Source organism: Pinus tabuliformis, chromosome X (genome assembly GCF_031772625.1).
Source record: "Pinus tabuliformis cultivar Carrire ecotype Pingquan chromosome X, CPIR1, whole genome shotgun sequence".
Classification (NCBI taxonomy): domain Eukaryota; kingdom Viridiplantae; phylum Streptophyta; class Pinopsida; order Pinales; family Pinaceae; genus Pinus; species Pinus tabuliformis.
In genome coordinates this window covers 149,815,075-149,887,163 of record NC_142308.1, presented here as the reverse complement: position 1 = coordinate 149,887,163, position 72,089 = coordinate 149,815,075, and the positions used below count along the sequence as shown (strand labels likewise).

Sequence of the window (72,089 nt, the reverse complement as noted above, 5' to 3'; positions counted from 1 at the left end):
GGGGATACAGAGAGTCCTGAGTCATAACATCTGAATCAGTTGTTACAGGTGTATCAACTTTACTCGAGTTGGTTATTACAAGAGCAACAATTATTCTCAGGTTGACTATTATAGGTGTAACAATCCATCCTACATCGGTTGTTATAGGTGTAACATCTACCTCAAGATCTACCGTATCTTCTCTGGAAGACTCACATTCTTGCTTGATGATGATAGGGAAGTGGCTTGGTTTAATCACCTTACCCAACCGTAGTTGAATTTCATTAAGTCCAATGGGAGTGATAAGATAAGTCTGGATGGTAGTTGGACCCTTTATGCTCTGGGTTTCCTTATTATTTGGGTTAGGGTTAGGTTTCACAGGTAATTGGGGTTGCACAGGAGGTGTAGGAATGGGAGTTTGGAAAGGAGGCAATTGTAACTATTGCTGCATTGGAAATGTAGAGGAGGCTAGGCTTTGGGCATTCCCCCTCCAGTTTTGACTCCAAGGATATGGTTGAGATGGAGGATACTGAATAGATGGAGAGGGGGACCAATAGTTCCAGGGCAAAGGAAACTGTGCTGGAGAAAGAGTAGAGTACTACCATGGATATTGTTGAGTGTTATATGCATTATTCCACAAATTAAAAGAAGAGAAATATTGAGACATACTTGGGACTTGTCGCTAAAGGACAGAAATATTGAGACATAACACAGCTAAAGCTATGTTAGCTTACCCTTGTGTCTTCTTGATTTGTGTCATCTTTATCTGAGCAGATAAAGTATTGAGGAGGTCGTTTTTAAAATTTTCAAATAAATTCCCTATCTCTGCTCTGGTTACTCCTCCACTTGCAGATTTTTGTATTCGGACCAAAGGATCCTGTACTGAGCTTCTTCCTTTAGTCGATCCTCTTAAACTCCTCAGATAGAGTCTTATTATTTCATCAAACATTTCTTTTGATATGTCCCATTTTCCTAGTAAATCCAGGTGTTCCAGGAAGTCATCTCTCATTCCCCTTATGAACATGGTCTTCAAAACTTCTAGAGCTAGATTATTAAATTTAGACCTTTGTAGATTATAATGGAAACATTCCACGTGATCTTCTAGGATTTTTTCCTCCTTTTGTGTTATCCTGAATATTTCTTCCCTCAAATCCCTGGTTCAGCAATAGTTTTGTTATTTAGAAAGAAATGTCTCTTTCATCTCGTTCCATATCCGGATACTACCAACACCCAGTCCCATAAACCATCTCAATGTTGCTTCTTTTAGAGTAGTAGGAAATAGTTTCAGCTTTTGAGCATCTGAGGTGTAATCATAACTTCTACATAGAACATCAAATTCGAACAGAAAAGTATCAAGATATTCTACAACCATCCCTTGAAAAGATGGAAGAAACGACAAAGGAATATTTTTCATAGGAGCTTCACCTCTTGTCTCTTATATTGGGAACTCAAAAGTAGTAACAGTGCCATATGTCTGAGTATTTTCATCCCCCATGGTTGATCCTCCTGACTCCTTGTGTGATTAATCTCCTTCAGACTGCTTAGGGGATTGTCTTATAGGTGAGGGTTTAGGAACTAATGGATCAAGCTGCCCCGGGGTGACTGTTTCACCGCGCTACCTAAATCTAGATAATGGTAGCTGAATAGATGCCTTCCAGTTCAGGCCCTTGATGTCCCCCTTCGGTCTCCCCTTGGCCTTCTTGCCTCGAGCCTTGTTCACTCTCTCCCCACTATTGTTATTGTCTAGATTCCCAATCTCAGGACTAGATATACTGATTACAGGATGATGAGGTCCAGAGACCAAGGGACTAGACACTCCAGGCCTTGATATGGTAGTAGCTTTCTATGGCCCTATTTTCCTTGTATCCCTATGTGAAATGGATTTTTCTTTTTCTTCTTTTAAAATCAGTTCCCAAAAAAAAAATCCTCCCCAAATATACACACTTATTTTCCTTTTCACAACCTATTTTTCCTGTGACTAATTAGAGTGGGGGTGCTTTCAATGTCTCTATTATTCCTACAACTGCATACATGGACCCTATTTGTATTGATTCACACCCTAAGTGTCTCATTTTCAACATCGATGAGCCTGCCCAGATATGTTAGAGCAATGTGCAAGTTTTTACTTCTCGTCTTACCATCCAGCAACTGAAGAGTTGAAGACACGTTTTAAGAAAATACCAAAATGCCACACCCTAAGTGCCCTAGTGATCACAATGGTCAGCCCGTCCAAGTATTTTAGAGCGATGCGTACGTTCTTACCTCTCATCTTACCGCCCAACAACTTTGGACTAGCAATACTCTATCATCAAACAAACAACTTGGCTGACTGTATCATCAACTGCTTTCCCTGGCAACGACACCAAAATGTTGTGTTGTATCAATCACCTTTAATTTACTAAGACTGAAACCATTTAATTGTCAACCTAGGGTAGGTCTGTTTATTTCAAAGGAGTATGCACTATCTGTGTCAATACACCACAACCAAGGATGAAAAAGGAAAATAGTAAAGAATGTCGTTTAATCAATTGCAGAAATTAACTTTCATGCAGAAATCAAAAACACTCTACAAGAATGAATCACACTTTGCATCTACCAGAAAAAAGGCACGCCACACACTGTACTAATAACTACACCATCTGATCAACTACCATACTTCTAACCAAATCTGTGTAACAATGCATCATAAATATGGAATTGAAGCAGATCTATTCTACAAATTATACAATGACAACAAAAATAGTGCATCTACTAAAAGAAAGAAATAATAATATACAACTACTCTACCACTGCAGTCCCTGCTAAAGAGGAGGGCCCTTCCTCCCTAGTAGGGCATAGGAATGAACAAGAACTTAGTTAAGAATTCAACTCAGAATAGTAACAGTATCACCAGTGTCTTAATATTAAAAATAATTAAGAATTACAAGACCAGAGTAGAAGTGCCCTTCGTGCCATTCCCCATGCCCGAGGGATTTAGTTTCTCTTATAGAAATTACATACCAAAAAATCTGGAACAAATCAGCCATGAGAATCTCACAATTCTCATGCTGATCAATAAAATAGAAATTGTTATAACAAGTTCCTAAATACAATTTACGTTCAAATACATCAGTTGGAATCATAACTGCTTAAATTTTTCACTTTTTAAATAGATAATGTGTAACTCTCCAATAGTTGTCGCATGGAATAGTACCCATGGCTTGGTAGCTATGCTGTAATAGCATCCTATGGTAAAACAATAGTTTTGGATGTAACAACAACATTTGGTAACATAAATGACTTGTAACGGCACCCGGAATATAACGGCAGCAATCTGTAACAGCAACGTGATGTAACAACAAAATCCGTGACAGCAACGCGGTGTAACAGCAAAGTCTGTGATAAAACATGGATTGTAACAACAATTTGTTTCATCATGTTCATAGATCAATCGGCGCGGTTGTTCATTTCATAACCTTGTTCTCATGAGTAGAACCTAAAAAAGAGGAAAGGAAGCAAAAGACTTCTCCGACATTTGCCCCAGTTAGCCATAAAAAGGAATATTGCATCATTATATCTAGAAAAAATGGCAAAATAACATGATGGCAAAAATATGTTGTTCATAATAAAGAAAGAGGCAATTAATATGCAAATTTTTGTAGGTTTGGAGGGAAAATAGTCAAAAACGGGGAAAGAAAGCATAGAAGATAGGTATAGAAACTACACCCAACAAACACAATAACAAATAATTCATAACTAAGCTTCATCTCTGAGTTAGACTGTTGTCCCACTACACAACTGACCTTCAACTGACTTTATCAATAGTTAGAGGTCAGTTAACTGAATACAATTGAAAATAACTAAACTAGATTGCTAAAATTTAGCAATCACACATGCATGATTGAACTCCAAGCCCACTAACTTGAATTTACTCATCTAACTGAGTGGCATGATCCATGTCACACTAGTTAACTGCCTCCAAGTTCTCTTGTTGATGTGGAAATTTGATTTACTCGATTTGACTAAGGCTAAAGTCAAATTGAGTCTTTCTTGCTACATTTTCTAACACTCCCTCTTAGCAAGAAAGGGATTTTCCACCACCCCTATCCTACACCTATGGAATTCAAATTTACCTCATGACAGTTCCTTTTCAATATGTCAGCATCTTGCTCCCCTGTTGGAATGTACTATAGCAACATAATTCTCATCTGCACACAGTCCCACAAATGATGATACTATATATCAATGTGATTGGATCTGTCATGAAATATAAGATCCTCGGAGAGCTTAATGCAACTCTAACTATCACAACATATCACTATCGGATCCATCTACAAGATGAAAACATGTTGCTTGACTTGCAGCCATGTATTCAGTCTTTGCTAAGTTGAGTGCCACAGACCTCTACTTCCTGTTGTAATAGGAAATAGTTGTGGACCCAACACTCAAGGTAGCACCTGAAGTAATTTTGTTGTCTGATGGACTCCTTGCCCAATATGCATCGGTGAAGCCTTAGATATTCACTCCTTTGTCCTCCCCTACCATAATCCAAACTCGGTAGTGCCTCTAAGGTACCGTAAAACATGTTTATCTACCTTCCAATACAGCTTGGTAAGCCTCACCATAGTTTGACTAAGTTGTTTTACTACATAGCACATGTTGGGTCTTGTGTTCACAAGATACACCAAAGATCCCACAAGCTATTGGTAAATGGTAGCACCAACCTCTTCACACAAAGTGGCATTCTCCTTCCTCCAGTCTGTAGCTATAGGTTTGTCCATAGGCTTACAATTCTCCATGTGAAATCTCTGAAGCATTTCAGAGGCATACTTCCCATGAGACACAAGCAGTTCACCATCACCTTGCATACTTCCACCCTGAGGAAGTAGTGCATTAATCCCATGTTTTTCATCTCAAATTCCCTTTCAAGGTCCTCTTTGAAAGATTTGATTAGTTTCTCATCAGCTGTCAATATTAAATCATCAACATACAAAACAAGAATAAGAAAATTACCATCTACCACAATGTGATAGAGGTTCGCATCTGCTTCACTTTTTGTGAAGCCCAATCCACTGAGATAATTGTCAATCCAAGTGTGCCATGCTTGAGGTGTCCATTTGAGACCATACAATGCTCTATTGAGTCTGCACACATGTGACTTTAGATCATATGTCTCAAATCATTTTGGTTTCTCCTATATAAATTTCCTCCTCAATGACACCATCAAGAAAGGTGGTCTTCACATCCATCTAGTGGATCTTCCACCCCATCTACATAGCTAATGCAAGAATTGATCTAATGGAGGAATACCTTTCCATAGGGGATAATGTTTCCTCATAGTCAACTCCCTCTACCTAATAAAATCCTTTGGCCACAAATATGGCCTTATTCTTCTCGATGCTCCCATTAGCTTCCATCTTGACATTGTAGATCCATTTAGAACCAACCACTAATTTTCCTTTTGGTCTTGGCACCACCTCCCATACATTTTTATTCACGATGGATTCATATTCTTACACCATGGAATCAACCCAAACATGTTGAGAAACTGCTTCCTCAAATTAAGAAGGCTCTAGATCAATGAGCTTTGTCATGAGAGTCATGTAACCAGTGTACCTCTCAGATGACCTCCTTTGCCTACGTTGTGATGTAGGAGCTCCCATATGCTCTTGTGAATCCTATATCTATCTATCAGCATCTTTGGCTCTCTTTCTCCCTTATTTAGATGTTTTTGGTTGAGTGGGTGTCTCCACCAGGCCTCCTCTTTGCTCTTCCATTTGTGGCTACTCCACAACTTCTTGAAGCTCATCCTAAGGTTCCTCCTATGGAGCTAGAAGCTCCTGCTCTAGTGGAACACTCAAATATCATTCCAGAGAGCATCTTATAGCCTTATCCTCCTTAAACTTGACATCTCTCCTCACAAATGTCATCCTCAGTGAAGGAAAATACACTTGGTAATTGTCTACAGTTTTGGTGTATCCTGCAAAAGCTCCTAACTTTGTTTTAGGCTCAAGTTTCCTCCTTGAATCCTTAGAGACATGACAATAACGTGAAGCTCCAAAAATTATGAAATGAGACACATCAATATCTCTCCCAAACAAAGCTTCCTTTGGTGTGATCATACCAAGTATTCTATGAGGACTCTGGTTCTGCAAGTAAACAATTGTGTTACATTCTTCTACCCAAAGATGAAATGGCAACCCCTGATCACTTAGCATAGCCCTTGAAACTCCAACTATGCTATTTTTCTTCCTCTCAACTACCCCTTGTTTTGTGGATTATTGGGTGTTATTAGTTGTCTTTGAATACCTTCTTTGGCACATAAATCCTTAAAGGCATTCGAAACAAATTCACCTTTGTTCTCACTCCTAAGCGCCTTCACTTTCTTCCCGATCTCCTTCTCAACCAATGCTTTGAATTCAAAAAAATTGGAGAAAACTTCATCCTTCTTCTATATGAATAAGATCCAACATAGTCTAGAGAAATCATGAATAAAAATAGCATTGTTGGCAAAAATTTTAGAGCAATGGGGACCTAGTGTTTGGCGTGAATTTTCCAATAAAGAGGGTCATCGTAGTCTAGATTTTTTCTGATATTTTCAATCCCCTTGTGCAACGGAGTGTCTCACCCAAGGTAAGACAGAACCATTAAAATAGATAAGGGATCTAAATTATTATTGGAAAATTATGATTATCATAATATATTTTACACCATTAACCATTTGATTATTCTACGCAACTACATAACAACTTAGACATGAATTCATAAAAGATACATAGAGACATCATAAAAGAGACAAGAAAATTTAAAAGGGCCCATACAATGATTAAGTTAAGTAACACAGAAATTCCCAGAACTCCTTTCTTTATTAATATACCCAACCATTGCATCGGGTATCAGACAAATCTGCGCGACCCTCTCAGATCAAATACTACTTTGGAACTCACAATACATGAATCAAAACTTCTACACAAATGCGGAATCCTATAGGAATTTATTAGCAATAAATGGAAAACATATGAATCAGAGGTTCTATCTCTAGAAGGCACCCTATCTCTAGAAGACGAAATGGGTATGTATTTATTCTTAATTTCATCACCTTTTTCCTCTTTTCTTATCTTTTTCATATCTTAATATGCTGATATATTGATGGATTATGATAAGAAACAGATGAACTACTCGTAGATAAGATTTAGCCATTGTAACTAACTTTTACTCCTCTTTATGCAGAAAAATGATGAAAGGAACAGTGGTTGTTCCCAAACAATGGAACAGCATAAACCAACAAATGAAGGATGGAATGCATCAGTTATGGACAGGGCAGAGGACGAATCAGGAGGATCAGCATGAAATAGGAAAGGTGTCTAAAGATAGCAATTAGTTGAGAATCCCTCAAGATCGGGAGATCATGAGGGATCACATTCATCTTTTACCTCTTTCTGACTATAAAAGAAAATGGTTGTAGGAAGAAAGGGGATGGATCTCTATTATTTCAAAATTATAATTTTAATTTACAGACTCGTGTTGTTGGAGAACATGACCATATTGTAATGCTACTTAAGTTCAATGATTAATATATAATTGAAGTTGTTGTTCATTCGTATTCTCTGAAGTAGCTCAGCAGTGTTCGTTGGCGGCTATGTTCCCGGCCTCTAGTGGATTAAACTGCTTCCTTTTGTTATATATTTCTGATTCTCGCAAGTTTGATTGGTTTGTTAATTTTCCCATTTTCTATGAGTTTATCTTGTTCGCTATTTACCGCTTTCTTGTATTGAAGTAGTACATTTGATTTACATATTTTATATCACTGTCATTTGATTCAATTTGCACTTATTCCAGATTCAATTATTTAGATAGTGAATCATATTGATTTAATCAACTGTAAGTGTTTGGTTATTGCTATCGAACTCTCAGATTGATATCATTTCCATTTGGATTGCTTCGTAGAGATTGAGTATGATTTAGATTGAATAGGCTAAGAAGAGATGAGTTATTGCTACTGTGCTCTCCTCTGATGCTATTGTTAATTGAATTACTTGTGTGAGATTTGATTACGATTTTTGTAGAGGATTGAGTCTTGAAGCTTAGATGTCATATTTCCTTTAATGGTTGCAATTTGAGTTTATTAGATGCATCCATTTACTCTTGTATCAAAGGTATATACTTCATTTTAAGAAACATTACTCTCTGGGTTTATAGCATGCACATACTGTGTACACTCTTGGAGTAAAAGGACTTGCCCAGGTTGATGATTAATGTGGGGTAATTAGGGGTTTTTAAAATACACCTTTTATCAGCCAACATTATGGCGTCGTTGTCAGGGAGAGTGTCACCATTTTACAAAGAGTGATGTATATATGATAATTGTTGTTAGGAAAGAATTGGGTACTGAAAAAAGAAGGTAAGAACCTATGTAACGAGCAAGTAAAGTGCTTGCTCCTCTGCCCGCTTTTCAACACAATTACAGAAAAGTGAAGCAAGTGTTTGATGTTTGTCTGTTGAGAGAGAACTAGCTATTAAAAACGGAAGGTAATAAATTGTGTACGGAGCAAGTAAAATGCTTGCTCCCTCGCCTGATTTCCAGCAGAAATGCTAGGAACTTAAGGTAGAAATAAAAATTTGAATTTTTGCATGAATGACTATGAAGAAAAGAACAGAAAACAATACAATTCCACATCCCAACCCTGAAAAATATAAGGGACCTGTGACCCTTGGATGATCAACTTTTATCAACAACTTCTTAAGAAAAGATGAATATCAGCTATTAGTAGGCCCCTGAACCATTGCTTCCAGATAGCCTACTATCTCCCTTCGGGCCACAAGCTTACCATCTGTAGCCTACGCTGAGGTCCACAGTAAAACTGAAGGGACTGAGTATAGTTTTCAAGATATTGAAAATTAGCAATCAATTCCCTCACAAGAAGGGGATTCTTGCAACATTCGTGAAGGAGGAGGAGAAACAGGGGAAACAAAGGAACCGAGATCCCCTCAGGTAGTAATTGAGCAGAGGACACCCAGTGTCCCAGATCAAGGGAGTGTTGTTAATATCATTCCTACCTCTTCTAGACATCCAAAGGATAACTCTCTAGCTCAAGAAATCCCGGAAGGGTACTAGCATATCTTTGATCAAATGGCCAATAATCCACAAGCACCCCAAACCTCTACATTACAGTATCCTATTGTTGACACAACTGTCAACACTCCCATGAAATTTATCCCTTTACAAAATATTCCAACCTTTCATTGACTCACTTCAGAAGTTCCGGATGCATTTCTATTTGAATTTGATGTCCTATGTCGAGGTTATGATTACACCACCGATCCCCAGAAACTTAAGTTGTTTCCCTCCACTTTAAAGGGAGTAGCCCTACGTTGGTTTATGGGACTAGGTGGGGGCACCATATATGATTGGGACCAAATGAAAACTACTTTACTTAAAAATATCAGGATTATTGCAGATCTAGAGAACTAAAAGATGATATATTCCAAATGATAGCAAGACCTAGTGAAACTTTGGAAGAGTATGTGGAGTTTTTCTAATATAACCTCCAAAGGTCTCCCTATGCAAATCTGCCTCTACCTGATAATGTGCTAAAAACCACGATGATTAAGGGGATGAAGGATCAATGGATAAAGACATTAAATGTTATGGGTAAAGGTGATATCTATCAAGAATAATATGTTAACATTGTTGATTTGTGTATCAGGTGCTCAAGGGATAGTACAAGACTAAAACCAGCTGAATGCAATATGATCACCAGGGACAAAAAAATCTTTGGCGGAATCATTACTCGTACTGAAATCAACAACCTGCTGGAAGATTTCAAAACAAATGTCCTGGGAACCTTAACAACACAATTAGACATCATGCAAGCCAAGCAGAATCAGGCCAAAGCAGAACAAAACCTGGTGATTTTTTGCCCTCAATGTAGGAAGAAACATAGACATAAAGAATTTCCACTGGATATGGTACAGACTTGTGCCATATGCACTAAAGAACATGCCACAGAAAATTGCCTATCGCTCCCAGGATTAAAATCGGTCTTCAAAGAGGCAGAGGAAGAAACGGAACCAATATACTTGTTAAATCAGCGTTGCCAATGGCAAGCATGACAAATAGGTATGCCTACTAACCCATCTTCATTCTTTCAACCCTCATAATATAATTCTCAGCAATACACAGGAGCTACATGGCAGAACCAGCCACCTTTTCCTAATTAGTCACCACAAGCATTTTGTATGCCACCTTGGTCCAATCAATCAAATCCAAACAATAGTTGGCCAAATTCCTCTTACTTTCCACCAGTCTGGTAGAACAATCCATATCCATAATGGATTGCAGATTTTTGTGGTTCGGTTTTTTAGAATCTGAACTCGGATAATCCACCGTTTTCATTTTTCTTGTCGACGTTTCGAGTCTAGACCAAGACTCATCATCAGGACTTGATTACCAAGGAGAGAGAGAAAATGTGTTCATAAATAGGGTTTGAGGATGAACTGTCAAGATTGAGAACCGACCAGTTTCATGCTGGATTATTTATAACCTTTCTAATATATATTCTATTAAGGTTCTTTTTTAATTTTATTTATTATTTATTATTTATGGACCCAGTCTGGTAGAACAATCCATATCCATCTCAATGGACCCCCTCCATTTCAGAAAACCAAAACTGGCAGTCAAGCTGGAAAAGACCTACAAACCAGCCAGCAGGAACAATCCCCCTGCCTCAACCTATGCTACCAGCACCTTACACGTTGCAACAAAATCCTCAACCCAATTTATGACCACAACTGCCAGCCCAGCCCAACCTGAATCCCAACAATAGACCTATCCATTCGGTACAAATTATTGAAGGGCTGGATCGAGAAACTAAGTTGAGAGAGTGTAATGAACTAAAATTGAGGTTTGGATGGATAATTGAGTCAAAGGGTGATAAAAATATACAATTAGAAGAACCACTACCTATAGAACAAACACCTCAAATGGAGAATACAGTTAAACAGAAAAGCCACAATCAAACTATTACCTCTTCTCCACCATTCCTAGAAAGATTTATTATACCTCGCCCAATCGAATATCCCGATTTCGATCTCTTGGGAGAATTAAAAAATCTTTGTGTAAAAATACCCCTCCTCCAAGCTATTTAGGACATTCCAATCTATGCAAAAACCATTAATGAATTGTGTACCAAAAAGCCTACAAGGAAACTAAAAGCAACACCAATTGTCCACGTAGTCAGAACTTTGTCTTATTTATTATCAGGCAAAGAAACACTGGTGAAATATGAGGACCCAGGAAACCCTATAGTCACATTACAAATAAATGGATGTTCCTTTCCCAATGCATTAGTTGATCTAAGGGTAGCCATTACTATTCTCACAACAACAACCTGTCAAAGACTTGGCATCACAGCCTTAGATCCAACTACGACCTTGCTGGAACTTGCTAACCGATCAGTTGTCAAACCAAAAGGGACATTACAGGATGTAATAGTGTCTGTAGATTCTTAGGAATACCCAGCAGATTTCTTGATTATTAATCCTAGAAACTGGCTAGATGGACATCATCTAATATTAGGAAGACCTTGGCTAGTGACTACAGATGCTTATATAAGCTGTTGAACAGGCAGTATGACTATAGCAAGACGAAGTAATGTGAAGAACCTAGCTTTATATCCTCCAGCTCCATGAAGCCTAACTATAATAAAGACTAGGAAACAACATGTAACATATTAAATCGAAAATATTCGATCACCATTAACTGTAGCAGATGCTCTTGAATTTAAGAATCAAACAGAAGATGACATTATTAACACTTACATTAACCACCCAGCTATTGTATCTAATTTAAAATGTCACATGATTAACGTAGCCCTGGATAACAAAATTAAAGAATATCCCTTAAAAGATATCAATGACCAAACAATACCAACAACAATTGTTTATGACAACAAACCCATTGAAATTGAGCCAGGGAAAGTCCTAAACATTAACAAAAACCTGACTAATGACTAGCAACAGAGGCTTATCCAACTCCTTAGAAAATATAAAGAGGCTTTCGCTTGGGATTACCCGGATATGAAAGGGATTGACCCCCAATTATGTATGCACCACATATACACCAAGAAAGATGCGAGACCCATTCGACAACCTCAACGAAGATTAAACCCTCACCTAAAGGATGTTGTTAAAGATGAACTACAGAAACTGTTAGAAGTAAATTTCATCTATCCTATATCTTATAGCAAATGGGTTTCTCCATTAGTTGTGGTTACTAAAAAGAATGGGAAGTGGTGTATATGTGTCGATTATAGAGATCTTAATAAAGCAACGCAAAAAGATCATTTTCCCCTCTCGTTCATCGACTAGGTTCTAGACACATTGGCAGGTAAAAAATTCTTCTCTTTCCTAGACAGCTTTAGCGGCTACAACCAAATCCAAATTGCCCCTGAATACCAAGATAAGACTACCTTCACCTACGCCTAGGGACATTTGCTTACAGGGTATTACCTTTCGGACTGTGCAATGCACCTGTGACATTCCAAAGAGCCATACTCAACATTTTTGCAAACTTGATAAACGAGGGACTTGAGGTGTGCATGGACGATTTTACACCCACTGGAGATGAGTTCGAGCCGGCGTTACAAATGCTGGAGAAAGTCCTGCAAAGATGCATTGCTACTAGGCTCTACTTAAGCCACAAGAAATGCCACATGATGATGACCGAAGGCCTCATCCTAGGTCATTACATCTCAGCAGCTGGAATTCAATTAGATCCAACAAAAATTCAGATAATCCTCTTAATACCTAACCCCTGCACTCAAACTGAAGTACATAGTTTTCTGGAATTTTTTGGATATTATTGAAGATTTATAAAGAACTTCTTCCAAATTTCTGCACCATTATATGCTTTGATAGGAAATATCGATTTTATATGGACTGACAAATGTGACATTGCCTTTGAAGAATTAAAACGGCTAGTATCAACAGCCCCAGTATTACAGGGCTCGAAATGGGATTTACCATTCCAGATTTCATCTGATGCATTAGATATGACCATCAGAGCGGTTCTCGGCCAAGAGGAAGATAAGAAACCTTATGCGATATACTACATCAACAAAAATTTAACTCCTGCTGAGTTGAATTACACCGTGATCGAGAAAGAGTTTCTAGCTGTAATCTATGCTATTAACAAATTTAGACACTATATAACAGGATACCTTGTGGTTTTGTATACTGATCACTCTGCTATCAAATATTTAGCTAATAAACCTATTACAAATGGAAGAGTGACACGATGGTTAATCCTTTTGTAGGAATTTGACATAACAATCAAGGATCGACCAGGAAAGGAAAATCTGGTGGCAGACTTCCTCTCGCATGTGCCAAAAACAGACAACGCTTTGGCAGTAGAAGACCAGTTCCACGATGAGCACCTATTTGTTGTGACCGTGAAAACATCGTGGTATGTGGATGTCATGAATTACCTAGTAGTGGGAAAATTACCCAAGCACCTAACACCCACGGAAAGAAAATTAATAGTGCAATGCAACACTCAGTTCTCCTGGATCGGAGTATACCTCTTTCACATAGGAGCCGATATGCATATCCGCAAGTGTGTTAGAGAAGATGAAATCTACGATATCCTAAAAGCCTGCCGCGATGGACCTTGAGGTGGACACTTTGCAAACCGCAGGACTGAAAATAAATTCTTACAAATGGGCTATTATTGGCCCACCATTTTTAAGGACACCAAGAAATTTATCTAGGCATGTGATAGCTGCCAAAGAATGGGTCACCCTGGCCAGTCTGACGAGATGCCCCTACATCCACAGTTAGTCATCAAACATTTTGAAGGTTGGGCGTTAGATTTCATTGGCCCAATAAACCCATCGTCTAATCAAAAGACATATATATTGGTTGCAACAGAATATGTGACTAAATGGGTGGAGGCAGAAACATTACCAAGGGAAACAAAGGACATAGTAATCCACTTCCTTTTCCAAATTTTCGTGTGGTATGTATTTCCCAAAGAAATAATTATGGATGGAGGGCCACAATTTGTAGGCCATAAGATTGTTGCTACATTAAAAAATCATCACATTTTACGTAGAATCACATCTCCATACCACCCGCTGGCAAACGGCCAAGTAGAAAGTACCAACAAAGTAATCAAGGCCATTATAACAAAGACAGTCGCCTCACATAAACGTGACTGGGCTACCTGATTTCCAAAAGCGTTTTGGACATATTGCACGACATGGAGGAATACCATAGGATACTCCCATATTAGCTAGTGTTTGGTAAAGAACCTATCTTCCCAATAGAATTTGAAATTCATACGTTGAGGATAACCCAAGAAGTAGAGCTGGATTTGAATGAAGCACAGGTTAACAAACTACATCGAATCAATGAATTGGATGAAATCTAGCTATCAGCTCTTCAGCATACTACACTGATTCAACAACAAAGAGTAAAATCGCATGATGCCCTCATCAAGAAAAAGATATTCCATGAAGGTGACTGGGCACTTTTATACGATTCTTGGTTCCAGGATTTCTCGGGCAAACTCCAAACTAGATGGTTAGGTCCCTACGAGATATAACAGGTGCATGATCATGGAACCCTTACATTAGCCACCATTGATGGGTTTGGTTACTCTTTTAAATTAAATGGACATTGAGTACACCTCTACCACAAACCTCTTACAAGGGAATCATTTTTCCAACAGATACGTAAAGATTCTATGATACAAATTCTCGCTGAAGAGGGCAACTCTTCAACAGCACCAGTCCAGTGAAGAATTTATTTTTTTTAATCCTGTACATAAAATTGCTTTTCTATTTTCTTTCTATTTGATTGGATTTGCTTAGAATAGTAGAGATGATTGTTTATTAGTTTTTTTCCTATTTTCCTTTGTTGTTCCCTATAGGGAACATCTGTTGTTCCCTATAAGGAACAACACTTTTTGTATGCATTTTCCTTTGTTGTTCCCTACAAGGAACAACACTTTTTCATGTGCATTTCCCTATGTTGTTCCCTATAGGGAACAACACTTTTTCGTGATCATTTTCCTTTGTTGTTCCCAAAAGGAATAGTTGTTGTTCCCTATAGGGAACAACACTTTTCGTGTGTATTTTTCTTTGCTATTCCCTACAAGGAATAGTTGTTGTTCACTATAGGGAACAACACTCTTTGCATACATTTTTCTTAGATGTTCCCTATAGGGAACAGTTGTTGTTCCCTATAGGGAACAACAAATTTTTGTGTATATTCTATTTGTTGTTCCCTACAGAGAACAGTTGTTGTTCCCTATAGGGAACAACAAATTTTTGTGTATATTCTATTTGTTGTTCCCTACAAGGAACAACACCTTTTTGTGTTTATTTTCTTTGTTGTTCCCTACAGGGAACAGTTGTTGTTCCCTATAAGGAACATCACTTTTTTTGTGTGTTTTTCTTTGTTGTTCCCTATAGGGAACAACTGTTGTTCCCTATAAGGAACAACACTTTTTGTGTGGGTTTTCTTTTGTTGTTCCCTTTAGGGAACAACACCTTGTGAGTATTTTTGAGAACACCCTTTCTTCCCCTTGCATGATCATCCCTAGACCATCCCAATTCACTCTTTATGATCCTCTTTATGGCATAAAAGTACAATACATATTTAAGGACAACCAGTATGGAGTTTACTGGAACAGGCAAATATCTTGAATATTATCATATTTAACAATATTTCTTTGTGTTGATCGAAAAAGAAAGGACACAATTATCTATATCACTTCACTATCCTCATTTCCACTATAAATCAAACTGATTAATTATCTATACCATGCTGGTTCTCCCCTGTCCCGTATAATTCTCTCTATTTATTATCAATAAGATTATAGATATATTTTTTTCTATTGATATTTTCAAACTTCTTCTGCGATCCCTACTCTTAAGGAGTGTTGAGCCACCCTCTATATATAAAATGGGGAGTGTTAAAAAAATAAATATATATATATATATATATATATATTCACTAACAATTTATGATTGTTTTCCACAAATGGAGGATAGGGGGTCTTATCATGAGCCATCCTACCATGATCATAAGGAAGGAGCAAAGTGGCATTCCCACTATGGCTACCACACCAGGGATATGATCCAATGGATGTATCAAGAAACAAAGTCCTTGGAATAGGAGATCTCATCACGAGCCAGCCTAACCACTCTCGCTACTTCCCAATGAATGGCAATGTGTTCATCTGGTTACCATGCCAACACATTGGTCTCTACTATGGACATCATAATGCACTTCCCCAATTATACATAGAGGACCATGGTTCCCAAGGGTTAGAAAGCAACTATGTCGAGGCTATGGACGCCTGTGGGCAACAGAAGCTCTATTGATGGTATTGAAGTTTTATTTTACATCAATAATTATTATAATGCCCTCTTCTTATGTTTTTATCTTTTCTATGGAGAGATTATGTCCCTAACTTACCTTGAACCTTTATGCATGAGTTAATCTTTTTAAATCAATCACAACAATTTTAAGTGGAATAACGGTAGTAAAGTATTATTTCCTGCATATGCTATCCTTTTTCTTTATTGCATCACCTCATGGCATCTTATCACTTATTGATAATTCTCATTACACGCCTTGTTTTCATCACTCCAATATCCTTTATGATCCTTTCATTAATATGCGTACCTTTCCACTTTCATTACCCAATCCATCACCCCTGTACTTTGCCACCAGCGCGTTATCCTTTCATTCATTCGGTCATAGGCAACCTATTATTTCGAAGGGGGGGCGAGGACCTCCAGTATACTTATGCATGCACTGTCATCTTTTCATTTGATTTTGCAGAACAATATGACATCCCATGATCACAGAGCATGTGGCATTATAACAGTCCTCGATAACGGTATTTATGTTTATAAAGTATCACCTGATAGAGCCATTACAACCATTTGTTGTTCCATCACTCGGCTCTGTTCATTGTTGTGCTTTCTTCGCTACACTAATCATTTGCAGAATTCAAGCATCATGGGAGGAAGAACAGTGCGCCGAGAACCTTTAACATTAGCTATCTCTGATGAAGCCAAGGAAATTCTAGCTTATGCAGGATGGATAGCATATTTTACGAGATTTCAACCCCCCAATGAGGAAATCACCATTGAATTTTTACGGAATCTACAAAATCTATGGTAAGAGGCAGACAAATCACTGTAACAAACGTTGTGATAGCAGAAGTGTCTTGGTTGCCAGCAGAAAGACCAATATGGGCTGGCAAGTGATTAAAGCTGCATGACACTATCGAGGCTTTTAGGGACGAAGGACAAGAGCTAATCAAGAAGGGCAAAGGCATTCAGCCATATTCTCTTGGAGAACCATGGGGAGAATTGGCATGAATTATCCAGAACTATATTACCTACGATGGGCGTAAATACGTGGTAAAGCCGCGACAACTCAAACTTTTAGCAGTTTTAAAACAAAAATGCTTTGTTAATTTGTCTACATTGTTGAATTCATTACTGCATGACACTGCTGAGAGGCTGAGATGGTCCCAACACATAGAAATAGTAGTTAGTCACCATTGTCTGATCAGGTTAATAGTTAGCTATAACCTTGCCCAACAACAATCAACCTGGGATGATCTAATATTGACCCTTGAAGGAGGTATAGCCCTACTAACACCTAACCCTATTCCAAAAAGAAAGAGGACTGCCCTTTCAGGAAGCATACCTCACAAATGAAGATGATCCACAAGGTTGAGGTCAAAATAGGGAACATCAAAAAATCCTCAAGGCAATGCTAGTCAACCCATAGAATTATCCAACCCAGTAAGTGAGAAATACTTGCAGCTAGAGTTAGAAGGGCAACATAACCCTGAATCAGAACCTGAGGAAGGAACAGGGAATTCTGAGGATGAACAAAGAAATGAATTGGGACCTCTCCCAACACAAAATATGAGCCCCCAAGATGATCTGTTGCACAATTTCGAGATGGCCCAGGTCCTGGCCAACATGAATGTCTACATGCAGCCTAAAGGACTGCTCAATCTTAACTTAGAAGAAACCCAATATCCTGGGAATTCTGGCTATACCAGAATTCTATCTCCCTCAAAATATGCAAGCCGCGAAGCAGAAACAGATGCAAAGGCCATTCAGGAAGCAGAGAACCAATCTGGTGACACGCTCCTAGTGGAAAATAGCCAGGTAGGCCTAAACATAGAAAACATAGGCCAAGAAGAAGAAGTAGAGATAGAGATTATTCGGGAAGCTGATAATCAATCTAGAGACACGGTATTATTAGAATAGAGCCAAGGGAAACAACCAGGCTCCTTACAAATAGAAGCTATTAACGACAGTATCAGTAGACCAATTACTCCTCTGAAAAGGTATAGAGCCAAATTGAAGAAGCTAAGAGAAGAACAGCAGAAGCTTCGCAAAATGGTCAAGAGGCTTAGAAGAAAAATAAAAGAAATCACAGTGGGAAAGGTTCCAAACAATACCCCAGAGATAGTAAATGTGGGCGTACAAACATAATTATATGAAGAGAGGCTGAATCCATACCTATTCAAATAGTCATCACCCAAGAGGAACAACATGCAATTGTAGTAGACGTAGCCACTCAGACAGAGGATGTACCCTCTTACAGCATGGTTACTCAAACGAAGGTTTGGACCTCCCATAATAAATAAATACAGATAGAAGATATCCTTTCCCATAGCATAAGCACTCAGACAAGCATACAAGCCAAGGAAATCATGACACACAATGACCCCATTATACTAAATCTTCAGGAAGAATTGGCACAAGCTTGGCTCGCGTTAGAATGGCTTGAACAAGAAACCGTTTCCCAGCAGAAATATCAAGATCTGCAGAGATAGCTTTGGGAAATGAATGAAACAGAGAGCGCGACTTTCGACAAATGCAGAAAGGCAGAAGAGAAAATAGAGAAGATCAAGCTCAAGCTAGATAGGGTCATAGGTCAGACAGACACCATCTACTCACTATATATAGATGTCTTGGCATGTAGGTCTCCCGCCATCAATTATGCCTTGTTTTTGTTAGAACGATACCTGTTATTGAAAATTAAAGCTGTGAGAGCTGGAAACCCAATTGAATTAAGAACAATTAAAGACTTTATAAATTGCTACAAATAACATGGTGTAAAGGTTCAAAGGCTTCTTTGTGATTTTTACCTACACATTTTTGTGTTAGAGAGCGAGGTGGAAAAGAATCCTAACCCTTTTGTGGGAAATGTACAATTCTAGACCTTTATCTCATTTGCAGTTAACCAACTCAAATGGTTTAAATCTCGTAATGCATTCCAAAAACAAGAACTTGGACTAGATCTTTGGGTAAGAAGTGAATCCAAGCACCCTTTACAAATGCTTGCCAACCATAAGAGTCTGATGACACGAGAAGGGGTGATTAAAATTTTAGGGCCCATTCATAAGGAGATTGTAAAAAAAGGAGTATCATATTTACTCTCCATTCAAGAAAGCTCTATGGTTGCATCCAAGCTCAGGTGGACAGTATCCACTAGTATTGTGTAGGATAGGAAGCCATTTAATTACATAAATTTTAAAGCCGCTGCAGCCCGTTTTGTCACCTATAGCAATCTTATTTTAAGAGAAGGACCTTATTGGTTAGGATTTTGGTTTCATAGCCCCATCATTTGGTATCCTCCTGAAGGTTATCGGGCTATCTATGAATTTCCTGAAGGAAAGGAAGGGCTCACTTTTGCACTCCTAGCTGAACATCATGGTTTTAGACCAATTTTTGACGCTCCTTCTCCAGCCTACTCTTTAACTACACTGCATAATAATTACTTACTTTTCATGAGGACATGAAACAGGGTAAGCAGGGGAGTATGTTGAGTTACGAAATGGGTATGTATTTACTCTTAAGTTCATCACCTTTTTCCTCTTTTCTTACCTTTTTCATATCTTAATACGCTAATATATTGATGGATTATGACAAGAAACAGATGAACTACTCACAGTTAATATTTATCCATTGTAACTAACTTTCACTCTTCTTTATGCAGAAAAACGACGAAAGGAACAGTTGTTTTTCCCTAATGATGGAACAACATAAACCAACAAATGAAGGAAGAAATGCGTCGGTTGCGGATAGGGCGGAGGATGAATTAGGAGGATCAACCCGAAGTAGGAAAGGTGTCTAAAGATATCAATCAGTTGTGAATCCCTCAAGATCGAGAGATCCTGAGGGATCACATTAAATGATTGTAGGAAGAAAGGGGATGGATCTCTATTATTTAAAAATTTTAATTTTAATTTACAGACTTGTGCTATTGGAGAATGCAACCATATTGTAATGCTACTTAAGTTCAATGATTAATATATAATTGATGTTGTTGTTCATTCGTATTCTTTGAAGTAGCTCAGCAGTGTTCGCTAGTGGCTAAGGGCCCGGCCTCTGGTGGATTAAACTGCTTCCTTGTGTTATATATTTCTAATTCTCGCAAGTTTGATTGGTTTGTTAATTTTCCCATTTTCTGTGATTTTATCTTGTTCGCTATTTACCGCTTTCCTGTATTGAAGTAGTACATTTGCTTTACATATTTTATAGCACTGTCATTTGATTCAATTTACGCTTATTCCAGATTCAATTATTTAGATAGTGAATCATATTGATTTAATCAACTGTAAGCATTTGGTTATTGCTATCGAACTCTCATATTGATATCATTTCCATTTGGATTGCTTCGTAGAGATTGAGTATGATTTAGATTGAATCAGCTAAGAAGAGATGAGTTATTGCTACTGTGCTCTCGGCTGATGCTATTGTTAATTGAATTTCTTGTGTGAGATTTGATTACGATTTCAGTAGAGGATTGAGTCTTGAAGCTTAGATGTCATATTTCCTTTAATGATTTCAATTTGAGTTTATTAGATGCATCCGTTTACTCTTGTATCAAAGGTTTATACTTAATTTCAAGAAACATTACTCTTTGGATTTATAGCATGCACATATTGTGTACACTCTTGGAATAAAAGGACTTGCCCGAGTTGATGATTAATGTGGGGTAATTAGGAGTTTTTAAAAGACACTTTTTATTAGACAACAATTATCATAATATATTTTACACCATTAACCATTTGATTATTCTACACAACTACATAACAACTTAGGCATGCATTTATAAAAGATACACAGAGACATCATAAAAGAGACAAGAAAATTTAAAAGGGCCCATACAATGATTAATTTAAGTAACACAGAAATTCCCAGAACTCCTTTCTTTATTAATATACCCAACCATTACATTGAGGATCAGACAAATCTGCGTGACCCTCTCAGATCAAATACTACTCTGGAACTCACAATACATGAATCAAAACATATATGCAAATGCAGAATCCTACAGGAATTTATCAACGACAAATGGAAAACATATGGATCAGAGGTTCTATTTCTAGAAGACACCCTATTTTTCTTCTATGTCTTCTTTTATAGTCTCGCTCACTTGATCTGGGCCCTTGCAGATGTTACTTGATCTTGATTTTGATTTGGTCCCTTTCTCTTGTTGATTCTACATAATGAACCTAGCTTTCCTATTTCTGTGGGCGTGCTTTCCTACTTTTTCAGCTATGCGGATCCCAATATTTAATTTTATGTCGCATTCAAGTTTTTGATGACCTACTTCCGGTAGCTTTATCCATTTTTCCTCTGCAACTATTTTTCAAGCCTATTTTCTCCATTCTCCAAAAGACAAAGGACCCAACAGACCCCGACCAAAATCTATTGACTCGCCTTCAAGTCAATGTATTGTTGGTGCATCTGGTCCTTGATTTGGTTTTGTTTCATTATTTGAAATTTTTTCTCCTTCAAATGAGGGACCCATCTCTGGTACCATCTTCAGCACATCATCTTTAAAATTGGTATAGGTAGAAACAACACCATTCCATGTTTCTAATATAGTAGAGACTTGACCAACGAATTGCACAGTGGTCTCAACATTAGGCTCAGTGGATTGGGACTAAATAAGTTCTTGAATTGGCTGTCTCGTTCATAGTCAGAGACCTCAAGGTGAAAAAGTGATGTTGCGTGACAAGACGAAGGTCATGGAGTACTCACTTGGTAAATTGTGAGGTATCTTTTATGTGGTTGATTTGAGAATCTAACACATCTGCTTGCACCAAATGTTTTTTTTGTTTATCCAAATCAGAGGTGCTCATAGCCTGAGAAAAAAGTTGTTTGACATTCTCCTGGAGTAGATATACCATATGATTATTCTTGGCAAGAACACCATTCCAGTCAGAGACTTGATGGAAAATGTATTAGGGGTCATTCATAATTGTGGTAGGGTCTCTTTAATTGTCAATGTCGTAGCAATCTCTTGGGTGATCTACTCATGGTACTAGGTGGACAAGTCTGAGAGTGCTTGAGAAATTCTACTATCACCAGCCTGTAACTCCTGACTACACAACCAACCTAAAACAAGTCGCTTCAACAAATTCACAATGTTCAACAGGGGAATAGGTGGCAAATTATTCAATTTTTTTTACAACAAACTCAGCAAGGCCACATAGACTGAAATTTGGCACATATCTAAAATATGCTACTCCAACTGAGCTTTATCTACCTGTAACTGATCACGCTCACTTTTAACCAAGGTGAGGTGCTCAGTGATGATTATCACAGGTGGAAAAAAGGTTTGTACACCAGGATTCCACATGAACTAAGACGTTTTCAAGTAGTGCGGCAAAGGCAGAAATGAATTAAAAGATTTGTGAACTAGACCATGTATGAATCTCATCTTCTATGAGGGTATCCAAAGGGGGAAACCTAGTCTACAATGGTTGTCCACTAGAAACCATTTTTCTGACTGTCCCTGAGGAGAAAATTCTCACTCCTATTCATGCTCCTTACAAATATCTTAATGAAGCTCTAACATAACAGGTGTTGGCAGAAGAGGAATGATGTCATGTTTTTGCACAACAAGGGAAATGATTTTTCAGAAATGATCAGGTTCACTAACGAAGGTAGCGACCTGTTCAACGGAGACAATTAAATTGGAAAGTCACAAGGGTATTGATGTTGTGGGGACAGACGGCTCAAAATCTGGCGGAAGTGGAGGTGGAATAGTAGCAGCAAATCGAAGTGGGATGACATAAGTAATAGCAATTGGTTCAGTGTCCATTTCAATAGTGTCATCAAAGCCAGTATCAGAATCAAGGTGGTCAGAAATGGTTTCCTCAAGAGTTTGTGTCGATGCATTGGCCGAAGAATGCGAGGAAGTGGATCGCTCTTTAGTGACGAGCGCAGTGGGCTAAGTGGTAGCTGTAGGACCCTCCTCTATGAGATTGATGAGGCCAGACATAGGTGGTTTGGGATTTGGAAGGGGTGGAAGAGGGGAAATTGGGGTGGGGTCGGTAAATGGAGGAAGAGAAGAAGCAATGGTTGGTGGGGAAATAGACATAGGTGTTGTTATCTCAAAATCAAGCCCTGGAAGGCTGCAAACCAGGAAGACTTCAAGTAACTATTTCAAACCAATATTTTGACTAAGGTTTAGCCTCCTTAGCCTGAGAGGGCTCTCTCAAAAGGTTATTGATTTTGATTAAAAAATAAGAGGGCTAACTCTTGTGAAATAACAGTGACAAATATGAAGGTTGGACAAACATTACATAAGTTTCCATTGGGCCTATGGAGTCAATAAAACCTCAGCAAATAATGATACAGCCTTTACATAGAAGTCAGGGCATGTGGCATTTAAATGTTCAAAACACAACTCTTATAAAACCACAGTTCATGAATGTGTACAGGAAATCAGAGCAGCATAAGTGAATTCTGAGTGATTACACATCTATGCAACTGTAAAATAAATCAAGGATAAAGTAAAACCATACATCTTGAATATAGAAACACTTTATGAATCCTGAGAAGAAAAGCAGTTCTATTATATTACTGAAAACTCTGTCTTTACATAAGCCAAAACAATGCTTTGTTCATCAAATTTTTTCAACCCTTATTCCATTTCTGTTTCAGCTATATATAGAATCCTTATTCCAACTAATTCGAGCTTCCTCCTCCAGCATGAGGGGAATTGGATCACTACCTCTAATGACACCTATCAACATTTAACTAACTAATAAATGCAACAAAGCGCTGACTGTAGTTTTTAAGAGTTCTAAATCTACTATGACTCTAACTCTATATTATATTCATGATGGCTTCTCTTCGTTCTTTGACATCTGGAGTTTAGATGAGATAGCTGGGATGGATGTTTGATGCCCCACGTTTACCTTGGATGTTGAATCTTTTAACTGTTAAGAAGTATTAGGAGATGTCACTAGTTTCTCGGCTTCAGTTTTCTCCAAAGTACTCGAATGCACAGAAACATGTCTTCTAGATTTTAATAACCCAAAATGTGGAAGACTGCCACGTTTTTGATGTGCTGTAAGATGTCCTTGATGTGCTGTAAGCCTTTCACTGTTCCAAATATAACTGTATGAATCTGGCTACAAGAACATCATTCAGAACTGAACCCTGCCCTAGAAGCATGCCATTTGGTGTAATATTGAAGTCATTTGTAGCTCGAGTGACAACTCGAAGGTACTCAGATATGTTATTGAAATAGCCCTGGAAATAAGAGTCTCTTGGAAGTATCACTTGTTGCTCTAAACCTGGTTGAAGCCTTGTAGTTAATGCACTACTTGCAAAAGAAAAACCACTGAACACCAATAGGACTGCAACTTTCACTGCTGGTGTGCTTAATACAGGTGCATGGATATTCTTCATGTACTTCACATTTTAACTAGCGAGCTGTAGCCTTCCTCTTGGTTTTCGTTTTTTCCAACCAAAAGCAAGATAATAGATCAAAGTTAGACCAGCCAAAACAATAAAGACTATTTGGAACACATTGTACTTGTAAAGGTATTAAATGCCACGCAAGGATTCAAGAGTGCAACCAAATATCTCCTGAGCAGCAGTTGCTTGTGCATACACAGCAAAGGCTGTGGAACAAAATTGGATGACACTGATTGAACAGAGAAGAATAAGCCCCACATTGAAAAGGAAAGAATTCATCAATGTTCCACCCCACTTCATTGGATGAATTGTTATAAAAACAAGCCTTAAGCCAAGAACCATTGCCCCTGCTATCACAGCAAGGAGGAGGTAGAGGCAAAAGAAAGCAAATGCTACAGTTCCAAAAAGCCCCCAAACAGAATCTAGCTTGATGAAAACCTCATTAAGGAAGGGAGTGACAGGAGGATTGATCAACATGTATAACACAATGTGCGCAACCCAAGCCACCGAAACAATAAACCCAAATATTCCAAGTATCAATCTTGCTAAATAGCCAAGCACTGTTAAAGCCCATTTAGGGCATATCCAGCTATTATAGCATTCCACAAAACCACATCTTGTAATTTTGGAAACACTATCTAGTGCCTTTTCCATGTGCTGAAGCCATCTTTCTGCTGCTTCTCTTGTGACAGGGAATGGTTTGTGACGCATTATAAGGGCTGGATGACCTTTCCGTTGAGAATAAAGAGGCGGACTTCCCATCCTTTGAATAAAAAACTCATATTGGTTTTGGATGGCATCTTCTTTTCTTGAGTTGGCAAAGATTGATTGAAACCACTGCTGATCATCTGCGTAGACCCTGTTGTAGAATCCCGTAGAGAGATCAACGAAGGTTTGGTGCCCAAGCTTCAGATATAAGTTAGTGCCGTCTATAGCAAATGCATCCTCTGGAGCCACACCGCTCCATTCTGCGGCTTTCTGCTGGAGCGACTGCATTTTTCTCTCGACCGACAATAACAATAACACAATAATACCCTTTCGCTTCTGCTATTATCGTAATATGTCTGGGTACGAAAGAGAATTTATAGAACCAGAAGAAAGCAATGAGGTTATTCTTCAACCATTTCGTCAAACACTCGGCGTGAAACTGTGATGGATGTTCTCTCTCCATCAGATTTATCTTGGGTGCCTCTAGAATAGCTTTAGGAGGATTCCATTGCATCGCCCATATTGCAAGAGGACGCATGTAGATCAGGGACCGATAGTGGCCATCGACTGTCCAAGCTTCAGGTGTTTGAAACCAGTACCCAAAACCATCTTCTGACCAGCCCGCTAGAAAAATCCCCACAGCTGTAATGAAGGACTAATGCTCCAATCCTACATGAAGCATTGTTGCAGCAACACCATATGTTACACCTGTCCATATCTCCCGTGATTTCATGCACGTTTCATCCACTTTTCCATTTTGATGCATGCCATTCACTGCACCCATTCTTCCTCCTTTAATTTTCATAACGTTAAAATCATATATTTTGTGCAGAGCACTTCGTGTTTTGTTCTCGTCAAAAAGTGATGGTAGGCCTGACAGTTGTTCCATTGGTGGATGAGTGATGTCCTCGGGCTTGGGTGCGACCATTTCGCTTCCTTGATGTTTCCTCGCCTTCTTCAAAGCAAACTAAGGGTAAAACGACCTCAATTCTAAGAAGCCCAACGCTGTCCAAGGAATATAATCAACCAAAATTCCAGAGACCCAAGTCCAAAAGCTTCCAAGTACCAACTTCAGATCCAGGAATGCAATGTATGCCTTATCCAGTCTTCAAAAGAAGCCACACCCAGATCAAAAACCGATATGAAGCTTAGAGATCTAGATCAAAAGGCGGCCTAAAAGGGCCTAAAGTAGACACACCCAAATCAACAAATGCTGCAAAAATGCAACTTCTTCAGCTTTTTCTTCAACCCAATTGATAGACCGCCCAAGCCGAGAAAAGAGATGCTGAACTACGAAAACCCAGCTTCTAAAAAGCCGCCAAAACCGCCTCCAACTTCTGTCTATTAAATGAAAACCCAAAAAGCCAAACCTTTCTTTGCATTCCGCATGTAAAAATCAGATGATATGCCCGCCCATCAACATCCTCATCAATATAAAAGTCAACATCCGCATTTGATATAATTCTTCCATCATGATCAATTGCATGAGTCTTATGCTTGTATGTCATAAGAGTTGTCCTTAAGGTAGACTCATCAACGTCCATAAAATTCGCGAGCTTTTCCATTGAGATGGATGTATACGACTTCAAGAAGCTCCGTAGACCTGACAAAAGCTGTTGTTGTCTTACTTCTGATAAGAACAGCTTCAACTGAAGCCTATATGCATCCTGGTTATAATTTACAAGAGCTTCATCATAGTTTGGTACTGAAGGAGTAATAAATTTAGGACAAGCATATGAAAAATAGTTCGTTATACACAGCCTCATCACTTCTCTGCATATTTCTCATGCTTCACCACAAAACCTCGCCCAGTGGCCCTATACTTCGCACCACCATGCAAAATTGTCCTGCCGAAATAATGAGTCTTTGTACCCAGAGAGAATGTGAAAAGACAGAGGCAAGTTGCAGCTGCATGACAACAAAATCACTTAATGCGGACCGGAAGCCTCGTTCCAAGCCAACCTCCATAACCATTGGCAAGGCCATTAGTAGACCTATCTAAACCATAGACTGCGATGCAAGAACTGCCTCAAGAGGAAAAATTTTTCTTATATCTGCTTGGTTAACCAGTGACTTTTCTAATCCACATAGTAGCCAAATACAGCCGTCCATAAAGAAAGATAGACGAAGTGTATAGGCTGACAACTGTTGATGAATTTTGATGGATATGACAGTTGTGAAATAATGGCTATGGATTCGAACAAATCCCCAATTTCGTAGCGCAGCCAGTGCAAAATATGAATTATGCGCTATGAAATCACTTAAAGCATGTTGCGCTGCGAAATTGCTGAAAAGGATTTATGTGCTTTACCATCAAACAAATGTAAGACATTTGGCATTGAAATTTTGTCAATGATAACAGTGGCTCCACTTGGAACCTGCAGTTCCAGTGCCTTATAAAATTTATTTGACAAACATCTTCTTTAAGTTCCTTGGGGCTTCACCTCGGGCTTAAACTTGATGATCACTGTGGGAAAAAGAAATCTACCACTACTGAAAAAAAAAAAAAATGCTCAGTCACCTTGAGCTTATTTGCACTTTCTTATTTGCACTTTCCTACCTACCTACCCTATCAGCTGCAAGCTCCACTTGTAGCTCAAGCAACATGATATTTCCAATAAAGCCAATCAATTGTCTTCTCTGATATTGGAGGCTCTTGACTGCATTCAACCTCAAAATAACCATGGTAGTGAGATGACCACATCAACTCATAATATACTTGATCTTCATAATACAAATGAAAATGAAAGACCGGAGTGCAAATCTTGTCCATATATTCACTTATAGGGTCAAAGAATACATGGTTATGTTGATGATCATCATAACATTCTACATCTTTAGACAACTGATTCTCAACCACACAAAATTCTTTTGATATGCTATCGAACTTCTTTTCTGAATGCTGCCTACAAACAATGTAATTTTCCTCTTTCTTATGATCAGTTATTGTTGTAAGCTGCTGAGAAGTTTGACATAAAAAACCAACCTTTTCCTCTGCCTGAGGGTCGTAAAAGCTATCTTCCAGTACTTCTTCTTGTTGTTTGCAATCTATTTCATACTCATAATGATCTGAAGCCTGACAAATTTGCTGCATCTCTACATCAACATCAAAGGATGAAACATGGTTTTCACAAGTAAACCCCTGCTGCTCTTCATGCTGCGTTTCATGAGATGTTATACTTTCTCCTTGGTGCTGGAATGCATTGTTATGAAGAGCCTCTAAAATTTCTTCATCCATAAATTCATCATCATCATAACAATCTTCCAAGTACTGAATAAGACTTAAAGAATGCCTACAACAATCTTTAAGCAGCAATAAGGAAGGATAACCTTCTTTATACATTTCACAGAATTCATCATGAAAACTAGCAAGCGAATATATTGAACCATTTTCCAGACTTTTATACCAAGACCATGCTTTTCCTTCTAAAGTGGTCATAAACATTTTCATGAGACAATCTTCAGGGAAATGAACCTTAAGACTGCGTACATGCATATGAAACCTAACCAAATGAAGAGCAGCATCATCTTTCTTTTCATCTTTGAATATTGGAAGATCCTCTAACCAATCAACCTCTGGCATAGGATTTGGAAAGCTAGGGATATGAGACCGATTCATAGGAGCATACCTGGCATTCATTCTTGCAGTGAAATTCATCTTGAAACTTCATCAAGCTACTGATCTTCTAGCAATGGAGTCACCTTCCGATTTATTATTTGATGTGTGGAGTCACCAAGGTAGTTTTGCAGCCTCAAAAAGATGTCTGAGCTCCTGCTACCTTCAGAAGTTCAACCATTGATTTCGGGAATGAATAATCTTCAGACTCCCGGCAGACGCACCAAAATGTTATCTCAAAATCAAGCCCTGGAAGGCTGCAAACCAGGAAGACTTCAAGTAACTATTTCAAACCAATCTTTTGACTAAGGTTTAGCCTCCTTAGCCTGAGAGGGCTCTCTCAAAAGGTTATTGATTTTGATTAAAAAATAAGAGGGCTAACTCTTGTGAAATAACAGTGACAAATATGAAGGTTGGACAAACATTACATAAGTTTCCATTGGGCCTATGGAGTCAATAAAACCTCAGCAAATAATGATACAGCCTTTACATAGAAGTCAGGGCATGTGGCATTTAAATGTTCAAAACACAACTCTTATAAAACCACAGTTCATGAATGCGTACAGGAAATCAGAGCAGCATAAGTGAATTCTGAGTGATTACACATCTATGCAACTGTAAAATAAATCAAGGATAAAGTAAAACCACACATCTTGAACATAGAAACACTTTATGAATCCTGAGAAGAAAAGCAGTTCTATTATATTACTGAAAACTCTGTCTTTACATAAGCCAAAACAATGCTCTGTTCATCAAATTTTTTCAACCCTTATTCCATTTCTGTTTCAGCTATATATAGAATCCTTATTCCAACTAATTCGAGCTTCCTCCTCCAGCATGAGGGGAATTGGATCACTACCTCTAATGACACCTATCAACATTTAACTAACTAATAAATGCAACAAAGCGCTGACTGTAGTTTTTAAGAGTTCTAAATCTACTATGACTCTAACTCTATATTATATTCATGATGGCTTCTCTTCGTTCTTTGACATCTGGAGTTTAGCTGAGATAGCTGAGATGGATGTTTGATGCCCCACGTTAACCTTGGATGTTGAATCTTTTAACTGTTCAGAAGTATTAGGAGATGTCCCTGGTTTCTCGGCTTCAGTTTTCTCCAAAGTACTCGAATGCACAGAAACATGTCTTCTAGATTTTAATAACCCAAAATGTGGAAGACTGCCACATTTTTGATGTGCTGTAAGATGTCCTTGATGTGCTGTAAGCCTTTCACTGTCCCAAATATAACTGCATGAATCTGGCTACAAGAACATCATTCAGAACTGAACCCTGCCCTAGAAGCATGCCATTTGGTGTAATATTGAAGTCATTTGTAGCTCGAGTGACAAATCGAAGGTACTCAGATATGTTATTGAAATAGCCCTGGAAATAAGAGTCTCTTGGAAGTATCACTTGTTGCTCTAAACCTGGTTGAAGCCTTGTAGTTAATGCACTGCTTGCAAAAGCAAAACCACTGAACACCAATAGGACTGCAACTTTCACTGCTGGTGTGCTTAATACAGGTGCATGGATATTCTTCATGTACTGCACATTTTAACTAGCGAGCTGTAGCCTTCCTCTTGGTTTTCGTTTTTTCCAACCAAAAGCAAGATAATAGATCAAAGTTAGACCAGCCAAAACAATAAAGACTATTTGTAACACATTGTACTTGTAAAGGTATTAAATGCCACGCAAGGATTCAAGAGTGCGACCAAATATCTCCTGAGCAGCAGTTGCTTGTGCATACACAGCAAAGGCTGTGGAACAAAATTGGATGACACTGATTGAACAAAGAAGAATAAGCCCCGCATTGAAAAGGAAAGAATTCATCAATGTTCCACCCCACTTCATTGGATGAATTGTTATAAAAACAAGCCTTAAGCCAAGAACCATTGCCCCTGCTATCACAGCAAGGAGGAGGTAGAGGCAAAAGAAAGCAAATGCTACAGTTCCAAAAAGCCCCCAAACAGAATCTATCTTGATGAAAACCTCATTAAGGAAGGGAGTGACAGGAGGATTGATCAACATGTACAACACAATGTGCGCAACCCAAGCCACCGAAACAATAAACCCAAATATTCCAAGTATCAATCTTGCCAAATAGCCAAGCACTGTTAAAACCCATTTAGGGCATATCCAACTATTATAGTATTCCACAAAACCACATCTTGTAATTTTGGAAACACTATCTAGTGCCTTTTCCATGTGCTGAAGCCATCTTTCTGCTGCTTCTCTGGTGACAGGGAATGGTTTGTGACGCATTATAAGGGCTGGATGACCTTTCCGTTGAGAATAAAAAGGCGGACTTCCCATCCTTTGGATAAAAAACTCATATTGGTTTTGGATGGCATCTTCTTTTCTTGAGTTGGCAAAGATTGATTGAAACCACTGCTGATCATCTGCGTAGACCCTATTGTAGAATCCCGTAGAGAGATCAACGAAGGTTTGGTGCCCAAGCTTTATATATAAGTTAGTGCCGTCTATAGCAAATGCATCCTCTGGAGCCACACCGCTCCATTCTGCGGCTTTCTGCTGAAGCGACTAAATCTTTCTCTTGACCGACAATAACAATAACACAATAATACCCTTTCTCTTCTGCTATTATCGTAATATGTCTGGGTACGAAAGAGAATTTATAGAACCAGAAGAAAGCAATGAGGTTATTCTTCAACCATTTCATCAAACACTCGGCGTGAAATTGTGATGGATGTTCTCTCTCCATCAGATTTATCTTGGGTGCCTCTAGAACAGCTTTAGGAGGATTCCATTGCATCGCCCATATTGCAAGAGGACGCATGTAGATCAAGGACCGATAGTGGCCATCGATTGTCCAAGCTTCAGGTGTTTGAAACCAGTACCCAAAACCATCTTCTGACCAGCCCGCTAGAAAAATCCCCACAGCTGTAATGAAGGACTAATGCTCCAATCCTACATGAAGCATTGTTGCAGCAACACCATATGTTACACCTGTCCATATCTCCCGTGATTTCATGCACGTTTCATCCACTTTTCCATTTTGATGCATGCCATTCACTGCACCCATTCTTCCTCCTTTAATTTTCATAACGTTAAAATCATATATTTTGTGCAGAGCACTTCGTGTTTTGTTCTCGTCAAAAAGTGATGGTAGGCCTGACAGTTGTTCCATTGGTGGATGAGTGATGTCCTCGGGCTTGGGTGCGACCATTTCGCTTCCTTGATGTTTCCTCGCCTTCTTCAAAGCAAACTAAGGGTAAAATGACCTCAATTCTAAGAAGCCCAACACTGTCCAAGGAATATAATCAACCAAAATTCCAGAGACCCAAGTCCAAAAGCTTCCAAGTACCAACTTCAGATCCAGGAATGCAATGTATGCCTTATCCAGTCTTCAAAAGAAGCCACACCCAGATCAAAAACCGATATGAAGCTTAGAGATATAGATCAAAAGGCGGCCTAAAAGGGCCTAAAGTAGACACACCCAAATCAACAAATGCTGCAAAAATGCAACTTCTTCAGCTTTTTCTTCAACCCAATTGATAGACCGCCCAAGCCGAGAAAAGAGATGCTGAACTACGAAAACCCAGCTTCTGAAAAGCCGCCAAAACCGCCTCCAACTTCTGTCTATTAAATGAAAACCCAAAAAGCCAAACCTTTCTTTGCATTCCGCATGTAAAAATCAGATGATATGCCCGCCCATCAACATCCTCATCAATATAAAAGTCAACATCCGCATTTGATATAATTCTTCCATCATGATCAATTGCATGAGTCTTATGCTTGTATGTCATAAGAGTTGTCCTTAAGGTAGACTCGTCAACGTCCATAAAATTCATGAGCTTTTCCATTGAGATGGATGTATACGACTTCAAGAAACTCCGTAGACCTGACAAAAGCTGTTGCTGGCTTACTTCTAATAAGAACAGCTTCAACTGAAGCCTATATGCATCTTGGTTATAATTTACAAGAGCTTCATCATAGTTTGGTACTGAAGGAGTAATAAATTTAGGACAAGCATATGAAAAATAGTTCGTCATACACAGCCTCATCACTTCTCTGCACATTTCTCATGCTTCACCACAAAACCTCGCCCAGTGGCCCTATACTTCGCACCACCATGCAAAATTGTCCTGCCGAAATAATGAGTCTTTGTACCCAGAGAGAATGTGAAAAGACAGAGGCAAGTTGCAGCTGCATGACAACAAAATCACTTAATGCGGACCGGAAGCCTCGTTCCAAGCCAACCTCCATAACCATTTGCAAGGCCATTAGTAGGCCTATCTAAACCATAGACTACGATGCAAGAACTTCCTCAAGAGGAAAAAAATTTCTCATATCTGCTTGGTTAACCAGTTACTTTTCTAATCCACTCAGTAGCCAAATACAGCCATCCATAAAGAAAGATAGACGAAGTGTATAGGCTGACAACTATTGATGAATTTTGATGGATATGATAGTTGTGAAATAATGGCTATGGATTCGAACAAATCCCCAATTTCGTAGTGCAGCCAGTGCAAAATATGAATTATGTGCTACGAAATCACTTAAAGCATGTTGCACTGCGAAACTGCTGAAAAGGATTTATGTGCTTTACCATCAAACAAATGTAAGACATTTGGCATTGAAATTTTGTCAGTGATAACAGGTGTAATAGCTTGAACAATAGCAGCTCGTTGGACTAGGGAACGTAACTCCGCCCAAGTCATGTGTGTCAAAGAGATACATTCTTGGACCTTCTTTAGGAGTGGCTAGAGACCTTCATCAGTATCATCAGATCATTTTCAAGAAGAAGACAGTGCATCCTCAGTAGAATCCTTTGGGAACATAGCATCAAATAAATATAGATTCTCACTATCCTGTTACATATCTATTATCCTAGGCCATAAAAGGACTTCATTATGGAAGGCATTCCCATTCAAATAAAATGGTAATTTCCCCATTGAGAAGGTTGAGGGATCGATGGTGAGCTGTCAAACATACAAGTTGTTGTGACTAATCCCAAACCAAATTTTATGAGCATAGTGATCCAACAGTGTAAGGGGCACCCTAGCGACATTACAAGTGACGATGACCATTTTATTATACCATTGCTCAAAGGAAAGATCATTACAGTCATGATTTTCGCAATCCTCAGTATTGTGCCAAGGGACATAAGCATAAGCGAACACATCATCATCGACAACAAGTTCTAAATATCTTCCTTAATTTGGGAACCATTTAAACACAACGAGGGGAATTTGGGAACCATTTAAACACAACGAGGGAATAAGAAAATACCCAAAAATAAAATAAGTCACCTACGCATGAACATGTTCAACAGCTTTAAATAACTCATTAAGCAGATAGCTGGACTAATTGAGTTGTTCTCCTCTCACACAAGCATCTGCAACAAATATGGCGCCGAGTGAGCATTCCCCTTTTGTATAGTGGCACATGAGCTTACTAGTGATAATATGATATGCTAGCTTGATGGGTTGATTATTGACCAAATCAATGACTATTCCTTAGTCCTTTCTTCGAGTGCCATACTTGGTATAGAGGTTATTTGTGTCGGATTTCTTCCTGGCTTTGAAACCTTCTAGAATGTCATAGCCACATCAGAGCCATATGCGTACAGTCTTGTGAGCCTTTGAATATCGTGGACATGAATTAGGTATTATTGATCTAGACACAATGAGCCTCCATGAAGCTAACTAATTAAAAACTTAGTGCATCACATGACCTCTCTTGTGGTACCAAAACTAAGCAATTCACGCAAAATTAACAAGGATGATTGCTTCAATGTACAGAATTCAGTGTTGATTTTAAGATAGGAGTGGGCATGAGGTCTCACGTTACATTCCATGAATATGTCTGTGTGGAGTGAATGGAATATAACATGGTCTGATAATTCATTATCGACCAGGGTATCTTTATTATACTTTCCAAGGAGATCATTGGTGGTGTGAATACGGGAGTCTATAGGGAAGAGGGAAATGGAAATTTTAGACGGGCAACCCATGGCAGCAGACCAACAATTATAAATGAAGTGAATAGTGGAGTGATGAAAGGTGGAGACTCAGAGGAGGGCAACATGGAAGCAAGGATAGAAAAATTCAAAAAATTCTTAGGTGGAATGGCATGCAAAGGACAAAGAGCAAGGGTTATATATAAATTTGTGACAAAAGTTTGGAATGAGTTAATTGTTACCGAATAATTCACTATGGACCCAAAATATGTGATAATTATGACAAAATCCTTTAAATTGAACTAAATACTTAAATGACTGACAACCAAAATAAAAAATTAACTAAAAATATTATAGAAATACAAGAAAATTAGATTATAAATCGGCTATGACAAGACCAGACTTAATGGCAGAAAACATAGGTAATTGTAATGACAAGACATGACAAGACTTTCCTAACTACAATTTCTTGTGGTGGAGTGCAACTAAAAAGGTTTTATTTATATGATAAACAATAGAGACCTACTCGAACTATGGTTGACGCAAGTGACAAAAGAAACATACTCTAACTAAAAAATAGTGATGCAACTATCATAGTAACCTGGCTAATACTCCCTTTTTAGAGAGTTCCTTAAAAAATAAACATATGATCCAAAGAAGGGTTTCAGGTGTGTGTCGTTCACCCATTTAGGAAAAAGGATAACATCCAACTCAACAATTTTGATATCTCTATAATCTCAAATCTTCGCAACATAAAATGGACCAAGCCAATGCATCTATAGCTTACTAGGATGCTTCATATATTTTTTGTCGTAGAGTAACACTTGATCCCCAACATAAAATGACTTTTTCTTAATATGTGGGTCATCCAAGACTTATGTCTCTATTTTTCGATAGTCTAATGGAAATTTGAAAGGAAGTGATGTTCATTTAGTTGCCACAACTATCTCTAGGATAGATTCATTGTCCAAAATCTTGGTAACATGAGCAATAAAAAGATTAGGGACTATGAATTCTGTTGGAACTACGTCTTCTCTTCCATAAACCAATTAAAAGAGTGTATACTTATGTAACTTCTTAGTAGTAGTGTGATTATCCCATTATTTGGTGTGAATCCTTTCATCCCAGTTATCCCTATTCGCAGAACAAATTTTGGTAAGACCCTTCTATAAGATCTTAGTGAAAGCCTCAACAATTCCATTTGCTTGTAGGTGATAAGGGTTGATCTTGTGATGTTGGATCATGAAATTATGTAACAACACCCGAACTATCTCATTAATGAAGTGAGAACCGTGATTTCTAGTAAGGCTTCTAGGACAGCCAAACCTGGTGATGATGTTCTCAAAGATTAATCATGCAGTTGTATCAGCAGTGCAATCTTTAACAGGAGATATTGTTGCACAACACATCAGATAATTTGTTGTTGTAATTATATATCTTGCATGGGAAAGATGAGTAGGTGGGTTGATAGGTTCAAAAAAATCAACCACCCACTTTTCAAATGCCTCAAATTCCCGAACTAGATGCAAAGGTAATTCATCTTGTCGAGAGGGTCGACCAATCCGCTAGAAAACATCACATTGCTTGGCATATTTCTTAGGATCCTTGAATAAGTTCGGCCACCATAGTCCAGCTTGTAATACCTTCCTAGCAGTAGATTTTCCTCCAACATGGCCTCCCACAACACCTGCATGACATTCCCCGAGAATATTATCCCGCTTATGATCCAATACACATCTTCTTATAATATGGTCAAGCCCCATTTTATATAACCTTCCCAAGATCAACTAATAGTTAGCATTGTGAAAAACCATATGTCACTTCTGAGTGGAAGTAGCATAATGAGGGAACTGACCTATTGTGATAAATAATGCAATATCTTCCAGGTAATCAGGAACTGCTTCAATTTGAAATAGGTGTGCATCAGGAAATTGATTATTAATTGAAACTCCTGATTCTCTTGATTCAATACGAGATAGATGATCGAGACCCACATTTGATCTTCCCATCTTGACAATGACTTCAAAGGTAAATTCCTGGAATAGAAGAATCCAATGGAAAATTCTCCCTTCGAGCACAGGTTTACTAACTAAGTACTTCAAAGCTGAATGATCTGTGAAAAAATTAAATGGACCTCCCAAAAAATAGTGCCAGAATTTTTGGAGTGAGTACACCATAGAAAGAGCTTCCCTCTTTGTAGTGGTGCAATTATTTTCCATAGTAGAAAGTTTTCTACTAACGAAATAAATGGGATGATCTAAATTTCATTCTCCTAGTTGTGTCAAAATAGCCTCTAATGCAATCCCAGATGCATCTATATGAACATGGAATTATTTATTCCAATTGGGATAAACCAAAATGGGTGCACTTGTGAGTTTATCTTTGAGAGTGTCAAATGCAGAATCACATTTAGCAGACCAAACAAACCTTTCATATTTCTTTTAAAAATTCTCCAAAGGTGCAGTGATTAGCACATAATTCCTTATGAACCTATGATAATATCTGGTGTGTCCCAGAGTTGATTGCAACTTCTTCACAATAGTTGGTGGCGACATATTCAATATTACCGCAACTTTCGCAGGGTCCACACATACTCCTTCTTAGCACACTATGTGACCCAATAAAGTTCCAAAGGGGACAGCAAAAATGTATTTCTTCAGATTTAGAGAGATTTGAAGTTTCCCGCATCTATGAAACATAACTCTTAACAAACTAGAATGTTTCTTGAGCAGACTGTAAATTATACATTCATCCATGTAAACCTCAAGAAACTTGTGAATATTCTCTTAGAAGGCAACTATCATAATTTGTGATAAGAGTCAAAGACCATTCTTCAATCTGAATGGCATGACATTGTAAGCATAAGAACCCCATTCAGTGGTGAACGTAGTTTTCTTATTTTCTTCTTCTGCGATCCTCACTTGGTGGTAACCAAAAAATCCATTAGTAAAATAATAATCCCTATTACCTGCAACATTTTCCAAAACTCAATCACTGAAAGGAGTTGGAATGGATCATGTACACAAGCATTGTTAAGGATCCTATAATCAACACACACCCTAATTTCCTGGGAATATTTATTACCTTAGATGACAATTAGACTTATTCATTCAGCCTCAATGACCGAGAATATAAGTCCTGCAGCCAACATATTTTCAATATCCCTTTTGACATTTTCTTTGACCCTTGGATTTAATCTGTAAGGTCGATGCTTGACTGATTTTGCATTTGGTTTCAAAGTTATCTTCATCTCCCCCAGTTCTCCTTTAATTCCTTTTAATTCAGAAAGTGAAGCAGGGAATAAATATTCATATTCCTTGAGTGGATCGAAAAAAACTTTGGTAGTCTATTCATCCCAATAGTCGCTAATGGAAGCAAGTTTGGATTTATCTTCAGTCCCAATATTCATCTTTTTTAGTTTTAGCAGCTACAAATGTGGTGCATATGTGATAGGGTCTTCCTTTATCCCTCTCTCTCCTTCATATTCTTTAAAAGACAAGTGTCTTAATTCTTCTAAATCATCATCAAGTTCTTTATTAATTTTCCTACAAGCTAGGCTTCATGGAATCTTAAATCATATTGATGTGAAAAATATCCATATCTACTACATTCTACCATAGCGTTTTTGAATGGGAATAATACCCTTTTAATAGATTTTATAGCTTTGTCTATCTTTGTATTTTTTATGGCTATAACCTACATATTCATCACAAATGCAGCATAATACGAAGAAATCCCCCTAGAGACAGCCTTGGATTGCTGACAAGACTGGTTCCTAGGGTCATCCAGATCATTGCGTCTCAAATTACTTTTGAATAATAAGAGACATCACCTATGTTTCAAACATGAACATGAGAGAGTGGTTCTTCTTCCTAAAGATGTAAGCCAATGATATAATCCTTGATACATAGAAGTAGATTTCATAAATAAAACAAGACAGTGGAAGCCTTTCCCTTCAGAACTTCATAGTTTAATAAAATTGTTTTAAAGTAAATCATAACAGGCAAAGTGAGGAAAGAAACTCAATATTATGGATCTTACAACACCAAGAAATTTATACACATAGCATGAGCCTGGAACCATAAAGTTGATCTACTTTCTAAGTTAAAAAGGAGTGTTGAACAGACAATAGAAGAAAGATGACTTTGCATCATATAGTGTTGCAAATGTAATTTCAAACTCTCACATAGGCATGTGCATTTAAAGAAATACAAATGAATATGTCGGGAAATTTAAATACATTACAGTGCTTATTGATGCATTAATAGGAGGACTGAGGAACAAACAAACAAGTAATTTTATAGGATAAACAAGCTACAAAGTTTAGAAGGAGGAATCACCATCAATCTGTGGTCTTCTGAAGATCTATAATCTATCACAGGAGTTACAAAATCAGATCTTTTCTCTTGAGATTTTCGAACCCTTATACAATATCAGGACCCCCTATTTATAAGAAGGGGATGAACAAGCCATTAATGATTTTTACAGGAGAATTCATGAGCCAAGGGTTTCTTTGTCAGATCAGGTTGCCTTCTTGGCCGAGGAAGGGGATCGTCTTCAAGTTGCACTTCCTCTTCAAACTCTTAAACATGATCCAGAAATATTTTGAGTAAATGAAGAGAGAGGAGGATCCCAGGGAGAAAGAGGAGGTGTTAGAATATCCTTTATTGCAAAAAACTCTTGTGAAGGCCACATACTATTGCAATGGGTGATTTTAAGGTAGTTAATGTGAAAATGGGCCGACATAGTCACTTTAGATGTCTTGCCTAAATAAGTTGATCTCTACATTCGAATCCTGGCTTTTACCCCTTCAAACTTCGAAATAACTCTGTTTTCCTTTTTTTTGGCAATGACTGTTACGCTAAAAAATGTCACCTTGACTACTTACAGTTAGTATGGCTCAAATCAACAGTCATGCTACCCTCTTAGGCAAGTCTCATGCCTCTGTTATCCATCTCAAACTCAAAGAAGAGAGAAAGTCTTGTAAAAAATATGTTTATCTCTGGGGTCGCAGGTTCTCTCAAGCCTTACCTGCGGGGACGCTGGCAATGTTCACAAAGTCTGCGTCTTTGGACGCTCTGTATGTCAAAGGACAGGTGCGTCCTTCTGTAAAAGGCAAAATGCGCAAGTTTCATCTTAAAAAAGTTACTTGTGGTTACTTCTAGAACATTCTAGAGGTCGGTTTGATGAAATGGATGCGCCTCCAGTTGGTTCATGTATCTCTATTAAGGAGGAACTTATCCCATCAATAAGGGAGCTATCCCACCCAAAGAGGGGGATGATCCCATTGATGGTGGACCTGAATAACCTCTTTACAGCACTATAAATAAAGGCATTGAGCCAGAAGGAGAGGAGGTTGGAGCTATACATTTTCTTTGGGTAAATGCTGCAGGATTTAGGTCTTCCATTAGAGCCTTTGTGAGGAGAGATTGTCTTTACTTGATTCTACTTGGAAGAGGGTGAGCTTTGTCAAAGTAGAGGAAAACCCTTGATGGACCCTGGGAGGAACTTGCACAACACCAAGGCCAGGTTGTAAGAGTTTCTTTGTTTCGTTATTAATACAAACTGGTTTATTTTTCTCAATAGCTTGTGTTAATGAGTTATTTCATGTGTTCCTTGGTCTGCATGTTGAATATATGTTTTATTATATGAAATGCAAGTGCTTGGTAATTGTTTGATTGTTTGTGGTTGCAGGAATTGACTTGAAGGAGGAGCTCATCCGGATCGTCAAGAACGGACTTCAACAACAGCGTTTTGGAATAAGGTAAGCCTAAACACTTGTAGTTTTCATGTTGTAAAAGGTGTATTTAGAGAAAGATCACTCCATTTTGTCTTGTTTGTCATTAGAATGTCTTAGACTTCTAGGAAGGTCAGCTGTGTCCGCACCCTTGACCAATTCCGTGTGACAAATTGGCGACTCCGCTGGGGAATCCATTAATGAGAGAGTCTTTTCCTTTATGTGAACTTTGCTTTGAGAAAATCATTTTTATTTTCTGGTTTTTGACTGTGAGAATTAGTATTTGGGTGGCTTAGCTTTAGATTTAGTTAGATTTGGTTTTTCTTCATTTTTCCAGAGAGACGCACCCTCTGAGTACTGCACAGTGCGTCTTTGGACGCGCTGTTGCCGTCTGCACAGAGCGGGCCCGCACCTGTTGTAACGGGTTGCCTGCGTCTTCCTGTAAAATTTAAGAAAATTCCATTTTTGCTTTAAATTGCTTTTAGATTTTGATTTTTCTTAGTGTTTTCTGCCCAGATCCTTTAGTACCCTGTCAAGAATTTTCACCTGAACTTGTTTTGTGAGCTTTGAGTGTTTTAGTGGTTTTCAACGAAGTTTAGGCCTAGGGTTTGATTTTTCAATAGGTCCTGTAGTGACTTTGATAGTAGAAAGTTGTCCAGCCTTAGATCTCTCTGGTTAGTCAACCTTCTTAGAAGTCGGGCCTGTCGTAAAGTCTCCTTGTGTGAGCAACTTGCCATTTGAGTTGTTTTGGGTCAAATTTCGAATTGCTTGTTTATAAAGTATTGATTTCCATTTTACAAAAAGAACAAAAAGATTAGAGTTTTGTTTTGGCTAGTTTTTGGTTCTGCAATAAGCTAGTCCTTGATTTGATTGTGATCAAGTAAAACACCTTAGAATAATCATTGTTAGTTTTGGCCTCGTTAAGATTGCTTAGAGTAAATTTGCTTTTAGTTTGCTTATGAGTGGATTTTCATAGATTTTAATAGTTGTTAAGATTGATTTTTGGTTATATTAGATTTATTTGCTTTATTAAAAGAAAAATACAAAAACATCTTCTTTAAAAAGTCTTGTTTCAAGTAGCTTTTTGTTTTTGAAAGAAGAAAAGAGTTTTTTCGTGCATGTAAAGAGAGGTTATGTTTTTATGCTTGGAAAAGAAAAACGAATTGTTTCTTTGATTGTCTTCAATTAAGAAGTTGCTTTTATAAAGATTGCATTCTCTCAACTTTTTAGTTAAGCAATTCATCGAAAAAGTAAAGTAGTGGGTAAATCATCCTAGGTGCATTTTGTAGTGGTTTCGAGTCGAGTCAACACACCACTGGTTTCACTTCCATCACCTTTTGACTTAAGAAACAACCTTAAAAGTAACGCTTAAATTAAAATCAATCTAGTAATCTTTATTTTTCTAGGGCTCTGAAAGCACCAACATAGCTTAGGCTAGGGTCTTGGAGTAGGTGAGTACTTAACTCTCCAAGACTACAAAACCAAACAGATAGTCTATCTTGAGTAGAACAAATCCAATTGTTTCAGTTACACTCTGGGAAAGCTCCTCTTAAAGGAGAAGCACGAGCTCGTGTCCGAACCAGTGAGGGGATCATTCCTCCCTCGTTGGGAACGACGCCAGACAGTACGTATTACAAACGGTAAACCTCGGATTAACCATTGTCGAGGAGCCAGGGGTCACTTATCGGTAAACCTTGGATTGTTGTCAAGGAGCCGGTAAGGGGATTGGAGCTTGTTACTCTGCCCTTGCGTGCTGTCGGAGTTTAGACTGTTCCCCCAGGTGTAATTGTTGTGATTGGTAACCTTAGTGCCATAATCTAGGATTCTACCAAGGTGACGGTGGAGGGAAGGTCCCACTGTACCTGGAGCAGACGTCGGTTATACTCACTTGGATTTTCGGGGGGTTCACTTCACTTCGAGACGGTTAAAGTGGAGGAACTTGTCCAGTCTATTCATTAAGCAGGTTGCCGGGGTAACTGTTCCACCCGCCATTTCTGTACTGAATCCTGCGAGGTTGGGCCTAATCACCAACTAGCGCTTTTGGTCCGGAAGACTACTGTTTGTGTGTGGTTTGACGCTCTAGATTATTTAGGCGTGTGCTTCAAATTTGTTTGCTTCTTTAGAAGACTTTAGGTGGTTTGATTTGAAATTTTTTACTTTGTTTTCGTGTGTTGTAGTTAAAATCTTTAATTGTGGCGGAATTACCGAGACAGTCCCGTAGACTTCGGGGCAAGTCTCCTGAGATTGTTACCGGAATAGATTTGTTAAGAAAACTCCGTAAATCGCGGGGTGAATCTCCTGAAGACATTCCGGGTCATTTAGAAGGGTTAAAGGTCCTTGTAACTCCTCCTAGTGGCAGTAGAGTAGGTTCACCTGAAGAAGGAGAATCTTCCTTGGTAGTCCATCCAGATTACCAAAGTTTAGAAACAGGTTACAATCCCGAAGCTGTTACAGTTTCCGAGCTTGCTGGTAGTTTTTCATCTGCCAGTGAAACAGGCGAAGAACCTGAAATTTCCGAACCTGTTACTCCAACTCCTAGTGTTCCTGATTCACCAAGAATAGAAAGAATTATCACCGAAAATCTTCCTGTTGGATTAATTGCTATAGAAGAACTTGTTCCAGAGGAAGAAATAGGCGTTTCTGATTCTGAAGATCTAATTACCCTTGATCTAAGGGAGCGTGAATCCATCTTTTACAGTCCTCCTAGAAGTGAATCTTGGTACCTTGCATTAACCAATTTTTTAGACAACTCAGTAGGTTTTTCTACACCTCGTACTCCTTTTCCACCTAGAGGAATTCATTCTCCTGTAAATATGTCTGGTCAGTCATCTGTGTTTTCGCAAAGTCCTGAATCATTTTTACATGGCGGTCCTTCTGTTCCTACTGGGTATCAATCACTTTCTGGTACCTTTGCGGGAGCATCTCCTCAACCCATTGATCATGGGTTATTAGTTGGAAACAGTGGTAATGTACCATTGAGTATAGGTGACGTTTATATGATGTCAGGTTCAACTCCCATTAACCAACCTCAAGGTGGCCAATTACCGCCTGGGGGGCAACCTTCGTTAATGCCTGGGGGGCAACCTCAAGGTACTTCATTCGTGACTGGGGGGCAACCTCAAGGGTATCAACCCCAAGGGTATCAACCCCAGCCTCAATATGTACCCCAAAGTCAACCTCAGTATCAATATCAACCTCAAGGATGGCAACCTCAAGGATGGCAACCCCAAGGGTATCAACCCCAAGGGTATCAACCTCAAGGATACCAACCCAAGGTCAAGGTCAACCCCAGTACTCGTATTTACCTCAAGGTTATCAACCTACGGGTCAATACCCTGGTCAAGGTTATCAACCACCTCAAGGGCAATCATATGGGACTGCACCTTACAGTTATCAACCCTATCCTCAATACGGCTATGGATCTCAGTATCCTCAACCTGTTACGAGTCAATACCCTGGAATGTTAACATGGGATCCGTCACAGGGTCAACAGATGTCGCAACCAAGTATACAGTCGGTACCTCAAGCAGGACAACCTGCAGTTCCTGGTCCACCCCAGCAACCGCAACCTGTCCAGTCAAGTGTTCAGACCCCTGTAACTTCCGTAGTTACTCAGCCGCCAATTGCACCTAGTACTCCACCTCACACGGCTGCAGCAACTACCGCTTCATCTACCATGCTTACTTCTGGAGTATCGGCAGCTCCGGTTTCTACTGTCCCTGTAACCACTCCTCAGACATCTGTACCGTTGTCTGGACCTACGGTTCAAACCACAGTCCAGATGCCTGCAGGCCAACCTGGTACAAGTACGGTTGTTACTACTCAACCTCAATTTGTTCAACCTCCGTACCAGGGACAGTATCAACCTGGGCAAGCTGCCCAACAACCGGTTTACCAGTATCAACCGTATCCTGGGTACACTTATCAACAACCTCAGCAACCCCAGTACGGTCCGGTTAATCCTGGTTTTCCAGGAGGATATAATATCCCAAATGCGACTCCTGTTCCTAGTTATCCTGGATATCCTCCTCCTGGGGCTGGTATTGTGACTCAGAGTTTTAGAGATCCTAACCGGCAGTTACCGTTTATTGCGACTTTAGATTTACCCGACTTGACGCGCCTAACGAACGATCCAATTCAATATCTTCAGTTCTGGCCGCCAATGCCAAATAAGTTGCCCAGCGATATACCCAAGTTCGAAGGTAAGTCTGGAGAGGATCCGTCTAATCACGTGATGACTTACCACCTCTGGTGTGCATCAAATTCCATCTCAGATGATTCCATCCGCTTACGTCTTTTCCAGCGTACACTCATTGGTCTCGCAGCCAAGTGGTACATTGAGTTACCACGGGCCTCTTTTTACAACTTTAGCCAGTTAGCTACCTCGTTCTTAACTCATTTTCAGTTACCAGTCAGATACGATAATGGTACAGAATTATTAACTTCGCTAAAACAATCGACATCCACGTACATTTCTGATCACATTCATGAGTGGAGACGTCGAAGGAGATTAGTGAAAGTTTTTATCCCGGACCAAATCTTAGCTGAATGGTTTGTCAAATCATTATTACCAAGAATTACTGAAGATGTAGCTAAGGCCGGAGTAGTTACTGAGGAGCAAGTCATTGCTCAGGCACAATACCTTGACTTAGTTTACACTCAGTCGGGTACGTTACACGAGAAAATTCCGGATCTTCCAAAGTCAAACCAAATCGCTGCTGCTCCTTCGGGATCTCATGCCGCTGATGGTATGATTGGTATCGTGACTACGAAGAGTAAGAAGAAGTCTTCCAAGACTTCAAATACTCCAATTATCACTTTGCCTGATTCTCCGACAGGAGAGTCTTCTCCTCCTGAACTTACCGCCGACATTCACGCTGTAGAGTCATCTACGGCCAAATCAAAAAACGGTGGAAAGAAGAAAGGAAAGAAGAAGGCTAAAGCAGACAAGGCTCCAAAGGAGAAAACGGAAAAGTCGGAAACCAATGACGAAAAGCGCAAACCTCGATATCCTTGTCTCATTTGTGAAGAAGATCATTTTACGAGAGATTGCCCTCATCGGGCCGAGGTAGTGAAAATAGTCAAAGGTTCTCCCACTCCTGCTGTGTTAAAAAATCCATTTCCAGAGCAGGAGAATAAGATGATAGGTTCTTCTTCGAATGCCAGTGAAGAACCCATTTTGATGATGTCTCATGTCAGGATTGCGACTCGATCGCAAGATTATGGTAGTAAGGCTCCTGTTGATGGTAAGGAAGCAGAATCTTCTCACTCTAACCCATCAACCTCAGCTCCTGGTTCCGATCCACTACAGATCGAAAAACCTAACCCAGACTTAGTGATTAAGCCGCCCGCCAAGGGTGTACTTCGAAGGTCTGCTTTCAATCCACATGCGAGAGCAGCCCAGAATTACAACATTGTTGAAGACTTAGCTGTTTCACCTTCAGCAATGTCGGCACTCGAAGTGCTGCAATCATGTCCAGCACAACGAAAATTGCTTTTGTCGGCTATCGGAGCTGTCGATGTTCAGGACCCGAACCTAATGATCTTTGATCTAGAAAATAGTACACCGCGTCTCCCCCATCAAATGGCTTTCCAAATCCAGTGATAGTCAAAAACAGGCCTATTCATCGGACTGTGATTGATGAGGGAGCTTCTACGTGTATTATGTCGATTCAATGTTGGAGATCGCTTGGTTCTCCTTCGTTGAACCAATCCCCCACCATCCTTAAGGCCTTTGATGGCCGTGGGTTCCGTCCGTTTGGTATTCTACAAGAATTGCCTATAGGGGTCGAAGGTAAAACCGTTAGTCTGGATGTGGAAGTGGTTGATGCCCCTCTAGACTACAACCTTCTTTTGGGTCGAAGTTGGTCATATGCTATGACAGCGGTCGTTTCATCGGTCTTCAGAGTCATTAAGTTTCCACATAACGGTAAGATCGTGACTATTGATCAGCTGACATACTTTTCATCCGACCCAACCTCTTCAGAGAGTATCCAGCATGTTGGTAAAACGACAATCCCTTATAGGGACATTGGTGTAGGTTTAGTTAAGGATTCCGGTTTACTGGGAACTTTTCCTCTCCCTCCACTCAATGCAGACCCTTCGTTTGCAACAATTCATATGATCACGTCAGAAAACATTATTTATGATGATCCTTGGTATGTTCCATCTGACTCTGAGCTAGACTCACTCGGTGATGTTATGCCGTTGAGTCCGTATGAGATTGCTTATGAAGCTCTTATGTCTTTTACCGACTTTCATTCAACCGAAACCGACCAAATGAATGTGGTCAGTGAAGAGTCACTTTTCACCTCACCCTTAGAACGGATAACGTTTCCCGAAGAAGTGTCATCTGACGAACAACTTCGCGAAATCCTAAGTGTAGATGATCTACCATGGGAAGATCTCCATCACAGATCTTCGTTTTTACCTAAGGATGATGCATTTGAAAATGATTTTTCATCTATCTTTACCGCTGAATATGTCAAAGACGCTCAGGATCCAACGAAACATTCTGATTCAGAGCTGAATTTAGGGAATATTTCTCGTACTATTCCCATTGATATTTCAGTGAAGCCCGGAATCGAGGAGAACATTCATATAGGTGCCGCATGTACTGAAGAAGAAATCCAAACTTACAAGGCCCTATTCCAAGAATTCCGCGACGTGTTTGCCTGGTCTTACGAGGAAATGCCGGGAATTGATCCTGCCATTGTTGTTCATGAAATCAAAACCTACCCGGATGCTAAACCCATTCGGCAACGGTTGCGTCAGATTCACCCTCGAAAAGCGGCTGCGATTAAAGCAGAAGTCGAAAAGCTGTTGAAAGCAGGTTTCATTTATCCGATCCCGTTAACGGATTGGGTATCGAATATTGTTCCCGTCAATAAAAAACAAGGAACAATAAGAATCTGTATCGACTATAGGGATATCAATCGAGCTTGTCCAAAAGACAACTATCCTACGCCTTATATCGATCAAATTATTGATGATTGTGCCGGAAGTGAGATGTTTTCCTTCATGGATGGTTTCTCAGGCTATAATCAAATCAATATTCTACCTGCCGACCAACCAAAAACGGCATTCATTTGTCCATGGGGGACATTTGCTTATTGCAAATTACCTTTTGGGCTTAAGAATGCCGGGGCCACTTTTCAACGGGCGATGTCTTATGCATTTCATGACATCAAGCACATTGTGCAACCCTATCTCGATGATTTGCCTGCTCATTCTTTACATCGAGCTGATCACCTTGTCCACCTACGAGCAATCTTTATGAGGTGTAGGCATTATCGAATTCGGTTGAATCCCCACAAGTGTGTTTTCTGTATAGAAACAGGTCGATTGCTGGGATTTGTTGTTTCAAAAGCCGGCATTCGCGTCGATCCCTCGAAAGTCGAGGCTATCATCAAATTGCCTCCTCCTTCGAGTTTGCGCCAACTCCAAAGTTTGCAAGGGAAAGCGAACTTTTTACGCCGATTCATCCCAAACTACGCCGAGGTCACTAAAGGTTTTACACGGTTGTTGAAACAGAACGCACAATTCTTTTGGGACGAGATTGCCCAACAATCTTTTGATGCACTTAAACACGCGTTGACCCATGCACCGTTATTGCATCCTCCCAACTACAACCAGGACTACTTCTTATACCTCGCAGCTTCGCATTCCACCATTGGAATGGTGTTAGTTCAAGAAGATGAATTCAAAGCAGAGCATGTGATATATTATCTTAGTAGAACCTTAAATCCCACTGAGTTAAAATATTCGCATGTGGAGAAATTGGCCCTGGCAGCCGTTCAAGCTGTCCAGCGTTTTCGTCACTACATTCTTCTCCGCAAAACTACAGTTATTTCGGATTGCAACCCTATGATTTATATTTTGACAAAACAACTGCTAGGGGGCAAGTACTCTAAATGGATTGTTATCCTGCAAGAGTTCGACTTGGAGTTCGAGAAGTCCAAGTCTAAGAAATCTTTAGTTTTTGCGGAATTGATGTGTGATTTCCCGAGTGCTGACACAGAGACTGTGGCAGAGGAGTCCATTGCGGACGAATCTTTGTTTCTTATTAGCACTTTAGATCCGTGGTATGGGGATATAATCATCTATCTCCAAACCCAAACCTTTCGGCCTGAAGCTTCCAAGGAAGACCGTCGAAAAATTCGGTTTCGATCCCAGCAATACAGAATTATTGGAGATACACTTTATCGCCGGGGGGCAGACTTAGTTTTTCGACGTTGTTTAACTCACGAAGAGGCTGAGAGAGTTTTGAATGATTGTCACTCTGGAGCATGTGGCGGTCATATGTCTGGGTATGCCACAGCTCAGAAGGTGTTGCGCGCTGGCTATTTCTGGCCGTCTATGTTTAAAGATTGTATCCTTGCCGTCAGAACATGCCACAACTGTCAAGTGTTTGATCGAAAGATGCGCGCTCCACCTGCTCCTCTCCACCCTATAATTGCCGCTGGTCCATTCGCCAAATGGGGCATTGACTTTATTACTTGTAACCCTCACTCGGCCGGGGGGCATGCGTATATCATCCTCGCGGTTGATTATTTTACAAAATGGGCCGAGGCGATGCCTACATTCGACGCAAGCGGCAAGACAGCTGCAGTTTTCGTATTCAATCATATCATAACTAGGTTTGGTGTCCCACAAGCAATCATTACTGACCATGGGAGCCATTTTCGAAACGTCATGATGACTGAGCTTACAAGCCAGCTTGGTTTGCGCCACGATAGCTCTACTCCTTATTATCCGCAAGCCAACGGTTTGGTTGAGTCAATCAACAAAGTTCTAGTCATCATGATTCGACGGATCATTGGTATCCATCGAACGAATTGGCATAACATGTTATTTTCGGCGCTATGGGCATATCGAACTTCAGTGAAAAATTCAACAGGTTTCACCCCTTTCCAGCTAGTTTATGGCTTAGAAGCTGTGTTACCTATTGAATGCGAAATCCCATCACTTCAAATGGCTGTCGAATTACTTCCAGCTACTTCCGAAGAGGAGAAACGGTTATTATACTTGGCTAAATTAGATGAGACTCGACGTGACGCTACTTTAGCTATCGAGACTCACGCGAAACGAATGAAAGCTCAGTACGATAAAAATGTAACCCCTCGAAGTTTTTCGGAAGGAGACCTAGTACTATTATATGATCAAGCTAACGATAAGCTAGGTGCCGGAAAATTCGTTCCCATGTGGCATGGGCCCTACATTGTAAAGCGAAAGCTAGCAAAAGGGGCTTATGAGTTAGTTGATTTTGATGGGGACTCTTTGGGTAAACCCAGAAATGGACTTTACCTAAAGAGGTATTATGCTTAAAATGATGGGTATGGAGAAATTTTTAGATAGGTTAGATTTCCTTTCTAGCTAGCAAGTGTGTTAGTTTAGTCAGTGTGCTTAGCTTAGCGAGTGTGGTTTTTCGTCATTATTCTGGCTTATCTTGGTTTTACTCTTGATATTGTAGATGTCGACGCCTCTCCAAACATACATTGGATTTGCTGATGGTGCTTGTCGTAGTACACGGAATATCTCTTCCGCAGCTTGGGTTATCTATTCGCCCTCTGACGAGTTAGTTTCTATGCATGGGGTAAGCCTCGGTCAAACAACGAATAACATTGCAGAATACAGTGCAGTGGTTGAATTATTATCCGAATCTATTTCATTTGGAATTCGACGTTTGATAGTGAGGTTAGATTCTGAACTTGTTGTATTACAGCTTAATAGAGTTTATGCCATTAGAAATCCTGTGTTATTAAGGTTGTTTTTGAGAGTGCGTCTCTTGGAACGTGAATTTGATTACATTGAATATCAACATATTCCAAGGTCTTTGAATACATTAGCAGATGCAATTGCTTCTCGAGTGTTGGACAGACATTTATAATAATCATGCAAGTAAATTTAAAAACATTTCATCATACATGTTAAACAAGATAAGCCGGTAATAGTGATATATATAGATAGAAGTGTGTCAAAAAATATATACATCGTCTTCGATCATAGGTTGAAAACACCTTATGATCGGCAAAATGATAGTACAAAAAGTCAAAAATGTCACATGTGACTACAAAAGTGACTAGTCAATCACTGGTGGTGCTCTCTGTACGACACCACTGCGCGGGCTACCTTACGCAAAAATCTCCTAAACGGTCCAGGGACCGCGACTACGAAGCGCTGAAGCCTGATAGGAATGTCGTCCATAGTAGTCTCAGGTATATCTGCCGTGAGACGCTCTAGATCATGCTCCAACTCAGCTAGTACTTCTGCTGTCGCATCCTGTGGGGCCGGTACCGGTGCAGCTGGATGTAGTCTATCATAAGGCCGGAGGTTGGCTGGACGCTGTGGACCAACATCTGCATTTTGAAAGTTTTACTATTAGTTTTGAGACGATATATATAAAAAATACAAAAAATACATAATTAGGAAACTTGTGAAAATAAAAGTACCTCTGTCGTCCCATTGTTCTCCCTGTGGAAGAACCATGTCCGGATCACCTCTGAAATCCATTCCGGCATAAGGAAAGTCCTGTATCGAAAAAAGCTGGCCCTCTAACCAGTGAAAGTAACTATCTGAGAATCGAACCACTGCCGCGCCCTCGTCAGGATGCCGGGCCATCACCGCAACCCATCGTATCAGCTTTGGCTGCCGAGGACCCAACGTATCAACAGTGAGTTGCTGAGGGATCAGCATTGGAACTCTCTCCAAGGCAAAGCTCACGACTATAGGCCCATATCCAAAAGTCTTTAGTCGTCCGTTCTTTGCCTTGGTCAGTTGGCTCTTCATATGAGCCGACACAGCTTCACACCAGTTGAAAATGGTGCCTTGGTAACAGTCAATTGCCATCCGCATTTGGGATCCGGAAGCAATGTGTAAAGCGGCCGCGCCGCAAATTCTGGTAACCGTGAACGCTATGACTTTGAGTTCCGGTAGAGTGATGTGTTTTATCTCTATGCCTTTTGAATGGTGAGCCCCACGTGTGCACCAATCCTCGCGGAGACTATCAAGGGATTGGCCACCCGGCCTAGTCCCCGCAAGACTGAGTTGCTCACCTCTGTTTGGCAAGCCAGTGAGAAAGTATACATCCGAGGGCTCTATCTCGAGCTGGTGCCCTCCTATGTAAAAGCATTGTTCTTGAACGTTCCATCGCTCAACCAGCCATTCCAAGAATCTTACCTGGCCCCTCATGCCCGGTATGGTCCAATATTTGTATAATCCGCATGCTCTTAGGGCATCCAGAGAAGGTTGATGATTTATTGCAGCTTCATCTTCCTCTACATGCTCTCTTTCTCTCCAGTCTAACATGATTAATGCCCTGCATATCAAAAATAGCAATTAGAAATTGATTTGGGAATTTTTGGTGGTTTTTTGAGAGAGTTGGGGTTTTGAAATGCGCACTTCTCGGAAGACGCACCCCGGCTTTGTAGCACAGGGCGCCCGGACGCAGCTGGCCTGAAGGCGGGCTGCGTCTTCCGACCGTTTTCCCGTATGAGAAAAAGTCGGGGGACGCAGGTCACCCGAAGGGCACCTGCGTCCGCCGAGAGGCGCATTCCAAAACCAAAACCCCCCAAAAAATGAAACTAAAACCTAAAAATTAATTCTAAACGGATAGAAATGCAGAGTAGGATGTGTAAAATACCTGGATAAGACGGCGTTCGATTCCGACGGTCAGATTTTCCGCAGCAACCACGGGAAGTTTCTTGTCAAAAGCTCCTTTTTCAACCTCAACAGTGAAACGGTAAAAATGACATGGTAAAAGGTCTTTTTATAGGTTTTTTGGATGAATTAGTTCATTTTTTACCATGAAAAGATGTTTTCAATGTATTTTTGCCTATTTTAAACAGGTATGAGTAATGTGTTGCTTTTGTGCAGGACAAAGGGATTTCGAGGGAAATTGTAATTTTTCACAAACAAAAATATCAGAGTCATCTTTTAAGCCCTTTTCTGACTCCTAAAACATGAAAAGATCGCCGAGTGTTTCTTTTTCACTCGTTAAAACGGAATTAAAAGACGGTCCCCTTTTAGCTCTTTTCTGACCGCAAAATCAGGAAAAGATTGCCGGGTTTTTGTCGTTTCGAACTCGATAAGGAAATAAAACGACGTGTCCTTGATCGCTTTTTACTTTTCAGGTCAACGACACTATTATGAAAGTACTCCTTGGTCGCAAGATCAAGCGGTTCCCCCAGGTATTATTTTATACTTTTTCGGGCTTGAGGGACACAAATATACGAAAAAGTTCAACGTGGAGTCTCCTTTAGTTTTTTCAGACTCTCTAAAATTGAAAAACGCCGAGTTTCTCCTATACTGGGCTCGTTAAACTTTTACAGTAGAGGACCTGTTCAATTACAAACAGGAACGAACCACTCCTTCCTAGGGTTCGAATTTAAACTAGGTTGGACTCGTCCGAAGGATGAGCTTATAATCAAGCATATGTTATCCTCCTCAAGCTTGTTAAAAATAAAGAGGTACTTGCCAGAAATGGTGGGGGAAAAGAGAGAAGAATGAACCTGTTTGTCACCTTTTGTCTCAGAGAAACTTTATTACCGCTCTTGAACACGACACTTTTTCACCTGGGTTGGGAAATCTTTTACCTCACAGTTGACCAAATCACTTTGAAAGTCTTTAACCGGGTTTCGGGGATTAACTTTGAGTTATTCGTCACCAAGCCATCTGTTGTGTCGTTATGTGTTCAAGAGGTCTGCAAGCAAAAAACTTTCATCTGCAAAATACTTGTCATCCATTTGACCATCCCTGAGTCAGTCCTTACAGCAACATTTCTTCAACTTGAACAATGATTTCGTGTTGCGGGCTTGCCTGCAACGGGTCGCTTTCTATCGACATCGACACATTATCTAGAAAGATGACTTAGGAATCGACAGTACCTTGAAGTCTGCATGCATCAATGGCAGGTTTCTCGCCTTTGACGTCAGTTTACATCATTGACTTTCGATCAAAGGATTCCGTGAAGTGTTCGACATCAAAACATCTATTCACATTTCACGGGTTGTGCTTGGTACTTTGAGAACCATTGACATTACTGGTGGTCTCTCTCACGCTTGTTAACAGTTTACATCATTGACTGGTAATCAAGTGGTTTCTACCATGTTCGACATCAAATCATTTAATCACATGGCTAGAATCGTACCAATTCGGGAAGTAGAAGTGAAGACCCTGGATCTAGTTTCTACCATCCAGGCTGCGAGGAGTTTTGTATTCATTATCTATGTAGACTAATCATAAACAGATGGCTGCGTCCATACTGTGTCTACAAAAGTCTATAAAAATGATGTACTGCAAGATCATTCCTGTATCAGAATAGTTAGTCCATTAGTTAAAGTTTTGAATCTGAGTATGGGAATGCCTACCTCAGTGATGATATAATCTTATACATGTATTTTGTGTTGAAAATTGCAGGTTCCAACCAGGTCATCCACAAGACAATCCTTGAAATGATAAAGCGCTTCACCCTTCCTAGAATTACAAAACCCTACTCTATTCCAGGCTTCGCACTTTAGGGGGCAATCTGTTACACTAAAAAATGTCACCTTGACTACTTACAGTTAGTATGGCTCAAATCAACAGTCATGCTACCCTCTTAGGCAAGTCTCATGCCTCTGTTATCCATCTCAAACTCAAAGAAGAGAGAAAGTCTTGTAAAAAATATGTTTATCTCTGGGGTCGCAGGTTCTCTCTAGCCTTACCTGCGGGGACGCTGACCATGTTCACAAAATCTGCGTCCATGGACGCTCTGTATGTTAAGGGACAGGTGCGTCCCTTCTGTAAAAGGCAAAATGCGCGAGTTTCATCTTAAAAAAGTTACTTGTGGTTACTTCTAGAACATTCTAGAGGTCGGTTTGATGAAATGGATGCGCCTCCAGTTGGTTCATGTATCTCTATTAAGGAGGAACTTATCCCATCAATAAGGGAGCTATCCCACCCAAAGAGGGGGATGATCCCATTGATGGTGGACCTGAATAACCTCTTTACAGCACTATAAATAAAGGCATTGAGCCAGAAGGAGAGGAGGTTGGAGCTATACATTTTCTTTGGGTAAATGCTGCAGGATTTAGGTCTTCCATTAGAGCCTTTGTGAGGAGAGATTGTCTTTACTTGATTCTACTTGGAAGAGGGTGAGCTTTGTCAAAGTAGAGGAAAACCCTTGATGGACCCTGGGAGGAACTTGCACAACACCAAGGCCAGGTTGTAAGAGTTTCTTTGTTTCGTTATTAATACAAACTGGTTTATTTTTCTCAATAGCTTGTGTTAATGAGTTATTTCATGTGTTCCTTGGTCTGCATGTTGAATATATGTTTTATTATATGAAATGCAAGTGCTTGGTAATTGTTTGATTGTTTGTGGTTGCAGGAATTGACTTGAAGGAGGAGCTCATCCGGATCGTCAAGAACGGACTTCAACAACAGCGTTTTGGAATAAGGTAAGCCTAAACACTTGTAGTTTTCATGTTGTAAAAGGTGTATTTAGAGAAAGATCACTCCATTTTGTCTTGTTTGTCATTAGAATGTCTTAGACTTCTAGGAAGGTCAGCTGTGTCCGCACCCTTGACCAATTCCGTGTGACAAATTGGCGACTCCGCTGGGGAATCCATTAATGAGAAAGTCTTTTCCTTTGTGTGAACTTTGCTCTGAGAAAATCATTCTTATTTTCTGGTTTTTGACTGTGAGAATTAGTATTTGGGTGGCTTAGCTTTAGATTTAGTTAGATTTGGTTTTTCTTCATTTTTCCAGAGAGACGCACCCTCTGAGTTCTGCACAGTGCGTCTTTGGACGCGCTGTTGCCGTCTGCACAGAGCGGGCCCGCGCCTGTTCTAACGGGTTGCCTGCGTCTTCCTGTAGAATTTAAGAAAATTCCATTTTTGCTTTAAATTGCTTTTAGATTTTGATTTTTCTTAGTGTTTCCTGCCCAGATCCTTTAGTACCCTGTCAAGAATTTTCACCTGAACTTGTTTTGTGAGCTTTGAGTGTTTTAGTGGATTTCAACGAAGTTTAGGCCTAGGGTTTGATTTTTGAATAGGTCTTGTAGTGACTTTGATAGTAGAAAGTTGTCCAACCTTAGATCTCTCTGGTTAGTCAACCTTCTTAGAGGTCGGACCTGTCGTAAAGTCTCCTTGTGTGAGCAACTTGCCATTTGAGTTGTTTTGGGTCAAATTTCGAATTGCTTGTTTATAAAGTATTGATTTCCATTTTACAAAAAGAACAAAAAGATTAGAGTTTTGTTTTGGCTAGTTTTTGGTTCTGCAATAAGCTAGTCCTTGATTTGATTGTGATCAAGTAAAACACCTTAGAATAATCATTGTTAGTTTTGGCCTCGTTAAACTTGCTTAGAATAAATTTGCTTTTAGTTTGCTTATGAGTGGATTTTCATAGATTTTAATAGTTGTTAAGATTGATTTTTGGTTATATTAGATTTATTTGCTTTATTAAAAGAAAAATACAAAAACATCTTCTTTAAAAAGTCTTGTTTCAAGTAGCTTTTTGTTTTTGAAAGAAGAAAAGAGTTTTTTCGTGCATGTAAAGAGAGGTTATGTTTTTATGCTTGGAAAAGAAAAACGAATTGTTTCTTTGATTGTCTTCAATTAAGAAGTTGCTTTTATAAAGATTGCATTCTCTCAACTTTTTAGTTAAGCAATTCATCGAAAAAGTAAAGTAGTGGGTAAATCATCCTAGGTGCATTTTGTAGTGGTTTCGAGTCGAGTCAACACACCACTGGTTTCACTTCCATCACCTTTTGACTTAAGAAACAACCTTAAAAGTAACGCTTAAATTAAAATCAATCTAGTAATCTTTATTTTTCTAGGGCTCTGAAACACCAACATAGCTTAGGCTAGGGTCTTGGAGTAGGTGAGTACTTAACTCTCCAAGACTACAAAACCAAACAGATAGTTTATCTTGAGTAGATTAAATCCAATTGTTTCAGTTACACTCTGGGAAAGCTCCTCTTAAAGGAGAAGCACGAGCTCGTGTCCGAACCAGTGAGGGGATCATTCCTCCCTCGTTGGGAACGACGCCAGACAGTACGTATTACAAACGGTAAACCTCGGATTAACCATTGTCGAGGAGCCAGGGGTCACTTATCGGTAAACCTTGGATTGCTGTCAAGGAGCCGGTAAGGGGATTGGAGCTTGTTACTCTGCCCTTGCGTGCTGTCGGAGTTTAGACTGTTCCCCCAGGTGTAATTGTTGTGATTGGTAACTTTAGTGACCATAATCTTTAGGGTTCTACCGAGGTGACGGTGGAGGGAAGGTCCCACTGTACCTGGAGCAGACGTCGGTTATACTCACTTGGATTTTCCGGGGGGTTCACTTCACTTCGAGACGGTTAAAGTGGAGGAACTTGTGCTGGTCTATTCATTAAGCAGGTTGCCGGGGTAACTGTTCCACCCGCCATTTCTGTACTGAATCCTGCGAGGTTGGATTTCATCACCAACTAGCGCTTTTGGTCCGGAAGACTACTGTTTGTGTGTGGTTTGACGCTCTAGATTATTTAGGCGTGTGCTTCAAATTTGTTTGCTTCTTTAGAAGACTTTAGGTGGTTTGATTTGAATTTTTTACTTTGTTTTCGTGTGTTGTAGTTAAAATCTTTAATTGTGGCGGAATTACCGAGACAGTCCCGTAGACTTCGGGGCAAGTCTCCTGAGATTGTTACCGGAATAGATTTGTTAAGAAAACTCCGTAAATCGCGGGGTGAATCTCCTGAAGACATTCCGGGTCATTTAGAAGGGTTAAAGGTCCTTGTAACTCCTCCTAGTGGCAGTAGAGTAGGTTCACCTGAAGAAGGAGAATCTTCCTTGGTAGTCCATCCAGATTACCAAAGTTTAGAAACAGGTTACAATCCCGAAGCTGTTACAGTTTCCGAGCTTGCTGGTAGTTTTTCATCTGCCAGTGAAACAGGCGAAGAACCTGAAATTTCCGAACCTGTTACTCCAACTCCTAGTGTTCCTGATTCACCAAGAATAGAAAGAATTATCACCGAAAATCTTCCTGTTGGATTAATTTCTATAGAAGAACTTGTTCCAGAGGAAGAAACAGGCGTTTCTGATTCTGAAGATCTAATTACCCTTGATCTAAGGGAGCGTGAATCCATCTTTTACAGTCCTCCTAGGAGTGAATCTTGGTACCTTGCATTAACCAATTTTTTAGACAACTCAGTAGGTTTTTCTACACCTCGTACTCCTTTTCCACCTAGAGGAATTCATTCTCCTGTAAATATGTCTGGTCAGTCATCTGTGTTTTCGCAAAGTCCCGAATCATTTTTACATGGTGGTCCTTCTGTTCCTACTGGGTATCAATCACTTTCTGGTACCTTTGCGGGAGCATCTCCTCAACCCATTGATCATGGGTTATTAGTTGGAAACAGTGGTAATGTACCATTGAGTATAGGTGACGTTTATATGATGTCAGGTTCAACTCCCATTAACCAACCTCAAGGTGGCCAATTACCGCCTGGGGGGCAACCTTCGTTAATGCCTGGGGGGCAACCTCAAGGTACTTCATTCGTGACTGGGGGGCAACCTCAAGGGTATCAACCCCAAGGGTATCCACCCCAGCCTCAATATGTACCCCAAAGTCAACCTCAGTATCAATATCAACCTCAAGGATGGCAACCTCAAGGATGGCAACCCCAAGGGTATCAACCCCAAGGGTACCAACCTCAAGGATACCAACCCCAAGGTCAAGGTCAACCCCAGTACTCGTATTTACCTCAAGGTTATCAACCTACGGGTCAATACCCTGGTCAAGGTTATCAACCACCTCAAGGGCAATCATATGGGACTGCACCTTACAGTTATCAACCCTATCCTCAATACGACTATGGATCTCAGTATCCTCAACCTGTTACGAGTCAATACCCTGGAATGTTAACATGGGATCCGTCACAGGGTCAACAGATGTCGCAACCAAGTATACAGTCGGTACCTCAAGCAGGACAACCTGCAGTTCCTGGTCCACCCCAGCAACCGCAACCTGTCCAGTCAAGTGTTCAGACCCCTGTAACTTCCGTAGTTTCTCAGCCGCCAATTGCACCTAGTACTCCACCTCACACGGCTGCAGCAACTACCGCTTCATCTACCATGCTTACTTCTGGAGTATCGGCAGCTCCGGTTTCTACTGTCCCTGTAACCACTCCTCAGACATCTGTACCGTTGTCTGGACCTACGGTTCAAACCACAGTCCAGATGCCTGCAGGCCAACCTGGTACAAGTACGGTTGTTACTACTCAACCTCAGTTTGTTCAACCTCCGTACCAGGGACAGTATCAACCTGGGCAAGCTGCCCAACAACCGGTTTACCAGTATCAACCGTATCCTGGGTACACTTATCAACAACCTCAGCAACCCCAGTACGGTCCGGTTAATCCTGGTTTTCCAGGAGGATATAATATCCCAAATGCGACTCCTGTTCCTAGTTATCCTGGATATCCTCCTCCTGGGGCTGGTATTGTGACTCAGAGTTTTAGAGATCCTAACCGGCAGTTACCTTTTATTGCGACTTTAGATTTACCCGACTTGACGCGCCTAACGAACGATCCAATTCAATATCTTCAGTTCTGGCCGCCAATGCCAAATAAGTTGCCCAGCGATATACCCAAGTTCGAAGGTAAGTCTGGAGAGGATCCGTCTAATCACGTGATGACTTACCACCTCTGGTGTGCATCAAATTCCATCTCAGATGATTCCATCCGCTTACGTCTTTTCCAGCGTACACTCATTGGTCTCGCGGCCAAGTGGTACATTGAGTTACCACGGGCCTCTTTTTACAACTTTAGTCAGTTAGCTACGTCGTTCTTAACTCATTTTCAGTTACCAGTCAGATACGATAATGGTACAGAATTATTAACTTCGCTAAAACAATCGACATCCACGTACATTTCTGATCACATTCATGAGTGGAGACGTCGAAGGAGATTAGTGAAAGTTTTTATCCCGGACCAAATCTTAGCTGAATGGTTTGTCAAATCATTATTACCAAGAATTACTGAAGATGTAGCTAAGGCCAGAGTAGTTACTGAGGAGCAAGTCATTGCTCAGGCACAATACCTTGACTTAGTTTACACTCAGTCGGGTACACTACACGAGAAGATTCCGGATCTTCCAAAGTCAAACCAAATCGCTGCTGCTCCTTCGGGATCTCATGCCGCTGATGGTATGATTGGTATCGTGACTACGAAGAGTAAGAAGAAGTCTTCCAAGACTTCAAATACTCCAATTATCACTTTGCCTGATTCTCCGACAGGAGAGTCTTCTCCTCCTGAACTTACCGCCGATATTCACGCTGTAGAGTCATCTACGGCCAAATCAAAAAACGGTGGAAAGAAGAAAGGAAAGAAGAAGGCTAAAGCAGACAAGGCTCCAAAGGAGAAAACTGAAAAGTCGGAAACCAATGACGAAAAGCGCAAACCTCGATATCCTTGTCTCATTTGTGAAGAAGATCATTTTACGAGAGATTGCCCTCATCGGGCCGAGGTAGTGAAAATAGTCAAAGGTTCTCCCACTCCTGCTGTGTTAAAAAATCCATTTCCAGAGCAGGAGAATAAGATGATAGGTTCTTCTTCGAATGCCAGTGAAGAACCCATTTTGATGATGTCTCATGTCAGGATTGCGACTCGATCGCAAGATTATGGTAGTAAGGCTCCTATTGATGGTAAGGAAGCAGAATCTTCTCACTCTAACCCATCAACCTCAGCTCCTGGTTCCGATCCACTACAGATCGAAAAACCTAACCCAGACTTAGTGATTAAGCCGCCCGCCAAGGGTGTACTTCGAAGGTCTGCTTTCAATCCACATGCGAGAGCAGCCCAGAATTACAACATTGTTGAGGACTTAGCTGTTTCACCCTCAGCAATGTCGGCATTAGAAGTGCTGCAATCATGCCCAGCACAACGAAAATTGCTTTTGTCGGCTATCGGAGCTGTCGATGTTCAGGACCCGAACCTAATAATCTTTGATCTAGAAAATAGTACACCGTGTCTCCCCCATCAAATGGCTTTCCAAATCCCAGTGATAGTCAAAAACAGACCTATTCATCGGACTGTGATTGACGAGGGAGCTTCTACGTGTATTATGTCGATTCAATGTTGGAGATCGCTTGGTTCTCCTTCGTTGAACCAATCCCCCACCATCCTTAAGGCCTTTGATGGCCGTGGGTTCCGTCCGTTTGGTATTCTACAAGAATTGCCTATAGGGGTCGAAGGTAAAACCGTTAGTCTGGATGTGGAAGTGGTTGATGCCCCTCTAGACTACAACCTTCTTTTGGGTCGAAGTTGGTCATATGCTATGACAGCGGTCGTTTCATCGGTCTTCAGAGTCATTAAGTTTCCACATAACGGTAAGATCGTGACTATTGATCAGCTGACATACTTTTCATCCGATCCAGCCTCTTCAGAGAGTATTCAACATGTTGGTAAAACGACAATCCCTTATAGGGACATTGGTGTAGGTTTAGTTAAGGATTCCGGTTTACTGGGAACTTTTCCTCTCCCTCCACTCAACGTAGACCCTTCGTTTGCAACAATTCATATGATCACGTCAGAAAACATTATTTATGATGATCCTTGGTATGTTCCATCTGACTCTGAGCTAGATTCGTTCGGTGATGTTATGCCGTTGAGTCCGTATGAGATTGCTTATGAAGCTCTTATGTCTTTTACCGATTTTCATTCAACCGAAACCAACCAAATGAATGTGGTCAGTGAAGAGTCACTTTTCACCTCACCCTTAGAACGAATAACGTTTCCCGAAGAAGTGTCATCTGACGAACAACTTCGCGAAATCCTAAGTGTAGATGATCTACCATGGGAAGATCTCCATCACAGATCTTCGTTTTTACCTAAGGGCGATGCATTTGAAAATGATTTTTCATCTATCTTTACCGCTGAATATGTCAAAGACGCTCAGGATCCAACGAAACATTCTGATTCAGAGCTGAATTTAGGGAATATTTCTCGTACTATTCCCATTGATATTTCAGTGAAGCCCGGAATCGAGGAGAACATTCATATAGGTGCCGCATGTACTGAAGAAGAAATCCAAACTTACAAGGCCCTATTCCAAGAATTCCGCGACGTGTTTGCCTGGTCTTACGAGGAAATGCCGGGAATTGATCCTGCCATTGTTATTCATGAAATAAAGACCTACCCGGATGCTAAACCCATTCGGAAACGGTTGCGTCAGATTCACCCTCGAAAAGCGGCTGCGATTAAAGTAGAAGTCGAAAAGCTGTTGAAAGCAGGTTTCATTTATCCGATCCCGTTAACGGATTGGGTATCGAATATTGTTCCCGTCAATAAAAAACAAGGAACAATAAGAATCTGTATCGACTATAGGGATATAAATCGAGCTTGTCCAAAAGACAACTATCCTACGCCTTATATCGATCAAATTATTGATGATTGTGCCGGAAGTGAGATGTTTTCCTTCATGGATGGTTTCTCAGGCTATAATCAAATCAATATTCTACCTGCCGACCAACCAAAAACGGCATTCATTTGTCCATGGGGGACATTTGCTTATTGCAAGTTACCTTTTGGGCTTAAGAATGCCGGGGCCACTTTTCAACGGGCGATGTCTTATGCATTTCATGATATCAAGCACATTGTGCAACCCTATCTCGATGATTTGCCTGCTCATTCTTTACATCGAGCTGATCACCTTGTCCACCTACGAGCAATCTTTATGAGGTGTAGGCATTATCGAATTCGGTTGAATCCCCACAAGTGTGTTTTCTGTATAGAAACAGGTCGATTGCTGGGATTTGTTGTTTCAAAAGCCGGCATTCGCGTCGATCCCTCGAAAGTCGAGGCTATCATCAAATTGCCTCCTCCTTCGAGTTTGCGCCAACTCCAAAGTTTGCAAGGGAAAGCGAACTTTTTACGCCGATTCATCCCAAACTACGCCGAGGTCACTAAAGGTTTTACACGGTTGTTGAAACAGAACGCACAATTCTTTTGGGACGAGATTGCCCAACAATCTTTTGATGCACTTAAACACGCGTTGACCCATGCACCGTTATTGCAATGTGTCCGAGAGAAAATCCGCATATTGCAATCGGTGCTGCTCCATTGTCTCGCCCTTTTTAAATTTTGGCACATTATGATCGTCGATCGTCGATAATACAAATGCCTAGACCCGAAGGCTTCATGAACTGTAGTTTATAGTTTATCACATCCGAGCTCTACTATCGAATCGCAACCTTGCCGATAATACTAAGATCCAAATACGTTGATCGCTAATCTTCGATAGCTTGCTGATGTCATCGCAGAAGTCATCATGGCGTCATCATTGCCACATGTCACCCTATGAGTGGTGCCACATGGCACTCGAAAATAGGCCGATTGGACCTTGAAAACGCTGAAAATGAGTGACACGTGTCCCCTTGCCACATCATCCTCTGTACCTGCCACATCATCCACCACATCAGCTTCATAGACCAATAAGAAGTCGCCATGTGAAGGAGAGAGAAGGGGCATCTCAGGCGATGTTTTGCAGTGCATTTCTTTGTATTTTGAAATCTACCTCCCCCAGTAAGTTTGGTCTATATATCGCAATTGGCATTCACCTTTGTTGATAATCCTTAAGGGAGGACCCCTGGTCTTCGCTGATTGCAATATGGACCTGTGCTACGATTCACCGACTTTGATGTTTATGTCCCCTTGGCCTACCAATCGGTCGATATCTTTGAATTCATGTGATGCGATAATCCTCTAGGCCATTATGATTTTATTTGAACCCTTAGCCATTTTTACCCTTTTCATGCTTTCAGGGCTTTTTTAAAGGGATAGGTCAACTGAGTGTAACTTTTGATCCAGGGATCCTTTTCTAGATTTCATTATACCATCGAAAATCTCTTTTCGAGAACTCTGCAATGGTTAAGGTTCTATCAAGCTCTGGTGTCTTCCATGACTCAGAAAATGGCCTTTTCTTCCCTGCTATCGTGTATCCTAGACCTCTGACCCTCATCAAGACACTAAGTGAGCTATGAATACAACATTGGCTCCATTTGGAGACAATGCCTTTCCAGCAAGGTGTTGAGAACCTGTAGACCAGTATCCTTCACCATTGGGCATGGAGTTAGTAATATATGAGCTTTGTAACCAAAAAAATGCCCATGGGACTTTCCTCATCAATCTAGATGTAGAAGATAAAAATTCTAACAATTGAAAAGTAAATGCTCAGCTTAGTGAGCTTATTTATGTACAATCTTACTTATGCACAATACTTAATTCAGCTAAGTATGTTCAACTCTCCAACAGAGCTAGGCCAGTGTAAGAGTACTGGACCACATGCATTCATACCGCTGAAAAAGAGAATTTAAAACAGGCATGCACCATTAAAAATCTTCAAACAAGGATCTTGATACATGCTCTAGAAATAACCTATGTTGCTGACTTAAGAATAGGCTCATGTGCATAGCCACAGGGTCATGGAATAGACAAGGAATGTTTGCAGCAACCTCTTTTTCATGAACAATTTGCTGACCAATATCCTCTTGGCTAGGGCAGCCACAAACACTTCTCAGCTCCATAACTTTAGACTTTTCTAGAAAAGCTTGTTGTTGCAGGGAGCCTTCTCCCCACTTACTGGTAAATAGCTCCTTCTAGACCTCAATGACCATCTTTCCCTCCTTTGAATAATAAGAATCACAAATTGGAGGGGAGGCTCTATCTTGTTCTCCAGGTGAAGGATGAGCATTGCAAGCTAGATTCTCTTCGGTGACTTCTTGATGGGCTTCCTCTTCTTGCATAACTTCCCTTGACTGGAAGAGTTATGGCTCTACATCATAGTAACTCTTCACCAGAGTCGTATTCATCATAAAAAGGGGAAACATTGCATTCGGTTGAATCAAACCCCTGAGGGTTTGTAGGCAGCTCGATGATATTTCTTTCTTCACCTTCTAGCTCAGTGGGTGATGCTTCTTGATGCAAGAGGATGTTTTCTTAGAGTGGAGATCCACAAACATCTTCAGTCAGGTCTTTGACCTCGGGAATGTCTTCATCATTAAAATGTGTGAAACAATCTTCAAATAGAGAATTTAGTGGATATAATTCTTTACAATAGTGATTGAATTCTATATGAAAACATCTTAGGGAAGATATACTGCCATGAGGTATTGTTCTGTACCAGACTCTAGCACCCTCCTCTAAAGAATACATGAAAAATTTCATTTGTACATGTTCAAGGAAAATTCCCTATTGTTCCATGCATTCATGAAATTCTTTGAGGTGCTGGTCAGGCCTTCTATTTGTGCTTCCACCGAATCTAGGTGTTGGATAGTGGACCCATGTGTAACGAGTTGGGGCTCAAAGCCCGTAATTTTGGGTAAAAGTATGGTAAAGGTTCCGCGAAGTGAGCGGAGTGCGAATTATAATAGGTTAAGTCCAAGGGTAGTATGCCCTAAAATATTATAGATTAATCTAGAATGTGTCGGCTTTCCCATGGTCCGCGACCATGGAAATGTATAAATAGAGCAAGGATCTAGGTTTAGAAGGTAGTTCTTGATGGTATCTTGGTGGAAGATCTAAAGTGTATGGGTTTGTGAAAGCGAGAGTGATCTAAGTCTATAAGTCTGAGTCGTGGGTAGAGGTTAGAGTAGGCTTTGCAGCTGTGTGCGCAGAGGCCTAGTAGAGTCCATATTTGTGTGCGCGGACCCCTGCAGCTGTGTGCGCAGGGTGGAAAGTGGATTGTATTGAACAGAAGATTAATAAAGATAAGTGTTTCTGAATTATTGTGTATCTGATTGCAAACCTAAATGTTTATGCTTATGTTATGATTTTATGAAGTATCTTTAAGATTTATGACTACATGCACTGGATCTAAATGTTAAATGTTTGCTTCAAGACCTTAAAGGATAAATTAGATCTATAATAATAGTAATAAGACTAAGGATCTAAGAACACCCCTTCATCGATATTCGCGAAGGCAAGACCACTGTGCAGAATAGCAGAAGTGTGTAGATCAGGTTGCGAATTCTCAAAGCGTCATCAACACATCCCTAGGGTGCGGAAACCTAGTTCCAGCACCCTCCCATACTGCCTCGGTTGAGACTTCAGCCTGCGCTCTGTGGATTGTTGCCGAAAGGGCCAATAGTACGGGATTTGTTTGGCTAAAAACTCTTCCAAACCTAGGTCAGGGCCCAATAAGCCAACAAATGGTTTCGTTGCCAGGAACGGGATCTACCTAAAGGGATGTCTGATGTTGGAACACTAGAACCCTACGAAAAAAGAGATTGAATATGGTTAAATCAAAAGCTTCAAGAGTTCGCGGTGCAGGAAAAAAAACCCCGCAGATATCTGAGAAGAGGTGGTTAGATCATTACATATACACAGAAATCCACGAGATCTTCTTCATGTCCTTCACGTTAGAACTATATGAGTGGATTGCGAGGCTAGCAGACAACACAGGAAGGTGTAAGATTGATCAATCGATAGTGTAGACTCCGGAGTGAGTACGTAGTTTAGAGGCATATGAAGATAAGATTGTGCAGGCCGTCGATCATTGGTTAGATCAGATAATAGGAGGGTTTATCACTGAATTCACTATAGACAGAATTGTCAGCTACAGTGAAGCTGAAAGGCACTTTCTAAAAGGACCGCGAGGTAAGTACATCAAATTGTTGAATACCTGGATTAAAATGTTGTTATGTGAAAAACGGTTTATGCGAATCCATTGATGTCCAGGGTAACGCGGAGTGGAAGAGGCTACCAAGGGATTGAAGGATTAGAGAACAGCCCCTAATTTCACTTTCATGGGAAAGCAAGGAGGAGCTTGCTGGGTTTTCTCCGAGAAGTGCAGTCTAGTTGATAAAGCAGCACATTCCACAGCTACCACCCCCATCTACACCGTCACCTTCTTCACCTCCATCCACCCCATCTCCACCTACCCCACCTCCACCACCTCCAAGGGTTGGAATGGCAAGTGTGATCAAGTTGCCCATGTTTAGAGGCATAGGAAATGAGGAACCAGATTAGTTTTGGTTTGTGGTAAAGGCAGTATGGGAAGCCCAAGGCGTTATAGACGATAACATTAAAAAGGCTACCTTACTGAGCGCACTGCAGGATCACGCGTTGACGTGGTATATCAAGCACTCTAGTGATCATTCAAATGCTGGAATAGTGGAGATCCAGGATGCATTGAACAAAGATTTTAGTCAACCAAAATCAGAAACTCAGTCAATCATCGGATTTAAGGAAATTGCAATGCTTCTAGGTGAGACACCGTGGGATCTGGATCAATGCCTGAAAAGTATGATCTGTGAAGCTAATATGACACTGTCATATGCGCAGCACCATGCCTGGTTTGTGGCATCCCTGACACCGCACCTAAGAATGACACTGTCACAACAGAAGATCTCGACCCAGGTTGAAGCTTTAGAGATAGCGATGAGGTTGCATGAAACACCAATACAAGATCCTGGGATGGGAGTCCAACAAATCCATGTGAAATTACAAAACCTATGTGTAGAGATGCAGAGTTTGAAGAAGGATAGGATGCATCAGTCAGAGGCACGCAAAGAAATGCGGTGTATAAAGTGTAAGGGCCAGGGGCATGATAAGGATCATTGCCCTGTATTTGCAAACTATTTGGCAGAAGTGGGACCGATGCCGTTGAGACCAGAAGCGCAGGCAGGTCCGAATGCATCTGCTACTCTCTGGTGCACGATTTGTCAGGTAGGAGGGAAGCATGCGACAAACAACTGTCACCTATTGCATAAATATACCCAGACTCCGTGGTAGTTGTACTGTAATTTTTGTAGATCAGTGGTTCATAATGAGCGAACATGTCGAAGCTACGAACTAATGATGGATAAGACTCCAGCCTATCGAATGTAGATGGAAATGCGAGGCCCCGACCCAATTGCAACAATAGCGTGGGGTGGCTTCCAAGGGCAAAGTCGAGGAAGAGGAGGGATGGGACCAGGATGAGGGTGCGGACAGTTAATCTACTACAACTGTGCAGGACCTGGGTACTACGCGTGTGACTATACGAATCCGACCAAAATAAGCTGCCTGTATTGCTTTCAGTTTGATCATGAAGCTGTAGATTTCCCAACGGTGATTGCACAGATGCGTGAGAAGGGGGTACTACAACCTGCTCCAACTCAAAATGTCCAAACGATGAGGTCGAAACCACGTGAAGGAGAACCCAATGTGAATATGGTTCTTAGAAGTGGCACGAATACAGAGGAGGATAAGGAAAAGCAACTTGGGGATGACGTATGGGTCTGCAAGATGCCTACAAAGGCCCTTGAACTTGAATCAAGATGTGTGAAGGAAATAGATACGGAAGCTACGAAGAGCTTCGTGGAGGTCTCTACCTCAGGTAGTAAGAAGCAATCAGAATTGGGAGTGGATCCGTCTATGATTACTACCTTTTTAGAGACTTGCATGAAGCTACTATAGGAAAATGAGGTAGTCCAAGGACTCCAAGAGTTGATCACTAGGTGTGCAGGACCAGGAGAACCGCGCGTAATCCGAAAGATGGGAAAGCATACTTTGCGTAGAGGAAGGGAAATGTGGCTGACAACACAAATTGGTGAATATGAGATGGATTAGGTAGTTCTTGACCTAGGTTTGGATGCAAATTTGCTACCAAAACAGACTTTGAAACGGATGGGTCGACTCACGTTATAGTGGTCTCCTATTCAATTAAGGATGGCGAATCGGCAGAAGATCGTGCCCATGGGAAGACTACAAGGGGTAATTATGGATATTGATGGCACAAGTACACAGACATATTTCGAGGTAATAGAGATTGTGGATGACAGTAACCCTTACCCCACACTATTAGGGATATATTGGGCTATGGACATGAATGGAGTCATCAACCTGAAGAAGCGAAAAATGATTTTCAAGAAAAAGTCACTACGTGTAATTGTTCCACTAGATCCAGCCGAAGGAGTGTGCTACACTAAACCTGTGCGCGACGAGGACAATGATGATGAACTAGACTACATTTACCAGATAACGGTGCAAGACCAAGATCAGGTGAATCCAACAGTAGATGGAAAACTCTCATGGGAACGCGACAATTCCTGCATGTCAGATTCTGATGAAGAAATAGAACACTGGCAGAAGCGATTGCATGAGGTAACGATGCTAAATTGTAATATGATGATCAGATCACTGCGACACGTGACAACCGAAGTAAGGACACTCCTAGAAAGTGACGATGCAACCAATGGGGAATTCATAAACCAATGGGGAACTACAGTTATGGAGCAGAAGCAGCCCGGTGTACAAAAAGAGGTGTTGCGCGTAACAACTACTCAAGGGTGGAATGCACCTAGGAGGATTAGGTGGAATAAACGTGAACGTAGAAAGTGGTTGCATGTATCAATCAGAGGCTTTCAGCATCAGACGCGGCCTGGATAGCTTGGATGGAGTGGTTCGGGCACCTACTTACGACGAGGAATGCAGCCGTATGCTGTGCAACTAAATCTGCGCATACCAAGGGTTCAGTGGGCATATAGGACCATAACCAAAATGAGGCATGCGAAGATGAACCTATCCATATTCAAATCGGATGAAACCAGGAAGGCGGAAAGAATTTCCCCATGCACCGCCCTGTAGTTCGAACTAACCTGGGCGAAGGAATTCGGCAATTGCATGAAGCTATTCGGTGTGGCAGCTTGAGACTTCATGAACTTGATGAAGAATGGGCAAGCCTGAGGAGGAAAAATGTGAGGTTGGATGAAGAATTAACTAAATAAAAAGTGGAGTCGCACAAATGGGTTACATGAATCTGAGAATAAGGGGACCAGACCTGGATGGCTCTCCTACAATACTAGAACGAGTTGCGACCCTGCTATCATGGTTGCGACCGCACCCTACTGAATGGAGGAGCACAGAATGCGATGCGCTACTAAATGCAAAGGTACGCGAAGGGTGCCCATAGCCCAGGCTAGCAGGGAAGTGGAAGCCTCACACAAGGGGTGCGACCACTTGACTATCCATAGGAGGCCCAGTCTCAGTGCTTCAAGCAGTTGAAAGAAGGCGTGGGACTATAAACAAGTCTGCATGAGAGATGCGTGGAAGAGACGTTCTATGCAGAACCAGTAGGTCACCCGGATCACGGTCATGAATAAGGGGTTGCGCTGCTGTGTGGAGAGGCTGGGAGGTGACCATTGACAACACTATTCATGACAAGGAGTTTGATTTACAGCAAAAAGGAGTGGGCGGGGGGCCATTAAGCTATGGAGTACGAGTAATCTACGGTCAATCTAGCATTAATGGGCCAAAAAAGGAGGGAACGGCTGAATTTGAATTTCGACAAGCCTATAAATCATAGTGGGGCACCTACCACACAAATTGTAGTATCTGGAGGTTAGATATGGAACCCATGAACCTTGACAGTGGAAGACTGAGCCGGGTGTTTCCAAAAGAGATGCAGGACTTTCTGAACAGTGCAATGTCGAAAGTTGGGGGTGCCATGCTGCGCTCAACACCAACAGTGGGAGATGTACTAGAAATTTTCAGACAAGTAGTAGGACCAGTCCGGATGCCGCTCCATAAACCATGGATTGGAAAGAAATCTATGAAAGCTATGGGAAAGACGATGGATTCTGAGACAAATGATGGAATTCTGCTTACAAGTTCATCTCTGACAAGCCTTGAAGATTGGGATCTCGCAGACAGCAACATCTTTCTTGCAAAATTGCAACACAAGGTGCAATAGATATTGAGTATATGGGACCAAAAAGTGAAAATTCGTTGTATCTGCATGAAGAGTTTATGGCTCTGGCATCTCAGCTAGAGCTAAAATCCTAGGAGAATCTACTTTGTGTTAACCGAGCAGAGCAGAATGAGCATCATCGGTTCAGCGAACTAGTAGGGGCAATGGAGTAGGAGCTTGAAGAAGCATGCAAGAAGCAAGGATGGAACAACGAGGTGCAGTATGTCACTCACAGGGATGGTGAACTGTGAAGCCTTGGCAGCGCATCTAGCCGCACCGACGAGTGACTCGGGACGAGTCACGATGATTGTGTTGGGGGCCTGTTGGGCAGCGGACCCCCGCGTAACGGGTTTCGGGCTCAAAGCCAGTAATTTGGGGTAAAAGTATGGTAAAGGTTCCACGAAGTGCGTGGAAGGTGAATTGTAATAGGTTAAGTCCAAGGGTAGTCTGCCCTAAAATATTATAGATTAATCTAGAATGTGTCAGCTTGCCCATGGTCTGCGGACCATGGAAATGTATAAATAGAGCAAGGATCTAGGTTTAGAAGGCAGTTCTTGATGGTAGCTTGGTGGAAGATCTAAAGTGTATGGGTTTGTGAAAGTGAGAGTGCTCTGAGTCTGTAAGTCTGAGTCGTGGGTAGAGGTTAGAGTAGGCTTTGCAACTATGTGCGCAGAGGCCTGGAGAGTCCACAGTTGTGTGAACGGACCCCTACAACTATGTGCATAGGGTGGAAAGTGGATTGTACTGAATGGAAGACTAATAAAGATAAGTGTTTCTGAATTATTGTGTATCTAATCGCAGACCTGAATGTTTATGCTTATGTTATGATTTTATGAAGTATCTTTAAGATTTATGACTACGCGCACTGGATTTAAATGTTAAATTTTTGCTTCAAGACCTTAAAGGATAAATTAGATCTATAATAATAGTAATAAGACTAAGGATCTAAGAACACCCCTTTGCGGATCTTCGTGAAGGCCATACCGCTGCGTGGAATAGCAGAAGTGAGTAAATCGGGTTGCCAATTCTCCAAACCTCATCAAGACATCTGTATGGTGTGGAAACCTAGTTCCAACACCCTCCCATACTGCCTCGGGTAAGAATTCAGTCCGTGCTCCGCAGATTGTTGCCGAAAGGGCCGGTAGTACGAGAATTGTTTGGATAAAAACTCTTTTGAACTTGGGTCAAGGCCCAATAAGCCAACACTAGGAAAATAGGTATTATATTCATGAAATGCAAGGACAGGACTGGGATAACTAGCAATAGAAGAGAAATCCAATGGTGTAGGTTTTAACCCCATACAGAAATTACCTGCATACAAATCCTAAAACACAGAAATAAACAATGCGAGAGCATAACACATAAAACTAATATACATAGAGATTTTCCCCTAGATCCCAAAACTAGGACTACCAGCTTGATTTTTCATTATGTTCCTTTCAATGTTACAATACATATTTATACATGTCGAAGCATCCAATACCATGGACTGAAAAACCATCACGTCCAAAACCATGGACTGAAAACCATCGCATCCAAAAACATGTGTGAAAATCATGCACAAAACCATAGGTGGGTCCACCCAACCTAACATAGGGTCCAAAAACAAAATTTTCTGGGGCGCTGCCCCAGACCCCATAAAGTGGGGTTATGGGTACCCCTCGAACCCCCTGTGACCTTCCCCCCATA

General features: G+C 40.4%; 1 protein-coding gene and 3 pseudogenes across 1 annotated transcript; all 4 read right to left on the bottom strand.

Moving 5' to 3' along the window:
* Positions 1–24,734: 24,734 nt before the first annotated feature.
* LOC149138895 (LIMR family protein At5g01460 pseudogene) lies at positions 24,735–25,299 on the bottom strand (annotated as a pseudogene).
* Positions 25,300–26,746: 1,447 nt separating this feature from the next.
* LOC149138894 (uncharacterized) lies at positions 26,747–27,205 on the bottom strand (annotated as a pseudogene).
* Positions 27,206–30,606: 3,401 nt separating this feature from the next.
* LOC149138893 (LIMR family protein At5g01460 pseudogene) lies at positions 30,607–31,083 on the bottom strand (annotated as a pseudogene).
* Positions 31,084–32,558: 1,475 nt separating this feature from the next.
* LOC149138892 (uncharacterized) lies at positions 32,559–33,068 on the bottom strand. The gene has a single exon (XM_089450523.1). It carries the CDS (start codon positions 33,066–33,068, stop codon positions 32,559–32,561), a length of 510 nt encoding a protein of 169 aa, XP_089306649.1.
* Between the last annotated feature and the right edge of the window lie 39,021 nt (positions 33,069–72,089).

What these genes read in the sequence shown, in the direction of transcription:
- LOC149138892 (XM_089450523.1), bottom strand. Translation starts at nt 33,068, where the DNA reads ATGACGAACTATTTTTCATATGCTTGTCCTAAATTTATTACTCCTTCA.